Here is a 72,089-nt window from a genome sequence, read left to right as displayed (position 1 = left end):
TTAAAATTTTTTTAAAAAATTATTTAAATGATAAATGATAAATAAAATATAATTAAATTATAAGGCTATCATTGCTCTTGTCGAATTACCTAAACTAAAGCAAAAGTAGGTAGTCAAAAGCATAGTTTTCCTCAATGATATATAGTCAATTAATTAAATCATTCTATTATCCCACTTCCTCTTAAAAGAATAAAGAGCTGTCTTATTTTTGGTTTAAAGGATTATTTATTTAATTAGTTTGAATATTGATCTCAACTTGCCTAAAAATAAAATAAATAAAAAGTCGATCAGGTTAATTATACGTGGCATGTTATTGTGGAGTTGCGTGCTGATCACACTGCACGTGCTCTTTGCTGGAAAAAGCTATGCCGGCCCAGAGTATAGATCAGAATTATCTCAATTCTCAACTACTTCGCATGAATCGCATCGAAGTAGTTGAGATGATTTTTTTGCGCGGTAGATCTCCATGCTGATCATTGCATGCGCTTTGAATACGTTACGGAGATTAAATTTTGGGTGATTTTTTTTTTAGTAAAATTAAATTTATTTATTTATTTATTTTTATATTATATTTTTATTTAAAAATAATTCCTATAATTTTGTAAAGTAAAATTATTTATTAAGATTTTATACCACATTTTCAATTAATAACTGATTTTAATCTTTATTATAAAATTTTTGATTTAGAGAGAATTTTATTAAATCTAGTTTTACAAGTATTTTAGACTCTTAAACACAATTATAATCGTTATTGTCAATAAAATTCTATAAGCAACTTACACAAAATAGGCCTTTGTCTCTTCGAAGGATTATACAAAATTATTTTATCAACACTGGAAAATTTAATTTTGCTATTTATAATTTTCACATTAATTATATATTAAATTAATAATAACAAAAGAGAAGTGTATTCTTAAAAGGAGAATAAGTAAAATAATTATTATATGTGATATTTTTAAAAACTAATAATGATATAATATCTATTTGATTTTATTTATATTCTCATTCTTATTGAGTTAATTAAAGTTTTTTATTGATTTTTTTTAAAATTCTACTTTATATATATATATAAATATATATACCTGTGATTTATATAAACTACATATATATATATATATATATATAAAATTTTCAATGGTAGTGTATTTTTCTTTACATTTTATTAATTTATTCAGATCATGAGGTCGTTTCAAAGGATGGAGGTACGGTGCATGCGTTAATATTGATGAAGAGGTGGAGGTAATTTCCATGAGTTGTAGGATAATGAAGTAAAAGGATGGAGCTTGAAAGGAGATCAGGAGCACAAGATCATACGCGCATGCATATCTGTTGCCCTGGATCATGTTCAGATTTTGTTAGATTGATTGAGCAGGAAAAGGGATTTCATAATTTTTTCCACAAACAAAACATTGAACAAGGCCGAGAGAGAGATTCTTGAAGATTTTAATCACTTTGTGCATGGCTCATTAAATTTATTTGCAAGATTTAATAATTAATATATATATATTACTTGTTAATTAGGTCATGTTATATATCTATATATTATCTAGTTTGAATAACATTATAGATATTAATTAAAAGTTTCTTTCCATTACTATTCATTTAGGACTCTTTTAGGGTATAGTATTTGAATTAAATAATTCATTCACTATAATATATATATATATATATAAATATATTAAATAATGTCTTGCTACAAAAGATGAAAATAAAATCAAAATTTGCGGGTTTTCTTAGGACATAACCAAGTCTTCACAAATACATATAAATTATATATATATATATATATTTATTCTGTAGTAGTACTTGTACGCACTCAAGCATATATGTAACTTCCTCAATACTGTACGTCGACCTGAAACTCATCTAATAAGATTTTTGTGCAGCGCCTTCTCTATTTTTTTGGGTCAAATTACATAATAATCAAACAATAATATATATTGATATAGACAATATAAACATATTTTACAATATGTTTTAAAGCACTGAATTGTGCTAGAGGCCGTTTTAGAGAGAGACAGACGTACGATTTCTGCATTAGGAGGAAAGGGAGAGGCACTAGAGAAAGATGTACAGATTGTGAGAAGAGAGAAATCTTGTATTCTCATAGTGTATTGTAAATTTTCCTTTTGAGTAAAATTCCCTGCAACTCCGTGAATGTAAGTACATTGTCGAACCACGTAAATCTTATGTCGTGTGATTATTTTTCTCTATTTTGCTTTACTATTTTCTCCTTATCGTTCCCAAACAACTGGTATCAGAGCTTCAGGCCTAGGTTTGAGTAAGAATGATGGCTGGAGAAGATGTGAAAGTTAGAATTGAGAAGTTTGACGGCACAAACTTTGGATACTAAAGAATGCAGATTGATGATTACCTCTAAAGGAAGAGGCTTCATCTTCCTCTGTTGGGAAATAAGCTGGATAGCATGAAAGATGTTGATTGGAACCTGTTAGATCGATAGGTTCTAGGGTTATACGGCTGATCACAATATCAAGATCGCACACAATATTATCAAAGAGAAGACCACAATGGATCTCATGGCGGCTTTGTCTGGTTTGTATGAATAACCATTTGCGAGTAATAAGGTGCATATGATGAAGAAATTGTTCAATCTTAAAATGGTAGAAGGTACGCCTATTGCCCAACATCTGAATGAGTTTAACACTATCACAAATCAAATTGTCATGTCGAAATTGAGTTTGATGATGAGATTTGGGCATTGATCCTTTTGTCATATTTGCCAAATAGTTGGAAAAGCCAAGAAAATAGTAGTGAGTAATTCTGCTGGTAAAATGAAATTGAAATATGATGATGTTAGAGATTTAATTCTTACTGAGGAGGTATGCAAGAGAGATTCTGGTGAAACCTCTAATTCAAGTTCTGCCCTTAACATTAATTCTCGAGGTAGGGGCATGACAGGTTAGAGTTCAAACACAGAAGCAAGAGCATGTCAAGATCTAGACAGTAGATCACTTACTAGAATTGTGGCAAGACTGGCCACATCAAAAGCGATTGCCATAATCCGAAGAAGACTAAGGATGACACTGTGAATGTGGTGATTGAATAAATATAGGATGTTCTATTTCTTGTAGTGCACAGTTAGATTGACGGTTGGGTGTTGAATTCAGGGGCTTCATTCCATACCATTTCACACTGAGAGATCATGCAAAACTATGTTGTTGTCGATTTTGGTAAGGTACACATGGCTGATGGAGAAGCATCGGATGTAATGGGAGCGAGAGATGTGTGAATCATGCTCCCAAATAGGAATGTGTGGACTTTGCAGAAGTCAGACACAACAATCATTCAATAGTCTTTTTGGGAGGTGTGTGGAAGGTCACAAAGGGTGCGATGGTCTTGACTTGTTGTTAGAGAACATACACTTTGTATTTGACATTCGAATCTAGTGATGTACAGAAAAATAGTTGTAGCAAAACAAGCTTAGTCATGTGAATCAGAAGACGAAAGCACTTATGAATGTGAGGTTGAGAAAGTAAAAGGGAGTCAGTTTTACAATTCCTCATGAAATCAAAATCTGTAAGATTGGGAAATCTCCTACGACCGCAATGCAGAGCAAAGGTGGGAGAGATGAGGAGAGTATGACTGATGATCCAGGATCGTCTACACCTACAGTTGCTTCTTGCAGAGCTGCCAGGATGACGGGCAACTAGACCTTCGTAGTACTATTCACCTACCTTAAACTATATATTGCTAACATAAGGTGATGAACCATGGAGCTACAATAAAATCTTGTGAGATGAAAAATTGAGCAAGTGAGAGTTACCTGCCAAGAAGCTGATTGGACTTCTAGGGAGGAAGCAGCCACTGCATAAAAGGTGGGCACATCGATTGAAGACAATAGGATGGCAGCAGGAGGAGGGATCAATTGCCAAAATTGGAGAGAGGGGCTTTAGCTATTGTTTTTTTATTTGTGCTAGGGTTGGTACGAGGTCAGGTATTCCCAATGTAATGGGAGTTGTGAGTTTCCTTGCATATGCATTACTTGAGAGAACTACACGTGAGTTGGTCTTCTACCTTGAAGACAGGAGCTGTAAGCTATAGCAGTGAATGGCGTGTGGTGGAGACGATGGTTAACACGTGGTTGAACTAGTATCCAAGTGGTAGATTGTTGAGTTTGTGGAGCTTGGTTTGTGAGTTGAGAAAATGCTAGACAAAAAGTTCTTTCGACGTTCAAGCGACAGGTTACTCGAGTGAAGCTCTGGCACAAAGTTCGCTCGAGTCTCGCTTGACAGGTCGCTTGAGCGAACATCGGATAAAAAGTTTGCTCAAGACACACTCGACATTCTGCTTGAGCGAATTGCTGCCTTATGGTTTTCACCGCACCATACATACATACATATATATATATATATATATATATGTTTTAAATGAGAGAATTGTACTAGAGGCTGTTTTAGAGAGGGACATACGATTTCTTCATAGAGAGGAAAAGAAGAAGTGCTAGAGAGAGAGGGAGAGAATGTGAGGAGAGATAAATCTTGTATTCTCCCAGTGTATTGTAAACCTCATTCTGAAAAAAATCCTATGCAGTTCCGTGGACGTAAGTATATTATCCAACCATGTAAATTTTATGTCGTGTGTGATTATTTTTCTCTATTTTGCTTTCCTATTTTCTCCCTATAGTTCCCCAACAATTGTTAACTCAAAAAAATTTTAATACTTTTGAGTTGTGTATCTCATTTTAATTTAAAATTATATATATATGTATATATCCTGCATATAAAATAAATTTGTATTTGTATTTCTACCGGAGTACGTACAATCTATCACGAAACATATATTATCAGATTTCCCTATTTATTTTTATTCAACTATTGGTCCAATCTTAATGCTCTTCCTACACACGAACTAACTTAATTGCCTGCGACATTTATCAATGGGCTGGATTACTCACGAAATATGTGGGTCGAACCTATACTAAATTAATTGCAGATTGACGTACGTACGCAAAACTGGCCCGTTGATTTTGTTTAGCTTTAGGCAGGCACGCTTGCTTGGAGATTATCTCGGCTTCTCACATCTTCATAGGGTTTTAATATTGAGTCGGGCTATTCTGCCGTCCAGAGTAGCCAGCTCAATTTTATCGTTAGTTGTATTTTAATTTTTTTTTCTATTCATATTTTTTTAATAGATTTAAATATTTTTAAAAAATAAAAAAATATATCAATATACTTAAAATCACTTCTTTAATCACTAAGTAGAAAAAAAAAAAAATTCACCAAAGGTACATTGAAGCGGTTAGTTTGGGACGGCATAGTAGCATTTTTCTTTAATATTTTATTTTGGGCTTCTTAATGCATTTTAAAAGGTGTGTATATATATATATATAATATATCCTTTACCAATTATAAAAGATGTGTGAATTAATGTGGAAGTTTTTTTGTAAATTAACCTGTGGTGCCTGCTGTACATTATAAGCTGTTGATCGCTTGAGATGTAAAGTAGAAAGAGCTAGCAAAGGTCAACAATAATTGCCCATTCTTTGAAGATGAGTATTAATTAAGGAAGAGGATTTATACTGCCACTAGCTACTACTTGTTATATATTATCATAATGATCATCTGATCATCTTAATTAAGCAATAATTATTGCTTAGTCTGCACGCAAACATAATTACAAGAAATTATCCATCTAATTGTAAGTTGACGTGGTTCGATGCTTATATGATCATGAACTAGCGTTCATTTTCATGAATTGTAATTATAACTAGGTCATGTGGTTCGATGCATACGCACTTTTTCATGTTATTGTCTAGATATATCACACGTACTACTACCCCTTGTGCACTCTCGGTCCGCCTATATACTAATAATATTCTTACTAAATTAATAATATATATTGAACTTCCTTCTTGAGTAATTAACTTGTAATTGGAGTCATTTCACAAGGTCCAATCCATTAATCTTACCAAATTGGTATATTATAAAAGGGTATAGTAGTACCAAGGAAATCTAAAAGGATAGGAGGCTGCTAGCTACAGATCATCATATAATTGTTGTTTAGAAATCTGGCCAGTGGAATTTAGTGTAATTAATACTTGGTTGACTATAAAAAAGTCACTAAAAATGGAAGCTGCTGCATGCATGCTAGCTACCACGATCTACATGATTATATACATGCTAGCTATGGATCGAAACTATGCACAGCTTAATTTGTATCGGCCTGTTCACAGATACTTCAAGTTTCACTGTCAATACTTAAATTGCCGGTTACGAAAAATCAATGGATAATCATCATCATCATCATCATCATATATATAGGGTAATTTTGCGGCTCAGTGCTTGGCAAAAGCTAAATTTGCAGATTTTGATCGATCGAGTTTTGTACTCTTCACGATTTAGTGCAGATGAATCTGATCCTGATCCGCGCGATCCCTTTTATCAACAGCTCGATCGGATCCATTAATTTCTGCATCAACTTCAAGTAGTAGTAGTACTGTTCTCTAGTGCATGCATGCACTAGACTCCCTCATGGCCTGATCACTTTGGTTTTGTAATCAATGGTGACAGCCACTTTCGAAAGATAACAGTTGATAGGGAAATTAAGAAATCTTATCTGTTTAAGGTCAGGCCGGTGGGGGAGAAAAAGAAAATCATGTCATTCATGCTGAATCTCGATACTCGATAAGAAAAGCTGGATATCGATCGATTTAATTAATTAATTTCATCTCATGCATGCAATTAATGACGAAAACTAAATTAAGATATCAAAAGCTCTTAAAACTGGGCAAAAAAATAAATAAGTAAAAAAGAAAAAAAAAGCCCTCTAATTTATAAGTACTAGGAAAAATCAAACGATCGAACATGAGTACTATTCTTCTACAGCTAGCTTAGTGATCTTGAATTCCAATCAAAATTATTAATGCTGTATTTGACTTTCTTTGGCCTAATCTATCATGGACAATGGAATGTATATTATATCTATGGTGGTTCTTCAACTTTGAGTAGTCTAGTACGCGGTACGGACAAAGAAATTGGCCAAATGGCACTAAAACTCACCTTATGATCGATATTCCAAGTGCTCATGATATTAGAATAAGCACTTAGATGGCTAATCTTACATTGATTAATAAATAAATAAACGTGGCTAGAAAGCATTTAATTTGTACCTTCCAGCTTGCGTACGCATGGTGGGTGGGGATGCAAGGATGGATGGATGGATGTCGCTTTCTCAGTACAAATTTAATTTGTTTCTTAATTAAATGCATCATGCAGCTTGACTTTTCCTACATATGAATTTAAACTGCATGCATGTATCTCGATCGTTTAATTAGGATTACACGAACAATGCCTTTTCTAATGAATCTTGTTAAAACTGATATATATGCAGCTCATTCCGGTCCGTTGCAATCTCCTAATTAAAGTAACTTTCTGATCAGAAAAACATCTTGGGTTTTGGACAGCTATCAACCTTGTAATAATGTTACAAAATGATTAATGGTCGATGAATACATCAGTAACAAGCTAGCTAGCTAGCTAGATTATAAAGATTATATGCCTAAATTACGTACCCACTTTTTCTTCCTGATCAAAGTAGTAAAGTTCAACAGGTTACTATCACTATATATATATAGGGTTAAATATTCTTTATGAATGGCCATGACTTGCATTTGACATTGATTATATATAACAAGAGAAGTAAGTACCATAGCCATAAAGAAATTTCACAAAAAAAAAAAAAAAAAACATAAACTGACATAGTTTCATATAATACATTTATAATAAAATTAAGTAGCTTTACAATTTAACATATAATCACATCAATCCACGTCAATTTATGGGTTTACTTTTGTGGAATCTCTTTTATGTGGCTAAAACATTAATTCTCTATTGATTATAATGACAGTTCTAGAATCATGGATTTATTTCAATTATAAGCTCAAAGGTTGATCAGTTAAATTGGAATTCCGCCAACATCACAAGGCCAGCATTTGACTCATGCATGGCTACCATATCAGGCTGTGATCAGCTTGGTGCTATATTTATTTTCTTAGTCTGTTGATTACTACGTACGTGAGTACTTTGCTTGAGAAGTTGAATTGAATCAATCTAATTAATAATAAGTCCATCTTATAATATTTATATATCATATTAATATGAAGAGTTATCTTATCACTGAATATCTTTATAAAGGATATATATATATAATCTCCATTGGATTTCCTATCAGTAGATTTGCTAATGATGAGTTGGTGTACGTCTTGATCGAAGAATTGCTTGTGCTTTTATTTTATACTTGAAGAAAAATATATATACTCGAAACGTCCCGACATTTTATTAGGTAACATGCACTATTTTTTTTTTTGACAATAATTAGGTAACATGCACTAGTAATCAACATGGTAAGGAGGAGTCACAATATATCTTCTTTTAGATTTATTCTATATATTCTATTCTATTCTATTTATCTCACTATATTGATGTGAAATTGTTTATATATACATCATCGATTTTTTTTTTTTAATTAAAAGAACTTGATCATAAAGGGTAGCTATGATTAAGTCTATCGATCGCATCAACACAATAAAATAATAAGAACGGAGTACTATACTATACTACATTTTTTGTTACAAATAATATTGCCACGATCGAGCAATAAAAATCAATCTCAAATCACTAAATATGAATAATTTATCAGGGTAATGGCCACTAATGTCACTTGTAGTACTACACATCAAGTGTAACATTGGATTTCAAATGGGTCTTCCATTTTCACGCCCGTCAATTTTGACTTAGATGGAGAGAGAGAGAGAGAGAGAGAGAGAGAGAGAGAGAGAGAGAGAGAGAGAGAGAGAGAGAGAGAGAGAGAGATCAAACAATTACTCATGACCATGGAGACTAAGGAGTCACCATGCATGCACCCCTCAAGATCACATGTTAGTGAAAAGCAAAAAAGCTACAAGATCTAGTACTTGGGTTAATCCGATATTCCCAAGTACTCTCTATTTAGGAGAGAAAATTAAGGAGAAAGCAAGAAAAAGTTGTAGGAGATGATAGAAATGATAAGACTAGGTGGACCTTTGGAATCTAAATGCAAAATCGAAAAAGTCAATATGATTTTCACACTAACCTCTTTCTTTATATATATTTAATATATAGTAGCATCTAATAAAAAATAATGTTTTATTTTCATCTTGGTTTTTAATATAATATTTAATGATTACGTATATATTGATTGATATGGTAAATTTTAAGTAATTTTTCGGTTTAGATAGCACAAAAAATATTATTCTGATCATGTGAATAAAGCAGACAAATTAAAAAAAAAAATGAAATACCATGTCTAATATTTACCGAAGAATGAGCTCATGATGTAGTCGATTTATTCCGAATCATTTTGTTAGGAACAACAGTAGTAAACAAAAAAGAAAGAGAGATATTCATTGCCCTCTTGTCTCCTTGCGTTCATGATCCTACTCATTTCTCTCACCCATTCTCTGTACATGGGAAAGCAACTTGGGATTTGCTTCACTAACTTGGCTTGTGCATAATTTGATTCATGACTTTATCCAATGAAAATCAAGAAAGCTTAAAAGCCATTTATTTTTTTTAATTTTTAATTTTAATAATTAATTATAACTATCTAAAGCATCTCATGAATCTCTTCCACGATTATTAAAGCCTACAGCTCAAGTATTGTAGCCTACAGCTCAAACTACAAGTCCTGCTACAAGTCGTGCATCCACTATAGCTTACACATGAGAAAAAGGCTGAGATACTAGAAGATTCTACAATATTCTTTTTCTTCTCTTTCTGGTTTGCTATTTTGTCTTTATTAGTGAGCTGTATAGTTAGTTATTTCAGTTTTTACAGTTAAGGTAGAGGTAGCAGGCTATATTTAATTTCCTCAATATGTACAGATTTGATTCATTCAATTCAATACATGAGAACAAAAGTTTCTTCTCATTTCCTTCTTGGCTTGAATCGTATTCTTTCTATTTTTTCATTTTGTGTTATGGTATTAGAGCAGAAGGTTTTTTGCTAAACTTCTACTGTTGATTCATTTTTTATTCGTCTAGCCATTGGAAGAATCAAACTAGATCTCTCCTTACCTCAATTTCACAGACCCAAACAACCCTTATCGCGTTGAGAATGATGACAGTACAATTCTTGTTCATGTTACTAATCTCCTTACCACCGATAACTATGCTACCTGGTCTCGGGCAATGCGTCGAGTACTTAGAGCAAATAACAAGTTGGTATTTATTAATGGAAGCATTTCAAAACCTACTAATGAAGATGATCCTTTGTTTGATGCATGAGAGAGATGTAATGATATGGTAGTATCTTGGATACAAAATTCCATCAGCATGGATATCAGATCTAGCATGACCTTTGTGGATGATGCACAAATGGTATGGACAAAACTCAAAGGTTGTTTCACACAACAAAATGGCCATCGTATCTTCCAACTCAAGAGAAATCTGGCTAGTCTTCGACAGGAAGGAGACTCTGTGAGTACTTATTTTGGTAATCTTAAAACTCTTTGGGATGAAATAGCAATCTATGACCCTATTCCAATCTGCACCTGTGGTCAGTTGAACATTTTGAATGAGAGAAACTAAAGAGACTGTGTTATACAATTTCTTATGGGATTGAATGACCAGTATTCTAATTTTAGGGACCAAATCGTGCTTATTGAACCACTCCCTACTGTCAGCAAAGTTTTTTTTCTCTAATACAGCAGCAAGAACAACACCATCAGCTCACTAATTTTTCCTCATCTCCTGACACTGTGGCACTAGCTACCAAAACTTTTCAACCCTCTTTAAAAACAATCATAAAACATCCATTGCTCATAAAAGGGACAGACCCTATTGTAAACATTGTTGTGTTCAAGGGCACACTCTGGAAAATTGTTTTAAAGTGGATAATGCTCAAGCTCCTGTGTGTACTTACTGTAACAAGAAAGACCATGTTATTGAAAAATGTTACAAACTTCATGGATATCCCTTGGGACACAAGCTCTACAAGGATAAGGGAGCAAGCTCTTTTGCAAATCAGACCAGTTTGTCCACAGATTCTTCTCAAGAGGAGGTGCATGAGGACAAGCTCAGTTTCACCAAGAAACAATATCAGCAACTCATGAGTCTGCTCCAGTATAAGGATTTTTCTAATTTTCTTCCCTCTATAAACCAGGCACAAACTCTTCTCAAACCAAATCCCACAACACTAAAAGCTTCCAAAATGTCTAGTATAAACCTCATTTGTTGCAGTTCTTTTGCTTACAATTCTTTTAATTCAAATAATGTTCCTTGAATTATTGATTCTAGAGCTACAGATTACATGATCTGTAGTCCTTCATTTTTCACTTATGTTGCTGCAGAAGTATTATATATTGTCAAATTGCCTAATGACACTTGTATGCCAATCACTCACTCGAGCATTGTTAAGCTTACTGACAGTATTACCTTACTAATGTTTTGTGCGTTCCTTTTTTCTCTTTTAATCTAGTTTCAGTCAAAAGACTTATTGAAAACCTGACTTGTTGCTCGACTTTTCTGTCTAAGACATGTTTTATATAGGACCTTTCCACTTGGACCAAGATTGGGATGGGTGAAGTGAAATGCAGCCTGTGTCAACTCCTGCCTACTGTTGTTTCTCCCACTACCCTAGCTGATGTTTTGTCTCAGTTGTCATCTTATGTTTCTTTTTCTACTTCTATATCTTTTAAGAATAGTGTTGATGTTAGTAGCCTTTGGCATTATCGCCTAGGTCACATTTCTAATTCTAGGCTCAGGTTAATTAAAGATCCTGCTGTAAATGATAGCTACATTTTCAATAAAGATGCTCCTTGTTACATTTGTCCTCTTCTAAACAGCATAAGCTTCCCTTTCCTGTCAGTTCTCACACATCCCTTGTTGTTTTTAAGTTGATTCACTGTGATATCTGGGGCCCTTGCTCTACTATTACTTATGATGGTTCAAAATATTTTTTAACCATAGTTGATGACTTCTCTAGGACAACTTGGATTTATCTGCTCCAAACCAAGTCAGAAACAAGAAAGTGCATTGAATCCTTTTGTAACATGGTGGAAACTCAGTTTGACACCAAAGTTATTCTTCGTAGTGATAATGGGATGAAGTTTAAAATGACTGATTTCTTTAATCAAAAAGGGATTGTCCACCAAAGGTCTTGTGTAGAGACACCTCAACAAAATGACATTGTTTAGAGAAAACATCAATATCTGTTAAAAGTGGCCCATGCCTTATTTTTTCAATCTTGTCTACCCTTGTCTTTTTGGAATGATTGCATTTTAACTGCAGTTTATCTCATAAATAGAACACCTACTCCCTTACTAGAGAATCAAACTCCTTATGAAATCTTTTTTGCCACCAAACTGAATTAATCACATCTTAAGGTCTTTGGGTGTCTTTGTTTTGCATCAATACTATCACATGGGAGACATAAATTTGATCCAAGGGGCAAGAAGTGTACTTTCCTAGGTTACCCCTTTGGGGTAAAAAGGTTATAAGTTGTCGGACCTTGACACTCACACTACTTTCATTTATAGAAATATCATTTTCCATGAAACCATTTTTCTTTTTCAATCACATTCCTCTATTGAATCTACTAAATACACTCAACATGATTTTCTTTTCACCTCACCAGAACCAGTGACCCATCCATCTCCATTTTCAGAATCTTCTCATGACAGTTCACTATCATCTTCTGAGTCTATACATACTAATCCTCTTCCTACCAATCTTGAACCTGAAAGGACCTCATCTCTTAACTCACCTAATGATAATAGCTCATCACTTGCAGCTCAACCACCTTTCCGTAGGTCATCTAGGACTAGAACAGCCCCTAGTTACCTTCAAGATTTCCACTGTCATCAGGTTGCCATCACTTCAGACTTTCAAGAACTAGTTCAGGTATCTCCATTTCATATTAATTCTTCTTTTTCTTTGCAAAATTATCTTTCTTATTATGTATTCTCACTCATTTTACAAGCCTTTTCCACTGATTTTGAACCAACCTCATATTCTCATGCTGCTAAAAATCCTAGTTGGTGCAAGGCCATGGATGCTGAATTGTTAGCTTTTGAAGAGAATGAGACTTGGATTCTTATTGACCTACCTCTTGAGAAGGAAGCCATAGGCTGTAAGTATGTTTACAAAATTAAGAGAAATTCAGATGATAGTATAGAAAGGTTGAAAGCCAGACTAGTTGCAAATGGGTATACCTAATAGGAGGGAGTTGATTATAATGAGATATTCTCACCAGTAGCCAAGATGGTTACTATGAGATGTCTCATTTCCATTGCTGCTGTCCAAGGTTGGCATTTGCATCAATTTGATGTAAATAATGCCTTCCTCCATAGTGACTTAGAAGATGATATATACATGCACAAGCCACCAGGCTACACAAAAGGAGGTCCTCAACAGGTTTGCAAACTTCTCAAACGTTTATATGGTTTGAAACAAGCTTCATGATAGTGGTATGCCAAACTTACTTCATGCCTTCTAGATTTTGGTTTCACTCAATCAGAAGCTGATTACAGTCTTTTTACCATGACTAGTGGCACTTGTTTCACAGCTTTACTTGTTTATGTTGATGACATGTTAGTTACTAGTGATTTAATGGATTTTATAACTGCCATCAAGAATTGTTTGCATGACAAGTTTAAAATCAAAGATCTCGGGACTTTGAGATACTTCCTTGGGATTGAAGTACTTGATCACCAAAAGGGATTCACATCTGCCAGTGAAAATATGCACCAAATATTCTTGCTGATTCTGGTGTTTTAGGGTCAAAACTTGCCAAGATTCCCATGGATCAAAATTTAAAATTCAGCAAGGATGATGGTATGCCTCTCATTAATCCCTCTGTGTATCGAAGACTCATTGGCGGGTTATTATACTTGACCATCACTCGCCCAGCCATTAGTTATCCAATTCAAATTCTTAGTCAATTTATGGATAAGCCTACTACAATTCATTTAGCTGCTGCTTATAAAGTCTTAAAATACATCAAGGCTACACCTGGTCAAGGCCTCTTGTTATCTGCTTCCTCTGAATTACAATTGATTGCATATTGTGATTTTGATTGGGCATCATGCTCTGACACCCGCAAGTCAGTTACTGGATATTGTATGTTTTTGGGTCACTCTTTAATCTCTTGGAAGTCCAAAAAACAGAGTGTTGTGTCTCGTTTCTCAGTTGAAGCTGAGCAATGGCTACCACATCTTCTGAACTCACCTTGATTCGATTCATTCTTGCTGATTTGCATGTGTCACATCCTCGAGCAGCCACATTCTACTATGATAACTAAGTTGCTCTCCATATTGCAATAAACCCTATTTTCCACAAATGCACCAAACACATTGAATAGGACTGCCATGTGATTAGAGACAAAATCCTTGAAGGCTCCATTTCCACAACTCATGTTCCTAGCCACCTCCAACGAGCTGATCTGCTTACTAAAGCGTTGCCATCATCACTTCTTCATTCTCATTTGCTCAAGATGGGAATTGCCAGCCTCCATTATCCATCTTGTGGTAGGGTATTGTAGCCTACAGCTCAAGCTACAAGTCGTGCATCCACTACAGCATACACACGAGAGAAATGCTGAAAATTTAAAAGATTCTACAATATTCTTTTTTGTCTATTTCTGTTTTGCTATTTTGTCTTTATTAGTGAGCTGTATAGTTACTTATTTTAGTTTTTACAGTTAAGATAGAGGTAGCAGGCTATATTTAATTTCCTCAATGTGTATAGATTTGATTCATTCAATTCAATACATGAGAACAAAAGTTTCTTCTCATTTCCTTCTTGGGTTGAATCCTATAATTCTTTCTATTTTTTCATTTTGTGTTAACAATAAACGATGAGGAAAAGGAAAACAAAAACATTTATAGGAGATCTATATGGTGTGTCTGTGTTTTTGTTTTTAATTCCATGCTCAAACAACAGTGATTAAGATAGCTATAATTAATGATTATAAAAGAATTGTAATATTATATATTTTTTGTATAATTAAATTTATAGCCTGTGTTTTTTTAATTCCATTCTCAAACATAAATGATTAAGATAGCATCCCATAAATTAAATATAATGCAAGAAAGAATATATGACGATTATGCCTACATATTACCAGTAATCAAAATTATATAGAACTCTCTCAATTAATTACTTCCGACAAATTGAATCTTTAAAACAAAAGCAAAGTTGGGTAGGTAATTATTTTTGATGATGAGAAATGTGATCATAATTTCGATGTCAACCTTATTTTGTAATTTTGTCCTTCATGACTAGTAAATTCCCCCCAACTACGCAATTAATTGTTGCAAATTTGAATTAAGAAAAAGTAATAAAAATGATTAGAAATCAATGCGAATAATCACTCAAGATCCCACTGTTAAAACATAAATCATGGGATCCGAAAAACAATGTTGAGTAGGTGAGGTGCATGCATGAAACATCACTTGATAAACATGTCACACGACCACACACAAAACCATATAAACATATCATAAAAGATAAACTAAAAACTAAAATGTGTCTATTTAGATAAACAAGTCGTGATGGTCGTGCTTGAATGTGACCGCGCGTCGACCGATGAGCAACCGTCGACCGAGGTGGGTCGGAAATTTGTAATTATAATCAATTTTAATGTATTACAAGTTTGAAAACAAATTGAAAGAATAAAAAAAGAGGATGAGAGAATGGAAGGTGACAAAGCAATATAAAGGGTGTCATAACTTTTGGGCAATAAAATGATTGTTGAAAAGGACCATAGAGAGGAGAGAGAGAGAGAGAGAGAGAGAGAGAGAGAGAGAGATGGGGGAAGATAAGTTTTCATGAAGGTCTCAATAAAGGGATTGAAAAATATAGGGGAGGATAAGGGGCATTTTCCTCACTTGAGCATCATGTTGTTGGCCATCAAAGGACACTAGCTAGAAAGTGTACTCCATAACCCAATTCTTGGATTTGGATACGGATACCTCAAAAATTCCTTAAATATAGGTCTTCCTCCTAGTCCTGGTTCTGTGTCCCCTCCTCCTCTGACCTTTTTTCTTCTCCACAATTCACACTTTCAAGAACCAAACTGCTTAAGAGAACAGTGCTAAAGTGCGCCTTATGCATAGGATAATAGGTGGTGCGCACTGTGCATTACGCGTACCATATGAGAATGGTTTGTGAGTGAGCCTAATGTGAACCCAGTGCACTCATAGCTCCAATACAAAAACTCCCCGATCCACCATTTTTGCACCAAAACTCTCTCAAAAGGAAAAGCCATCAACGCTTTATCTTTTTACCTTCTCTAAACCGGTCTGAAAAGTCCTAAGCTTTTTTTTTTCCGTCACCAAAAATAGCTGCAACACCAAACACGTTGCTCGAACCTTTGAAATCTCACTCCAATTCCCACCCAAACCCCAAGCTCTGAGCTTCAAATCCAATTCGAAAAACGAAGCCTTTTGCATAGCTCCATTCTTCATCTTCCAGAGCAAGCCCACCCATGTCGTCCGATATAAGCTAAACGAAATTTTTCGCACTCAATTGTCAGAACGACTGATCGTACCTTGATTTGAATTCCGTATGGATAATTGTGCGAACTGTGGAAACGGAGTGACCGATTTATTTGTAGCGTCTGTGAGGTGTTAAAACGATTTGGGAAAGGAATTGAGGATTAAGGGTTGTTGGGTGGTTCGGGAGGGAGATGGGTACGGATCGTCTGCTTTTGCCGACGGTGGGACCGCCGATAAAGCGGCGAGCTGGGTTGCGGAGAAAGCAGGCTGGAAGAGGCTCGTATAGAGGGAGTTAAGCTTTTTGGTGTTTTTGGAGGAATAGTGTGTATGTTAGAGGACGGTGAGATAGATAGAGAGAGTGAGAGAAAGATGGGAGGTGGCGTTGGTGCTATTGGTAACACTGAGTTACGGCAGGTGCTAAGGAGCCTCTGTTTGAATACGGACTGGGTGTACGCAGTGTTTTGGAAGCTCAAACACCGCTCTCGGATGTGAGTTTTTGGATGCTTTTCACTCTTAGATCATGTGTGTACAGTTGTTTTTGGATACTGAGAAAGCTGAGGAAACTACCAGGAAAAGGGACTGGTAGTTTTCTGGGAAACGAAGTGTATGGAACTTTTGGCTCAAAGAAGATGCGAGTTTCGTGGCACTTAAGATATATAGTGATGCTTTAGTTCATTAGTTGTGTCCATATATTTTGTTTTATTTTTATTTTTTTTTGCTCTTTTAGTTCTCTCTCTGTCTCTCTGTCTCTCTCTATCTCTTCAAGTTAACAGGGGGGGTATTTCTTGGTCGATTTAATCAGCTAGTTTGGGATTTGAGCGCATAAAGGAACGTGCTATGCATCTTAAATTTTTTGTTTCAATAGTTTATAATTTCTTTTTTAGTTTTTCTCTGTTTTTTCTTAAGTTTCGAGGTCTGAATATTTATTTAGTATTGAGGGAAATTTGGGCTGAACATTGTCTGTTTAAAATTTATGCAGAAAAGCATGATGACTTGGTGATTTTCATTCTGGTTATGGTTTCATTTGCAGGGTGTTGACATGGGAAGATGCTTACTATGACTTCCATGAGCGACATGATTCTGCGGGGAATAATTGCTGCAGCAAGACACCGGACAAGTTGCATGATGGCCATTATTCGCATGATCCCCTAGGTTTAGCCGTGGCAAAGATGTCGTATCATGTATATTCTCTGGGAGAAGGGTAGGACTCTCCTCACTGATTGGCCTTTTGACTTGCTTTCTGAGATTGCTCGTCATATATATATATATATATAGATGGATGTTTTGTGAACATTGCCCGCGTATTGCTTCTTTTTGGATCCCCTTACGTTTTTGTTTAAATCTAGAAACTTTAAAATTATCTCATTTAAATAGGTTTATGCTTGTGGTCAATCTTTCTGGTTTGCATCATCACTTCACATCTTAATCCTTCGTTTTCACAGGATTGTTGGACAGGTGGCAGTTACGGGAAAGCATCAGTGGATCTTTGCAGATAAGCAAATTACAAGTTCCCGATTGTCATTTGAGGTGATGAACTTCCTTGGTACTCAATGAAACTAAATTACATAGGACTTAAATTATTGTACAACAATTCATATTGATTCCAGAATAGCTCATCACATGTCTAATTGACTTGCCACTCATTCTTAAAGTTATTAATTTTTTTTCTCCCCTATTGTTGTGTTCAGTACTGTGATGGGTGGCAAACTCAATTTTCAGCAGGGATCAGGGTATGCCTACTTTCATTATTATGTTTCAAGGTTGTAAGAACTGATGAATGCTTGGGAAGGCGAGGTTTTTGTTTCTGCAATGCGCTTGCCAGTGGTTTTGTTTATTATATTATCTTCAATTCTTTGGGGACATTACTGTGAATATTAATTCAGCCACTTTCCTTATTAAAACAAAAAAAAAAGAATAATTCAGTCACTTTCGTTTTATGCGTTGCTGAATTGTCATCATCTGAATTGCAATGCATAAGCATATGACTAAAGAGAGAAATTATGTCATTAACTTGGTCTTGTTTTGTAATGATAATGGATTGATGACTACACTGTGGAGAACTGTTTCTACGTTGTCCAACACCTTCATTAACTCTATCTTTTTTGGCTTTACTCTTGCGTTTTCTACTAAAGTTCCCTTGTATATCATGTTAACAAAATTATTCTTGTTTTGTCTTGTAGACTATTGCTGTTGTTCCTGTTGCTCCACATGGAGTTGTGCAGCTTGGCTCTTTGAATAAAGTACGATTCAAAAAGCTAATTTTTGTGCAGTTTGTTTCGTTTTGTGTTATTAATTTGGTATTATAGCAATTCAGACAACGATATATTTCTGTCTCTGTACTTTGCAGTGAATAACGATTCATGAACTGTTCAACTTTTCCTTGTACTGGACATTTTTGTTTATGATCAGTTGGTGCTTTTACACTAAATAATGAGGGCAGTTTTAATGGTGAAAGGATGGGGCTTTCACCTAATCTCCTCTCTCAGGACTTTGCTTTGCTGGATTAGAATGGTAATAATTGTGTAAAAACAACTGGGACATCTGTTTTTAAGTTGTTCTTCCCATAATGGAGATGAAGTGGAGTGGTCTAAGGGACGTCTTGACAATGTCAATAGAGTAATTAGTTTCCTTATACTGTGGAATTGAACCTGTTTCTTTTATTCTTCAATATAAGTGGTAAGATACACACTCCCATGTGATGACTGCCTTAAGTGCAGATCCTTTCAGTACGTAAAAGAGATCTGTAAAATGGATCGGTGATCACCAAGGAGGGGAATTGGTGTACTCCTAGACAACTGGGCCAGTGGTATTCTTGTGTCTGTTTTATTTCAAAAAAATTCTCCCCTTTTTGACAAGTGTCGTAGGAATTGCTACTGTCTTGCACTTGTTTATCCCATTTGTTTGTCCCTACTCATTAATGATTCACATGCTTGGATGCTCCATGGTATGCCCCCAATATTTCTTCTTGTTTTTCTGCATGGATTTATGCAATAGTAATGCTACAAACCACACTCTCGTCCCGCTTTTATTCTCCTATGCAAAATGTTCCAATTCTGAAGTTTCTGAACTCAACGTAGAGGTGATTTGATGCTGGATTTACTTTTCTATTTATTTTTTCTTTGAGAAAAGCAGGTCGGTGAAGACATAAAGCTGGTGAATCATATTAGAGATGTCTTTTTTGATCTCCAAGGTTCCTCAATAGAGCATATACCTAGTCCAATACTAAGTAGTATGAAGAATTTATTACATCTGGTAACTCTCTCATGCACATATATGAAGCAACGAGAATTTATCATTGTGTGACACAGTAATATTCAACTGTCTGTTTTCTCAGCAAGATGTGCCGGCAAATAGTTCGGCTTCAGTGATGATTACTGATTGTTTACGAAATTCTGATAAAGCCATAGACAAAGAAGGAGCAGATGTTTGGTTGTCCATGTTTCCATGTTTTGGGAAAGATAGAGGCAATTCTTGTGCGTTTCTACCGCATGGTTTTTATCAGAGAAAGGCAGTGGAAGTGGTCTATGATCATGAGCGGCTTGAATTATGCAACTCAGTAGGTGATGAAAGTGCCCAGTTGCATTCATCAAACTCTAACATTATCTATTTGGAGCACCAGAAACTAGTTGGTGGCAGGACATGTGGTGGCGACATTAATGGCTGCAAAGATACAGAGGGGGGTTCAGAACCTAATTTCCATTCATTGTCGCACGGTTCTGCTGTAGTTAGTGTCAACTTAAGTGATGTTATACCTCCAGCTGACCAGAACCTCCTTGAATCTGCTGTTTGTGACAGAATTAAGCTGGATGGTAAGGATTTTTACAAAAATGGTTTGTTACAGATACCTGAAACTTCAGACATGAAATTTGACAAAGATTCAGAAAAGTTGCAATTTCAAGCTGAGTCAAGTCACATGGACATATTGAACACATCTTTGCATTTCCCTGCTGGCTATGAGCTTCATGAAGCACTTGGACCGGCTTTCCTCAAAACAAGTAATTATTTAAATTGGGAATCAGCAAAGACTGAAGATGGAGTAATTATTGAGATGCCGGAGGGGATGAGCAGTAGCCAATTGACATCCAATTATTACCCTGATCATCTTCTAGAAGCAGTAGTGTCCAATGTTTGCCAAAGTGATAGTGATGTTAAAAGTGATAAACTGTTGAGTAAACCGGTGCAGTCTCTGTCCACAACCGAGGTTAATCCAGAGTCTTCTGGTCATACCGTGGATGCTATTACTTCTGTACATTATCCGTTTGAACAGCCCTCTCATTTAGAGGACAAACAGCACTGCTTGAGCTCATCAGGGGTATGTGGTGTGATATCCCCAACAAGTTTTTCATCCAATTGTACAAGTACATGTAGTAAGCATCTGGAGAGATCTTCCGAACCAGCTAAGAACAACAAAAAGAGATCCAGGCCTGGTGAAAATTCTAGACCTAGGCCTAGGGACAGACAATTGATCCAAGACCGTATTAAGGAGCTGCGGGAGCTGGTGCCCAATGGATCAAAGGTAACTTTCTTGCAATCTGTCCTGCCTGCTGAGTTTTGGTCTAGCCATAGTTCCAGTCATTATTGATGTAATATCTGCTGAAAATTTTCTGATCATTTGCAGTGCAGTATTGATTCACTGCTGGAACGCACAATCAAACACATGCTCTTTCTGCAAAGTGTAACTAAGCATGCTGACAAGCTAAACAAATGTACCAATTCAAAGGTAAAAGCTTAGGCATTCAACCATCAACTATCTTCTTGCACAGGCTTGATGGATAAAGAACTTAAAACCGATCTCCTTCCTAAGTTAGGAAGCATAAAAGTGGATTTTGATCACACGATCAGTTTTCTTTTATCAAGTATGCATAATATTGAGCACTATTTAATTTCGATTATATGTGGCAGTGCCTGTAGATAATTACTTATAATTCGTTTGGAGTGGACTCCTCCAAGTCAATCTGGTGGTAGTATTGTCCATCTCTAGTAAACTAATCTGTTTTTAATAGCAGAAATTAAGTGTTAATCATACCTTCTCCAAGTCCATCGGGCAATAAACTGCTAGACTTCCAAGTTGATATGAACTAACTGAGATTTTAATGTCTTACGGCCTATCAGCATGGCCATATCTGTTTTATACTAAGCCACTCCTCTCTTATATATTACTACTAAATTTGCAGTTGCATGACAAAGGAACTGCGGGCATTATAGGATCCTCTGGTGCTGAACACGGTTCAAGCTGGGCAGTGGAGGTGGGAGGCCATTTGAAAGTTTGTTCTATAATAGTAGAGAACCTTAACAAGAGTGGCCAGATGCTTGTAGAGGTATGTATAACTAATAGGGGTAGCACTTTGCACAGGTTTAATTTTGTTTCTGGAAGTAAGATTTAGAATAAAGAAGACAAGGAGAAGCCACTAAATAGATTATGCATGACAGTCCAATTTACTTCTCCAAAGAAAATGCTCCTCTATTTTATCCTTCATATCATTATTTATTTTTTAATTCTAATTTCCACCATTACCACTAGACTAGCTGATATGTGCAGATGTTATGTGAGGATTGCAGCCATTTTCTTGAGATAGCTGAGACCATCAGAAGTTTGGGTCTGACAATCTTAAAAGGTGCAACAGAAGCTGAGGGCGAGAAGACTTGGATATGTTTTGTGGTTGAGGTAGGTTCAGAAATATGGATGATGAATATTTGGTTCTTATTGACTGTGTTGACGTGTTTGATTATTTGGAAGTTCTAATTATTCAGGGCCAGAACAACAGAAGCATACGCAGAATGGATATATTGTGGTCCCTTGTCCAAATATTGCAACCCAAAACAGCAATGCAACCATGATGGCTTGTCGGCTCTTGGAGATTTTCATGTAGGCTTCTCTGTAAAATATCGTGAGTCGTATTTGATATTTATGGGCTTTCGTTTGAACAACCTCTCGCCCCCCACCCCAACACATGAAAAAAAGAAGGAAAAAGGGTAAAAAGAAAGACCAAGGAAGATGGAAAGAAAGAAAACCAACGATTATCTTGAGAGCATTTTTCTCTCTCTCTACGTTGCAGTGTGTAAATGTAAAGATGGCATTTGTTGTTTCCCTATATTTACTGCTTGAAAGTTTTTTGGTTATTTGTTTGGAAGTTGGATTAATATTGAGAAGAGAGAGTCCTGAACCAGTATTTTAAAGAATAATGCTACTAGGCCTTATAATCACTCAGATGACCCTCTTGACATGGTACAAGCACATGGTGCCACATGGTTTATTAAAAAAAAAACACAAACACGAGTAATGATTTGTACAAATTTCAAATAGACGAGTCATGCACGGTCCCTTTGTAAAAAAAATAAAAAATAAAAAACATCTATTTTTAGTGGGATCAACTTTTTTACAATGGGCTTGTGCGGGATGTCTATTTAGAGCTTGTATATAGTAATCCAAACAAAAAAGGGATAGAATAAATCTATGGTTTTTAGTTTTTCAGATGAGCATCTATTTTGAATGTTTATATTTTTATATTCTGAGATTTATGGCCCAGTAGCATAACTCTTTTTTTGACCCAATTCTTTTGGTTCTTTCATTTATCTAAAATCGGTACATCAATAAAAAAAATTACTTCCCGCCAGAATCCCTAGATTATAATTAAACAAGTTGCAAAACCAGATAAAAATACAGTTATAAATAAACTATAATATTAATGACTTTTAGTGACTTCCTCTGATATAAATGACAACCTTCACTCTACTGCTATACAGCATGGGTTAGACTTTGAAGTGAGGAAGGGCTGAGTTGCCATCCAGCCCCTTGGATCTGTAATAAGCAAGATATTCACTAATATGAGTCTCCCTGTATACGGGTGGATCCTTGTCAGATAGAAACTCCTTTATTGGCCCATAGGGTTTAAATTTGTGAGTAGGACTTGGATAGAAAAAGCATGCAATTGAGACCCTGGGCCCAGCACGTCCAGCCAGAACCCTGTGCTCCACGCTTCTGAACTTGTCATTTGTGATAAGCTACAAAAACCAGTTTGTGAATGGACATGGATAATACCATAAACATGAGATTTATGTGAACAGAAACTAGCTGGCTACCTGCAAAAAGTCACCGATGTTGGCAACTAGTGCTCCTTGCACTGGTGGAACGTTGACCCAGTGGTTTTGATGGAGGACTTGGAGGCCTCCAATACTGTCTTGCAAAAGTAGAGTTAGACAGGATGGATCTGAATGCTTTGTTGTGCCAAGGGTCAAGTGTGGCTCCGGACAAGCTGGGTAGTAGTGACAAACCAGTGATTCACTTTTCATGCATTCTATACGAGCCAGGTAGTCACTCCTAAGCCCCAAAGCCTCTGACAGCAATTCTGACAGCCCTTTGCTTAGTTCGATGATGTGTTTCATATACTCTCTCACAGACTCCCTGAAGACCAACCAACACTCTCAAGTGTTTTGGTTAAATTTGCAAATTTGCAAAGACAGTATACATACGTGTGTGTGTGTGGCTTTGAATTATTCATTTTCGGTTGTAGATTTATAAGTACCTGCATACCGGAGGAAAAGCTTCAGGGTTTAGGGGTCCATCTTGGAAATCGAATATAATTGAATCCCTCCAATTTGCTGCTTTTGACACGAGGAGGTCACCGTTGCAGTAGTACCTAACTCGTTGCTTGTAATCTCGCGAGTACCACTCCATCTTCTCTTCCTTTGGTTGCTCATGAAATCTTCGCACAACGTCCAACATATTTTCTATGATAGTAGCCGGAACTCCATGATTAACAATTTGAAAGAAGCCCCATGTTTCTGATGCTTCTCGTATTTCATTGATAATCTCAGTCCGCGGGCAACTTTCAAAGCCTCGGAGATCAATCACCGGAACTTTGAAGTACTGCATAGTGGGTGGAGATGAGCTTGGAAGGCTCTCTGGTGGATGGATGAGGAACCTTGGAACCTTGGCCACACCAGAGTCAACAAGTCCCTTCACTCCAGCTTTTGTTTCATCAAATTCCTTCACTTCCTTGGCTCTCTCATACCCCAACCCATTTCCGAGAACGGGTATTCCGGCGTTAATGGAAAGCTCCATACCTGATGAGGTGGTGGATTCTGAATTATCGAGATGGAATTTCTGTCTCAAATTATAGAGCTAGCGTTGGAAGTGGTTATATATATTCAAGAAAAAAGAAAAAGAAAAAAGGGTACTAGATGCTAATGTTGAATGAAAGATCAGGTAGAATAGATGCCTGTGGTTTTAAAATTATGTGAGCAACATTAATAAATGCATGCAGAAAAGACCAAGATAACGAGATACCCACTTCTGACCATGCTCGACATGTATATATAGTGATCTTCAGACGTTACAAAATGTAAATTAAACAGGAAATGTCTTAATTTCCTCAGATTTTCAGGTACCCAAAAAATAAAAATAAAAAGTCTTTGCTTGCTTAGTTAGGCTGGAATGTAGTGACTGACTGACTACTTGCCAAAATGTGAAAACGTTAGCTCTTTTGCTCACATCCAGCTTTTTAAATGTTTTTCAAGCGAATTGTGATTGTTTTTCTATAACATATCTTTGATAATTGCAGTCCGGACACGTTTCACACATGAAGATGAAGTAATGGTTCTATTGGCAACATATTGACATGTTGCGTGGTTATAACATGCAAAAAGATATATACACTTACACAGACAAAACAAATGTGAGTTCTAGCCTCCACTAGCAACACACGAGGACAACAACATAGTATGTGGACATGATGAACAAAAAGACTGCATGTTCTTTGGTGAAATGCATGGAAGGAACACGCGTTATTTATTGTCGAAGTCACATAATCTCTTTCCAATGATATTACAGACTTCTTTTCTAGAAAATCAACACTTGTGAATAACCCAAAAGGACAAATCCATTTTCTATTTTTTTTCATTTTCTGTTTGAAAAGTATTCTATTTTTTTATTTTTAATATTTTAAAAGTAATTTTCAATTGTTATTATTTTCACTTTTTCCATTTTTTTTTTAAAATTTATGTTATTAGTTTTTTTTTTCAATTTTTAATTTTTTATTGAGGATATTTATATAAGATTTTATAAGGAAAATGAGGCACAAAAAATACTCTAATAGGTTGCGTTTGGATAGTGATGTATTCTTATGTATTTTATGAAAAAAAATTTTATTTATAGTTCTCATTTGAGGATGGTATGTGTAAACTTTTTATTAAATAAAAAAAATATTATTTTAAGAATGATATTATTATAATTTTAAAAAATTTTAAAGATAATTGATTAGACTTACACATATAATTTTTAAATAGAAATGGTATGTAGTATTGTTTTTTTATGAATAGTAATAAAAAAATAATAATAAAAAAATATTTCTTTTTAATAAAATATTTATTTTTAATAAAAAATAGATGAAAAATAATAATAAAAGTAAGATGAACAATTCTTATCTATTTGCTTTGTAATTAATGGTACTTATCTTACCAAAAATAAATAAAAAAAAAAAAAAAAAAAAGTTGCAAAAGAGAGATTCTCAGTTGGATATTTGGCAGTTGCACGGCAACCTAGAACTGAACACGTTTTGAAAAGACATCCAACTTTAGTCCGACAGCCTTTGCTACCGCTCCCCAACACCGTATTCATTTAAGCAAATACTTTAATCATAATAAAATTACATAAAATTAATTTTATAAATTTATAAATTAATATAATTTAATATAATATATTAAATTATAAAATTATTTTTATTTTAAAATAAATTTAACAAATTTTATAAAATTAAATTTAACAAATTTTATAAAATTACATCAATTTATATAATTTAACAATTCTCATTCATTTAAATGCCTCTTCCAACTTTTTTTCTATAGCCCCAATTTTTTTTGTATAATTGCTATATATTATCTATTTTCTATAATGCGGCTCCTTCAAAATTAAATTAAAGTTAATTTGAATCCTAAGCTTTTATTATATAATATTAGACTTCTTAATATAGAATCCAAAATAAAATAAATTGAAGAAAATTATCTATGTTTACTAATCTATATAAAAAATATTGATAAGTTTTATACCCTAGACTTCATCAAGTAAGACAAAAATTATTTAAGATTTCAATTATAGTATCATATGCCTAATGTGATACCAAAATATCTAGATTTTATATTAAACTTGATAAACTAGCTTACATACTAGATTGAAAGATAAGTTTATAAAAGATCACTTGATAGTTTTTATGAAAAAAAAAATTCTAAATATTACATTACAAAATTAATAATGAATGAATATAATTTCATGAAATATTGTCGTTAGAAATCTAAATTAGATGTTAAGTTGTATTTTTAGAATTTTATTTTTGTATGTTTATAGCAAATTAATGAGACCTGACTTTTATATATAGTTAGATTTGTATATTTTTTCTTGAAATTAAGATTAAGATTAAGATTGTCTCATCAAAGCATAAATATTCTGACGATTATTCTCCTCTCTCTCTCCCACGGATTGGGAGCCTGAGGTGGAGTGGGGGGGCCCACTAGATTCTAACGGAATTTAGGTGGTGGTTTATGAGTGGAAAGGGACGGAAAGGGAGTGGAGTACGGAGGAATACGGTGGAGAAAGGCGCTGAGGGTGGGAAAATTACAGAAAAATACAGGGAGGAACAGGGAGAAAGAATGGAGGATTTAGAAGAACAATGGAATAAGCTAAATCTGCTGGAAGAAGAAGAAGCTGCTATAGTCTTTGATGAAGAAGTTGGCGAGGAGATATCTTACAGAGGAGAATGCAGCCTGGTGGGGAAAGTGTGTATGGACAGAACTATTAGCAAAGAAGTGGTGGAGAACACGATGAAGAGAGTGTGGAAAATAAGCAAACCTGCTAAGTTCCTAGAAGTAGATACAAATGTATTCACTATTACATTTGCAAATCCAGCAGACAAATATCGTGTTTGGAGTGGAAGACCTTGGTCTTTTGATTACCATCTGTTTGCGTTAAAACTTTTTGAGGAAGACACACCACCACAGAAGCTGAGGTTCATGCAGGAGCGTTTCTGGATCCAATTCCATAATCTGCCACTGTCCTGCATGAATGAAGATAGAGGAAGGCAGCTGGGCAATACCATTGGTGTGGTGGAGAAGGTGGATGTTAAAGAGGATGGTAGTGGTTGGGGAAGATATCTGAGGGTTCTGATTGTGATAGATCTTCAAAAACCTCTAGCTAGAGGCAGAACCATCAATGTGAAAGGAGAGAAACTTTGGATCCCCATAAGGTATGAAAAGTTGCCTCGTTTTTGTTTCTCTTGCGGTTGTTTAATTCATGAGAAAGGAGGCTGTGAAAACAAAAATGTAGGGACTGAACAGTATGGGGTATGGTTAAGAGCAGATATGAAAAGAGGAGAAAAAATAAAAAGAGAAGGGGAATCTGTCAATTTAATGAAGAATAATGTAGGTAAGGGTGGGCATATTCAGGTGGAGGGAGATGATGGTGCAAACATCGAAAAAGGAAAGAAAGGGTTAAATGGAGGAAAAACTAATGGAATGGAAGAGGGACTGAGTGAGGTTGAGTCAGAGGAAATAAGTGCAAAGGAAAATGAGAAGGAGGGAAAGTTAAATGGGGAAGTGATTAGCAATAAACAAGTAGAAGCAGTAAAGAAAAGAACCAATGGGGAGGAAGTAATGAAGGAAGGAGTAGGGTATGAAAAGGAGCTTATATTAGTGGATGAGGAGCAGAAGGGAGATCTGAATGAAACAATACAAGATTTAATTATCAAGAAGGGAGAATGGAAGAGAAGGGCTAGAGAAAAAGGAAAAAATGTAATAAACAGAGGTGAGCAATTAGTTAAAAAAAGAAGGTATGAAGGGGAAGAGGGGGGAGCTATAAAGAGGATGAAGGAACAAAAGGATAGTGAAAGTGGAGAGGGGGAGGAATACAATTCTTCAATAAGCATGGTGGTGGCTGTTCAACAGCCCCACCATTCCCAATGAAAATCCTTAGTTGGAACTGCCGAGGGCTTGGGAACCCTGACTCGAGCCTCCACATGCTGCACACATTCTGCAATGTCTTCTTGGCTTGGCCTTGATGAGGTAAACAGGTTATTGAAAAAGTTATTAAAAGCCCCTTCAATTTCTTCTTGTTTGTTGAATATCATTTTTTGCTCATCCATGACTTTTTTAATAACATTTTTCCTTCTTCTTTGTGATGCACAAGTATGAAAAAATTTGGTATTTATGTCCCCCATTGCATACCAATTTCTTTTTGCTCTTTGTTTCCATTTTAGATCTTCCTTTTCAAGCAATGCCCCTAACTCCCTCTGAACCCTTTTAATCTCTGCAACATTAAAACTGCTCTCTTCATCTTGAAGCTGTTTCAATAACTCAGTTTTCTCCTTAATATCTTTTGATCTGTCTGAACTGGTCTGTCTACTCCACCTTTGAAGGGCTGTTTTACAAGACTCTAGCTTAGCCTGGATCTTTTGACTTTGTGAATTCCTATGCATTGAATGCCAAGCCCCTCTAATGACTTCCTCACAACCCTCCTCCATAACCCAACTAGCTTCATATCGAAAGACCCTTCTCTTCCTCCAAACCTTATCACCTCTCTTCTTCATAGTCAAAAGGATTGGCCTGTGGTCTGAGCTTCTACTAGTCAGCACTTCCACATAATGATCATTGAACACTTGTGACCATTTTGAATTAGCCACTGCCCTATCTAGCCTTTCTTTTGTAAATGTCTCATCTTCATGCTTATTACTCCATGTAAACTTATTCCCTCTCCATCCAAGATCAAATAAATTCCCCCCTTCTAGTGCTGATCTGAACCCTTCCATTTGTCTCTCTGATCTTGGCCTACCTCCCATCTTCTCATCATTTGAAACAATCTCATTAAAATCTCCTATTACACACCACCCTTGATTGGAGTTTGGTTTTAATGCTTTTAGCAAGTTCCACGCTTCTTCTCTTCTGTTGGTAACAGGCTGGCCATAAAAACCAGTCATTAACCACTTTTCCCCTTCTCCTTCTTCTGAGATCCATGCACTAATATGCCTTTGTGAAAAGTTTTGTATCTCTACCTCTATTCTGCTTTTCCACCATAGAGATAAACCTCCCTTTGATCCCACTGATCCCACAACAAAACATCCCTCACAGCTAAATCTCTTCTTCAATCTCACACATTGCTCACTTTTCAACTTAGTCTCCATAATGAATATCACATCTGGGTCCTTTTCCTTCACCATAAGGCAAAGATGAAGACTTATCTTTCTATGGCAGTATTATTGAAGAGTTGAAGATGGTGATCAAAGGCTGGATAGGTTGGAAAGTTAAATACTCACATAGAGGCACAAATGTAGTAGCTCATAAACTAGCTAGAGCTGCGTTACATACTGTAGAGGAAAAAATATGGATAGAAGAAGCACCATTGTTTGTCTTAAATAGTTTACAGATTGATAACCTTTGTATTGACCAAACAGTTTATATTAATGAATGAGGAATGGTTTATTTCAAAAAAAAAAAAAAGATTAAGATTGTCTCTTTTTATTTTACAAAAACGTGTTACGTATTGAAAAAGTTGGCATCCCTTAGAAACATTTTTGGTTCCGCCACTGGCAACATCTCCAAAGATTTCTAAATGGATTGAACACAAACTTCAAAGAAATTAACAGAGGATAGTCCACTTGATCCATTCGAGAAAATTAAAAATATCATACACTAAAAATTACCTATGGGTAGAGAGATATCCATTGGAGAGCTACTGGACTTTTAGAGAGTACCATCTAAACCTTGAATCCGAACTGTGGCGGTTTTATAATAGCCCAAGCACAACATCCACACTTCCCTATTCCATCAATAGATTAGCAAAACCTCTTTGGTTTCACTTAAATCCCATTCGACACACGTTACATTTACATTCATACCTCCAGCATATCAGATCATCAACCTATGTTTTTACCATCCCCTCTTTCGTCCACGACAATATAAATAAAAACCCTTCAAATATCAGCCAACCATGAAATCACTTAACCTACAATTTCCTAATCTACAAACACAAACAACTCAAACTTCTAGTTGGCACTTACCCAACGTGTACAACAAACGACGGTTGTGGTGGCATGGTGTGGGGTTATCGGCAGTAGTCGACAACGTTCTAGACCATGTAATAGAACACCCAAGTTAATAGAGTAATAAGACGAACTAGGGGAGGGCAATGTGATGCACGAGGATCCGAGTCCGAATCTGAGCCCGATGAGGCTTAGCTGACAGAGGCGATGTTAAAAGTATTTGACTACTTAGAAAAGGTAGACCAGCGCAAAAGTCGTTAGGAAGAGATAAAGATTTTGTCGAGGAGCGGCAGATTTGGATAAGGAAACTTAAGTAGGCAGGAAGAGTTAAAGACTTGGGGGATGAGACTTATCCCTCAGTTAGGCGTCGAAACTTATCCCTTAATTAGTTGGGCGAGGAGAAGTGGCAGCATTCGTATTTTAACTATAACTTGGGCTACAGGTGTCAGAATCACATATATGACCTCAATCTGGAAAGCTCTCTTCGGCGCGCACATCATGGTCACCATGTTGTGCCTGGTGGGCCCCTTTTCTTATAATAAAACCTTAATCTTAGAGTTCATCTCAGAATTTATAACTGTTTGCGATTTTCTCAATCCCAATCTCTAATTTTCGTTGTTTAACTAACTGTCAGAATAATCTTTTATTTTGTTCCGACGCCAGTTGACATAAGAGCTATAGTGTTTTCCTAGGGTGAATTATCGTCAGTTTCATGGCTAGTGGTTGAGGTCGTGGTTGACGTGCACAGGTTCCGCAATCATCATACTCCAATACTTCTCTCAAGTTGTATATCTTTGGTGATGAGCTACTAAAAAAACAAAAGACGGGTTGTGACACCAAATGAATACATTTAGGTTGACCCTATTTGCTTCATTTAACATGCAAACTTTCAATACCAAATTCTATCAGTTGCACCAATTGATGTAGCATATTTTAAGTAACTTAAAATGTCACACATCAACTAGTATGATTGAGCATGATAAAATTCCAAATAAAGAATATAATTTTTATTTACAAAATAAAAGCACATATGATTTTATAGTTGTGGTTCAATTATGATGTTGGTGGAACATTATTAATCCCAAAAGTTTAGCGTCCAAAAGATAAGACTCTACTATCATGGTGGTTAATCTAGTCACATTTTAGTCGTTGTAGTTCCTTCAAAATGTGATTCATTTGTTCTTTGCTTGGTTTATCTCCAGTTGTGAGGCAATTTTTTTAACATATCCCTTCCTTTGCGAATAAAATAGTTTTCTTTGAAAAGAATCAAATCTAAAACGGTCAGAATAGATAACAATGGAAAATAATGGAACCACACACCTGATTTATGGTCATAGAATAGCATTATCATTTGCTAATTTTGCTTCTTGGAATCTAATTTTTTTGGAGGGTCAAAAGGAGCTTTATGTTTACTTTGGGAAGCACCATGTAGCAAAGATCATCAAAATTCTCTAGTTTTTTTTTTTATCCTCCTTTAGATAAGGTGGTATTGGTACCTCAAGGTCCACCACTTTATAGCAAAACAGCACTTGGAAGACAACACCTGTTCTATGCACTTTGAATAGTTCCAGACAAAAAAAAAAAAAAAAACTATGTTTTTTCATGAATAATACTTTTCTTCATTCTAGATTTTTTCATCCTCTATCATGCCTACTATGTAACACATTTTTAGTGATTTTCATTTAAGTAATTCATAAAGGAAACCGCTTGAAATGTATCAAGTCAACATATGTGAGTGAGGATGATCAAATAGAAGATGAAGAGTAGTATTCCTCTTTTTGCATAGACCTCTAACAATTGGCTAGGACCGGGCAAATATGGTTCTCCTTTCACTTCATATGCAAGAGGTTTATACACAAAATTTTCCTTAAAATGGTCCTCTTTTGGATAGGTCATTGTCAGAAAGTTGCTCCCGAGAGCAAGAGCAAAGGTTCATAGTCCATTATAAATAATATATCTCGTGAAATAAAATGGGAACGGTGTAATAAAATACTTTAAATAAATGTTGGTACTAAAACATAACCGCTAAAAGATGCATCCTAGAAGAAGATTCAGACTGTGAGTTTCAAAAGAAAAGACAGGAAACGAACAAATAGGTTCCTTCATGATTGCGATGTCTCTTCCGGCTACATTTCCTTTCTAGACAGTTTTCGTTTTAGGAGCCTTCTTCTTGGATTGTCTCCCAGGAATCGAGTTCTTCATCCCGATGAAAAACAGCAAAGCCCCAAAAAGAGCCACATTCTGCAATAAAAAGGTATAACCATAACACTTCAGACTCTATCAAACAATCTTGAACCTAATATAATAGTGGCCACATTTCAAATGTACAGGCAAAAGAAAGGGAATAGGCAACATAGCAACCTGCGTAAATTTGATGAAAAGTTGACCAAATTCTTTTGCCTCTTTGTCATAGTTGTAGAAATCATATAAAATGGGAATGGTAATCAGCTGATGCCAAAGCTGGACAAAGGAAATCAACACTAGTGAATAACCCAAAAAGACAGCACCAAGACGCAGCCTGGGCAGTGGCAGCTGAGTCAAGTGTCCTCAAACGAAGTTAGAAATAAAAGATTGGAAGTAAACCATGCTACATGGTAGAAATGCCAACCAGAAGATAGGCCCCAAAAGAACTGCCAAATATAAAGAGGATTCCTCCCATGCCCTTCAGTGCAATAGCCGCAGCTACTAAATGTTTCACCTATGTCAAGACTCAAAACATCAACAATATATAGCAACAAAAGTGATGTTACGGACGAGAAGAGCATACACCGCGAGATGTATTTAATATCAATCTAATCAAAACTCTTAATGTACAAATGCAAGAAATTCTTAAAAAAAATTCCTTTCCTATTACAAACCCAAAACTTACTCTTCACTGAATCACCTTTTCTTCACAAGCCCAACCCCATGAATTGATGGAACAGGCCATATGAAAGAGAAAAGCCACATGCCATTTAAAACATTAATTTAGTTATTTTTATCAAGGGCTTCGTACATCTAGCCTTCTATTAATGTTTCACCATGTATATCATAGTATCAGCACAATCTATTTCTAGTGATAAACCCATTTGTGAGTAGATTAAGGAAAAGGGAAAATAGCAGTATTGCACTGCCAAGTGCAGCTTACCAAAAGTGTTTTAGCTGTGTTTGGTTGTTGGAGTGAGAGATTCTCCATTTTTTCATCTTATTATTTTTTTATTTTTTTTATTTTAAATTTTTACTTAGAAAAAACAAGTTGCAAACAGAGAGAGATTCTCACTTGGATATCTGGCAGTTGCACGGCAACCTTGGGCTGAACATGTTTTAAAAAGACATCAAACTTTGGTCCAAGAGCCTTTGCTGCCGTCCCCCCATTAACCCCGTATTCATTTAACCTGTAAAGTGGAAGACAGGCCAATATCTTATACTCCAAATTGTAATGATAAAATAAGATGAAATTTGTTATGAAAACAAACGAGGTAAAAATGTTAACGCTCGGGGGTGAAAAAGATAGACTCAGCAAAATAAATTCCCTTGCTATATTTTTCCAAAGAAATGATCTTTTGCTTTTATGATGAGAACCTCCCCCATAGAGGCGCTTCGGAAAAAGAAAGTAATCTTATTATAATTTCACAGTACGAATTACCAGATTAATCCAAAGTGATAAAAGTGATCAGGAACTTGGTAGCGGATCACACTAACAGCCTAGTAAAAATCCATCTAATATGGCGGCATCTCCAAAGATTTCCAAACAGATAAGAACACAAACTTCGAAGAAACTAGCGGAGAACAGAGGGCAGTCCACTTCATCCATTCGAGAAAATAAAAAATATCATACTCTAAGAACTATCTATGGGCAAGGGATATCCATTGAAGAGCAGACTCATCAGTACGTTGTCCTTAATAATCACTCACCCATAACAAGCCGAACTCAAAGTGATTGATGAGGTTAATTAAACTAGGTTGGTAAATGACACTCAATTACTCAAACCCATCATTCAGTTTTCTACCGAAAACATATGCTAAAACAGAAAATGCAGATCTAAATTCTATATAACGTCTTAAATGGTCAAACAACGAGTTGCAACCTTTTACAACAGATCCAACAGAGATTTTCAAATGTAAAACGAAAATTACTCAAAACCCAGAATCTACATGTGCCTAAAGAATATATATACACTGAAGAATTAATAAAATAGATAAAGAATATGAGCATTGGAAGTATATAATATCTTTTTTTTTAGGGGGAGAAAAGTGATTGCATGCACTAACTCTTGGTATGCAGACAGTATGAAGATAGAGGCAAATAGAACTCTCCCAAAAAACGAAGCGAAAGCCATCCCAGAAGGCAGAAGGGAAAGGGAAAGTCTAGGTGAAGCACTGAACTCCCTCTGTCTGTGTCTCTCTCACTCGGTTTTTTAGGACTCCGGAAAGAGGGAGGTGGCATTTGAAAGGAATACAGCCTCGTTTGTTTCACAGTTAATCTCGTTTTATTTTTTAAATTTTTACATAAAATAAAATAAATAATTTAATTTTTTAAAATTTTAAAATAATAAAAATATTAAAAATATACATTTTAATATTATTTTATTTAATTTTTTAATCTTAATTTTAACTTTATCTTACACAATTAAACTCGTCTTATCTTATCTTATTTTTATAATTTTTTTAAATTTTTATATAAAATAAAATAAATAATTAAAATTTTTTAAAATTTTAAATAATAATAATATTAAAAATATATATTTTAATAATATTTTATTTAATTTTTTAATTTTAATCTCACCTAGACAATAAATTAAGCCTTAAAGAGTTAGGGGTATTATTGTCCAAAAGCGTAACCTTGGGACTAGGGCTGTACAGGAACCGCCGGAACCGACCGTGAACCGATTAGACCGACCGCCGGAGCACGGAACCGGCCGGAACCGGCAAAGAACCGGTCGGCGGTCGAGAGAAATTGAAGGAAAACCGATATCGGCGGTTCGGTGTCGGTTTGAACCCCTGGAAAACCGCTGAACCGGCCGATCCGGTCTATTTATATATATTTTTAATATATGTATATAAAACGGCGCCGTTTCACTTATTATAAGTGAAACGGCGCCGTTTTAAAGCTTGAAAGTTAAAAAAAAATTAAAATAGAACGGCATCGTTTGGCTTAAAAGCCAAACGGCGCCGTTTTAAGATGAATTAATAACCCCCCCCAGGCCCCTCTTCTTCTTCCCCGCGTCATCTTCTTCCTCCTACCCTCTGCAACTCTCTTCTTCTTCCATGGCAGCGACGGCGAGACAGTTCCTCCTCCTTCACAGAAAACGCCGACGGTGGACCGAAGACCGCGCCGACGCACGTCGAGACCGATATGATCGGTTTTTTATCCCCAAACCATCGGTTTCGGCCGGTTCAACCTACCCATAACAGACGTCGGTGGTGTCTCGGTTTTGCACCGAAACCGACACCGAACCCATCGGTGTACAGCCCTACTTGGGACGGCACTGCCGCAGTGGAGATTTTGAAATCTCTCCGCAAGGCTGAACGCCCGTTTGGATTAGAATATCTCGTTATATGTGAGTGATAGTAAATTGATTTGAATTATGTATTTTATTAATTTTGAAAAAAAAAATTGTCAAAAACACAAAATTATAAAATTATTTTTTAATATTATGTTTAAAATTTTAAAAAAATATTATTACTTTTTACATTTTATTTAAAGTCTGTAAAAATATAAGGTCAGTTTGTGAAATTTATTCTTTTTGGGATCTTTGTAACTTTATCTATCGTAAGATGTAAGAGCATTAGTATTTGATTGATCATTTTATTTTTTAAATTTTAATTAATATATAATTTTTTTATTTTTAACTAATCATTTAAAACTTGAAGTCTATATTAAATTAATCATCACACTCTCTATAATAATAAAATATTATTATTTTTTATTATTTATATTTTTTAATTAATTTTTATTTTATTTTCATAATTTTCAATAACTTCTAACAAATTATATTCATTTTCATTTTTACAATCCAACAATTTATAATATAATAATCTTATATGTATATAGATGATAAAATCACATATGAATAAAAATCTCATATCTATAATATAATAATTTCAAAAAATATTTTTAAACTTGCTATAGTTTTTTTTATATTTAAAAAGAATAATAGATTTATCGTAACTTATATTTTAGATGAAAACAATTTAGCTAATTCAATGTGGAGTAAATATGGATGATATTTGCTAAATTTGAAGATATAAATATATTTAACTAATCCAATGATAATGCTCTATCAAGAAAGGACTCCAACACATTAGAAAAAGCACTAAATGGCACGGTTTACAGGGTAAAAAAAACATGTACACAGTGGCCGGTTAATGACTCAAGTTAGATTTTTAAAAACATGTACACAATGCACACATTACGTGACTGCTTCTAATTTTTTTTTTCAAAACAAACCAGACCTTCTACCCCTCTCTCTCATCAGATCTATCTCATCATCTTTCTCTCATATCTCATCGTCTCTCTCCCATCGACTCTCTCTCATCTTTCGTCTCTCATCTCTCTCCCATCGACTCTCTCTCATCTTTCGTCTCTCTCTCTCTCATTAGCTCTCTCTCTTTGATCTTGATTCTTTCTGTCATCCTTATGTCTCTCTCTCATCAGCTTGCTCTCTCATAACCGGTAGTATTTCAAATTCGGAAGAATTTCGTATAAATGGTTTGAATTATGTCACGTAAGATGTGTTTTGGCTACTCCCAAATAGTGACTGCTCTCCAGATTTATTATTTCCTAAAAGATCCAAAAAACATAAATTCATAAATTAATGTCATATTATGATATGATAAATTTACTTTAAAATAAAAATTAAAATAAATTTAGAGTACATGTCTCACGCTGAGTTCGGATTATATACGAGTTAATACTATTAAGATAAATAGATTAAATCTCTCAATTATAATTCATTAATTTCGTGTAATGTCATCTGTGAATGCCATGATGCCATGTCTCAAGTTTGAGTCATATGTCAGATTCAGATTGTACATGAATCAGTCCTGACTCATTAACTCCAAAACCCAAATCAGACCCATGAAACCTAACGAGCTAATTGATTTCTGGGTTCATTATGCAGGAGTCAAGACACCATAGACGTTTGAACGCTGGCAACCTCATCTTGTGTTCAATTAACACCTCGTCTGCCTTCTGGCCTCGAATCATAGCAGAGCCTCTGAAATGGACTTGGTAGAGTGATTTTCCAGGTTGACCAAGAAGAACCATGCCCCTATAGTCGAAATCTCATATATGAGGCCAATACAACAAGACCAATACCTTAACTCCGTATGCTGAAACTGGAAACGAATCTAGAAGAAAGGCATCTTTCATCCTTGAACTTTCTAGATAGTTATAGGCTTGCAAACAAGCAAAGCATAAAACTTGGAATAGCAGGAATAACAATTTCAATAATCTCTTCACTTGGCCCTCAAGTAAAACAGAACAAGATTCATATACATTTTACGAGCTGTATAAATCAACCATAATCTTGCAAAATGTATTTTTTTGTACTCAAAGCTAGTGCTTCAAATGCTCATAAAAACCAATGAGCAACAATCAAAGTTGTTCAAATCCTCCAGTGCAAAAGCAATCAATATAAGAGGGCAGAAGGGAGCAAGAATATTACAAATTTAGAACACCAAGTTGATATACTTGCTAATAGACAAAAAAGATTGAGAGAAAAACGTGGGTCATGCATTACAAGTTTACAAGACAGATACTAAAATAGACACAAGACGCTGGAAATTAATTTCCTGAAAACACACACAAAAACAGAAGAAATAAAGTAGTGGAATGCTTTTTCAAATCAAACTATACAAATAAAATAATATATTTTCCAGTATCCAAGTGAATTCACAAACTCAGTCATTGACAAGTAAAAGACAGGAAAAATACAACTAGCTTCCATTCCGAAAACAACAAATTAAATCATGATATCAAGAGCTTTAGAGGACCTGTTTATTGTTCAAGGAGGATATAACCCTCCTCTACCAACTCCAATTTACATTAAGATAAACTCAGCTGCTTAATGTGGCATACTTGTAGTTAAGATCTATTCCATTCAAAACAAAATGACCATATATATACACTAGCAAATAACTAGTGTTAGAAAATTAAACATTGTTTTCCACTTTTCCTGATAACATACCAATGGGTCATACTACAAGTTAAGATCTATTTCATCAGAAAACAGAACGACCACATCACTCTAGCAAACAATTAGCACAAGAATGTCGGAAACTTGAACTTTGTTTTCCTGATAACATACTGATTAACGTTACGAGAATGATCAGATAGAGCTAATACTTAGAGATGCCATCATCACGGCAATCAAACCAATAGGGAAACATCCTCTATTCATCATGTCATTCTCCAACACCAGCAGACCGAAAACATTAGAAAAAAGACACATAAATCTCATTTACAGAAACAACAAGTGAATACACGTATATGTGCAATGTACATAAATTTTCTTGAGTGAATGATTCGACAAATATATTTAAAAAATATGCAAATTAAGAATAGTATCAACGGGAGGAAAACGATCAGCTAGAGCTAATACAACGTTGACGCCATCATATCGGCAATCAAACCAATAGGGAAACATAATATAATCATCATCTCATTCTCCCCCAACTATTTCAAAATTTACAATTTTTCTAAAAAAACAATACAAATTCATATATACAACTGCGACCCTATAAATGCATACATATATTTGACCAGCACAATGGGTTTTGATAAGTAGGAAGAGAAGTGAAAGCCCAATGGCAATCAGCCATTAAGGGCGAGGGATGGAAAATGGGATTGGTCGGCAATCGGAGGGCTACTGGAGAGGTGAGACTGGTGAGTTACAGCGACGGCATATTTGATGGCGATGCCCTAGTTGCGGCTGTGATGGAAATCGTTACCCTAAAGAGGAGGTATTTATAGGGAGATTTGTAGGAGATTGTTGCTGTAATTTCGGAAAAGCCCTAAAAGTTTCATCTTCACGAAATATACCTACTTTCTTGGCCATAAATATAATCATATAATTCCTGAATTTGATTTGAAACTATCGGAATCTGGCCTTTGACATTTAAAGTCGACATCTTTTATTAAAGCTTGAAGACCCACAGGAAACCGACGTGCAATTGAGAGATTAGAATTGAGGGATTCGACATGCTTAATTAAACGTATTAAGTTAAGATCAGTTTATTATTAACCTAAATTTAATTTGACACAATTTGAGTTCTATCCTTAAACAAATTGAATTGCAATTGCTAGCCCTATATAGGGTCATGAGAACACAACAAAAGAATGAGTAAACCTCCTCTCACCGCTCTCGATTTTGCTATATTTTTTTTATTTAGTAATTAAGTAAGTATTTTTTAATGATATTATAATTTTTTTTTATTTTTTTATAAAATATTTTATAGCGTAAAAAAAATATGTATAAAAAAGTAAAATAAAAAAAACATAACATTTTACACTATTGATAGTTCCCAGTGAGATTGGAAGCGGTGGCTGTAGAGCCACCCAAAAGAATATATATACTTCATCTAATTTTAATTGCAATTGAATCTAAAAGCATATATTAACATTTTAAATGAAATTAGAAAATATTTGAAACATTTTTCAAATTCTTTAGTTATAAGAGGAATGTTGCTCTTTATCTTAAATTTTAGTATAATTAATTACACTGGTTAATGTAATGTATTTTAAATGACTTAAATATTTAATCACTCACAACAAATAAAATTAAAGATAATAAAATTTAGGAAGAATATTTCCTAATCCTAACATTGCAGTGGACGATTTCACCCAACATTTCGATTCAAGAAAATAATGTTTTAAGTGTATGAAAATAGCCTAACAAGATTCAAATTAGGTTTAAAAGTATAAAATTATTATTATTGAAAAAATATTAAAAAAAATAACCAATTATTAGATAAATTTAAAGTACAGAAATGTTATATTCCGTCCTATTATAAGATAATATTTTATTAAAAAAATAAATAATATTAAATATAATTATTAATTATATAAATGTCACGTATTTTTTTAAAAAAAATTTAAAATTTATTATTAAAAAATTAATTCTTTTATTTAAATATCATATTTATTTATTTTGACTGTAAATAGTCGTGCAAGTAATTTTAGTAACAGGTATACCATGGTGTCTTTGCACCTAAGAGCATTGGCAATGGACTAGCCATTGCCAAGTCTAAAATTTGGCTAAAATCTTACATTTTAGCTATTGTATTAACTTTTGACTATCTAAGTCCACATTGGACTAGCCATTTTAAAGTCAAAATAATATTATTATATTATATATTTTAATAATATTTGACAAATTTTTTTTTTCATATTTTTAAATATACTTCATATATTTTAATAATATTTGATAAAAAAAAATTATACAACAATTCTTGAAACCAACAAATTAATTTTTGCTAACCTTTTTTTTTTGCTATTTATATTTTTATATTGTGTATTAAGCTAATAATGATAGAAAATAAATATACCCTCAATTAGAAACTTTATCATAAAAGAAAAGTAATTTGGCAAGAAAAATTACCAAAAAGGGAAGGAAAGGGAGGGAAATTGAGAAAAAATAATAAAAAACTCATTTGGTCCTTCAATAGTGTATAGCCAAATATAGCTAGGTGGGAAAAATTACTGTAACTCAAAACTAAAATATATGGTTATAGCTAGTTCAATGTAGAAATTTTGTGATAAAAAAAGATAAAATTTGCACTTGGCTTTGGCAATGGCTAGACCATTGCCAATGCTCTAATGGTAGGACCGTAGGTACTAGGCATACAATGCCCCTTCATAAACGACTGTCGTTTAGCCCAACTCCCTAGATAACGCCATCACGATTAAATTCACCGTAATATTCCAATAAATCTTGGGAACTAGAACACGGCATCCGACTCTTCTTCCTTCCTTCCTTCGCTCGTAGCTGTCGCCGCCCAACGCAACGTCAGCGATTCCGAGAACCGGCACCGCCATATATCCCGAGCCCCCCATTACAAGAATAACTACGCTTCCAAAGAAATGGTTTACCGACCTTTGAAGGGTATCTTTCATCATATTCGTAAGTGCAGCTTCTTGTTTAAACCTCTCCTTTCTTTTATTTTCTGTTTTTTTTTTTTTGCTATTTTCTTGGGCAGTAATGCTTTACGTTTCAAATTCTTGGGCTTGGATTTCTTATTTCTCTGCTATCTGTGTTTTTATAAAGATATTAGTGACATCTGAGCGATACAATTTCCAGGTTTGTGTATTAGTTCTTTCTTTCCGGGTATTTTTCCGTCATTTGTTGTCAAAGTAATACCTTGACACTTCTTTTAACTGTAGCCTTGAAAAAAGTTATGGGGGCGATAATGTGTCTAGAAATACTAAGCAATTTTGGTGTCCAAATATCAGTGGGGTTTGAGATGGAACTCTAAAATTTGTTGGGAGACATCAGATAAATACGCGTAACTATCTCGTATTTATGATATTACTTGTAGATATAACTATCTCGTATAAGTACCGATAAAAGAAAATATATATATATTTTATAAGTATAAATGTTATAGATATACTAATTTCTTATATGTGTATTTATGCTTACATATATTAACCATTAAGTAATATATACTATATATACCATTGTCTTATGTAAGCATATGCATATTTAGTATTCATATGCATAGTTAATAAGTAATAACCCATAATTGTGATCATATTAAAAATTTATTTGCATTTGCAATTGTAATTTTGTAGAATTTATTGTATATTTTGAATATTTATTTTCTTTTTTTAATCTTTAGTTGTGCCTCTTGTGCTTATCAATAAAGATTTATTACTAATAAAAAAAATTGAACTTTATGTTAGTTTTTTATTTCTTAAAATAAGAAAATTTAAAAATAACAAACAAGTTGAGTCGAGTCAAGTAACTCGAGTTTTAGTTGAGCCTCAACATGAGTTTAGACCTGTAAGTATTCTACTCAAGTCGAGCCCAAGCAACCCAAAAAGCTCGAGTCAAGCTCAAGCTTAATAACAGTATAATTGAGCAAAGCTTGACCAGGCATAACCTGCTCGAACTTGGGTCGATCACAGCCCTAGTTGGGCAAAAGCTTAAATTCCTGCTATGATATACCATTTACTCACTCTTGAACCTAAAATAACACAACATGTATGTGTTCACTTAGGTGATTAATTTCGATAAGGACTTAACAACTCACAGTAGGATTATACCCCAATATAAATTGGAGAGATTTACCCTATGAGTGTAATCTCGAATATGGACAGCAAATGTGGGTTTTCTTGTTTCAGTATATAAAAACGTGTTGATTAATACTGTTTTTTTGGCAGATTATACTACAAATTGTCTGAAGAGATGTGGAAGTTATCAAAGTTATGTGTATAGTGTTCTCAATCGGTTTCAGCTAACACGGTCAAAAGCAGATAAGGTAGGAGCAGATATGCAGAAAGAAGTTTCTGTGGAGTCTAAAGTTGAGAAGAAGATGTGCAGTGGTTCTAGGCTCAGCAAATACAGTTGCAAAGATGAAGATCTGAGTGATAGGAAGGGGAGGTTGGAGCTTGCTTGGCTCACAAAAGCTCTTGAACCAGCTCTGCAATTGTGTAGGTGGGCTCTGCCAACAGGTCTGTTTATGTTTGGTCGTGCTTTTCATCTTATGATATAGCTTGTGGAGATGGTGTTACATTTGGGTAACTGTATGTGAGAAATTTGAAATCTTTAGGTTGTGTTGGTTGTGGAGACTTATTTACCATTTGAAATTTGCAGGAGATGGATTGAGAAACGAACCCCCACCTGTCAATCGGTCAGTTTCAGAAATTATTGCAAGCATTCAACGGAGTAAGATTGGAATCCAAGATTGGAGCCTGAGCGATCTCACAATTGGCTTATTTCTTATTTATCTTCGTCAAGCATCTACAAATCCATTTGAAGATGTTAAGGGTGTTCAGATCACATCAGACTCAATAGTAAATTCTATAATAAATTCATATGAACACAATAAACACTCCTTTTTCGTTCTGTGATTTTGCATACTTCTTTGGTAATCTTGCTTTGGAAATCCAAAGTTCTAAATAGGTTATGGTTTCTTATATTAGGTGCAAGACCTCATCTACCATCTGGAGTTAGCAAAAGGTTGTTATAAGGGTGATGCTGCAGGTCTTTCAAGGAACAGTATGATTCGAGAAAGCAATGTTTTGAAGTTCGTAAAAAATTCCAGTCTGATGAGACCTGGATATTACATTGGGGTTGATGCCCGTAGGAAACTTGTGATCCTTGGAATCCGTGGCACTCAAACTGTCTATGACCTTATCACTGATATCGTTTCTTCGAGCGATGGAAAAGTGACATTTGAAGGGTATTCCACCCACTTTGGCACAGCTGAAGCTGCTCGTTGGTTTCTTACTCATGAGATGGGAACTATTAGGAACTGCTTGGAGAAATACAAGGTGGTGAAAATTTTATTTTATCTGTTTTCAGATATCTTTTTTTCTTCTTTTCTTTCTTTCTGTCCTCCATTTCTTTGCTATGTATTATCAGGGGTTTCATATCATTGTAGTGAGTGTAATGCCCCAAACCCAAAACTATAAATAGACAGAGTTCCGTCTATATTTTCAAAACTTTCTCCCTGTTTACAATATATATCATATACACAACCTCCAAAGTATTGACAACTATAATACAATGATCCTAAAAAACCCATTCACAAGTTCGGCTAGAGCTATTAAATTCTAAATAATTACAAATATAGATACCACCACAAAAACTGTAAAATAACTAAATTATGACTATAAGAAAACTCTCTGTACAACTAAAACCATCTTTAGGCAACAAAATCATCAAGCCCCAAAACTTCCAACCTCAAGTGACTAAACCAAGTCCACTTTGGAATCTTTGGCTCAAAAGCTATCACTTCAAAGGAATGAACTTTCTACAACTCTGAAAAATATATGAAATGAAGTGGTGAGCTGTCACATGTTTAGTAAGTAGCAATTTAATGGGGGTGTGGGAGTCGGCAATTTTCTTGACTATAAGAGAGTGAATAAATTCTCAATAAAATAAATGTGAGTATGCTATTTATTCTTGAGCCCATGATTTGAATGTCTTTGTGACATGTTTGACGTCCCTTGCAGCGTGATGTCTTCATGGCATGATATCTATGTGATATATTGATGCCCTCGTGGCATGATGTCTTTGTGGCATGATATCTTCGTGGCATATTGGTGATTTCCCTATTATCATGTGGCCTTGAATATGATATTTGGATATTTATGTTGGTTGAGATAAAATTGTATTGCTCACATTATTTTATTGAGAATTTATTCACTCTTTTATAGTCAAGAAAATTGCCAACTCCCACACCCCCATTAAATTGCTACTTACTGAGCATGTGGCAGCTCACCACTTCATTTCACATATTTTTCAGAGTTGTAGAAAGTTCATTCCTTTGAAGTGATAGCTTTTGAGCCAAAGATTCCAGAGTGGACTTGGTTTAGTCACTTGAGGTTGGAAGTTTTGGGGCTTGATGATTTCGTTGCCTGAAGATGGTTTTGGTTGTATAGAGAGTTTTCTTATGGTCATGTTTTAGTTATTTTACAGTTTTTGTGGGAGTATCTGTATTTGTAATTATTTAGAATTTAATGGCTCTAGCCGAACTTGTGAAAGGGTTTTTTAGGATCATTGTATTATAGTTGTGAATACTTTGGAGGTTGTGTATATGATATATGTTATAAACAGGGAGAAAGTTTTGAAAATATAGATGGAACTCTGTCCGTTTATAGTCTTAGGTTTGGGGCGTTACAAAGGTGGTATCAGAGCTTAGGTCTATGATTTTGTGGACACTTAGGAAAGAAAGGGGCTGGGCCTTTGGGTTGGGCTGGGTTATTACAGTGAGCCTAATTCATTAACAGGGATATAGGTTAAGACTTGTGGGTCATTCTCTCGGAGGTGCTACGGCTTCTTTACTAGCAATAATGATTCGTAGAAAGTCAGTTGAGGAGCTTGGATTTAGCCCGGACATTGTTTCTGCTGTTGGATATGCCTCTCCACCTTGCGTCTCCAGAGAACTTGCTGAAAGCTGCTCTGATTACGTTACCACCATTGTTATGCAGGTGGGTGGATGCATTTGATAGTCTGTCAGTTATGTTATTTGAAAGCAGCAAAGCTTTTTGAGTTCTCATAAAATTCTTGTTTTTGGGAAGTTTTTTGTTTCTCTCGTGTTTATATTCTCATACTGTTTCGCCCCCCAACCCCTTTGTTCAGGATGATATTATACCTAGATTAAGTATAGCTTCTCTAACAAGGCTGAGGAATGAAATCCTTCAAACTGATTGGTAAGCAAAACCTAACCTATACAGAAGTTATTGCTTCCTTTCTTTTATGACATGCTAAATCCAGCAAGCATATATAGGCATTCTGGATGCCAAAAAGAATTAGAAATAAAATACAGCATTCATATCAAGGAGCCCCTTCATGTTTGCAAGTTGCAAGTAAATTTTAAGGACATTTCTTTTTCTCCTAGTCTCTCAAATCTGATGGAATCTCAAAACTGTTTCTGAATTTCAAATGTTCAGGAGTTTGAACTTGCAAGAGATTGATGCTCTTTCAAATGTACAGGAGTTTGTTTTTCAATTTTTACATGGAAATGAAAGTATGCATACACCCCACTTGGGCAAGGCCTGCCTTGTGGTTTTCATTGTCATCATGGAGGCAAAGTAACTAATTTGGTATTAAAGGTGCTAAGTTGTAAAAATCTATTTCAGATTTCCCCCCTTGGACAAACACTATATTTTTAGATATATTTTTTTTTTCCATTTCCTTACATGATCTGACCCTTGTGTATTGCTTTATTGTTAGCATATCATCAAACTGGATTAAGCATTCTAAGAATCTGATTGTAATTTTACGTTATTATCATAACTACAAGTTTGATCATAATGCTAAAGTCTGTAGAAATTATCAAAATGCGTAAACATCCACCCGATTATTAGGAAGTAGTTATTCATTTGAAAGTGTCCTTACATTTCCCTCTCAGTTTAACTTTCAAATAATCTGGTAATGTTTGGGGGAGGTATTTGGTAAGAACTTTAAGCGATTGCTTACATCAAAGAACTTAAAATAGAAGATATTAATCACCCTACCGAAAGGGCCAGTTATTTATGGTAGCCTATTGATTTTATAGGTTCTTCTGTATATAGAAGATAGCTGCTTCTGTCTCAGGCATCACTTTTATATGGGTGGTAGTGGAAAATGATTTATTGAACTTTTAATTCTTTCCATTTTGACAGGATGAGTGTGGTTGAGAAGGAAGACTGGAAAAATGTAATAAATTTGGTTACAAATGCAAAGCAGGTTGTGTCTTCAGTGCAAGATGTAGCTCGGAAGCTTGCAGATTATGCAGACTTTAGGAACAAAAGAACTTATTCTGGTAAGCTCGGCCTGCATTGGCCCCAAGGTGGACTGTAGCTTTAGAATATACCATCTGATGACATAGTGATTATTCTTATTGGTGGGTGCTGGGCTTTGTGGTTCTGCGATCAGTTCTATGCTGTAAATGTTTTTTTTTTTTATCAGTAGTTCTATGCTGTAAATGCTTAGGACTTGTATGGAATCCCTAGTTCCCATATGTCAAGTTTGAACCTGTATGTGCGTGTGTCCAATTCTGGGCATTTTTCAAAGGAAATTATGCGCTAACTTACATAATTTACTTCACGAAGTCTAAATAAGTTTACTTCACAAAGTCTAAATATGACCTTCTCACTGGATTGCCACATTTTGCGATCTCCCATTCACCAAATGTTGTGGTGGTGCTTGAACAGATGTTTCTTTCGGAGAGGAATTGGCTGCTGCTCCTGTATCCACTTTAGTGTCCACCTCAAAAGAGAATATTGTCATTGAAAAGGAAGTAGCTGCCTCTACAGTTCCTGAAGAGTTATTTGTACCCGGGACCGTCTTCTATCTAAAGAGGAATGCGGACACCCGGGCTGGTATCAGCAGGGAGTTTTTCACACTCTGGAAGAGGCATCCAGCCGAACATTTTCAGAGGATAGTGCTCTCGAGCAACTTAATTTCAGACCACAAGTGTGATAGCCATTACTATGCTTTAAGAGATGTTCTAAAAGGTTTGCCATGTCCTAATGACGAAGCTATTTTCAGATGAATACAAAAAGAATGTTTGATGTACAAGCGAGCAAATTAGTTTTTGAAAACTCATATAGTCCATGAAAACTTAAGTCTCCATATTCGTGTGAGAGACTTATACAAAAATTTTGTTCCTAGCCTGAGTAGTTTTCTAGCCTAAACATTTGTTGTTTGTAGTTTTCTTTAGTCACTATGACTCAGTTTTGAAAAATCTTTAGGGGAAATATCAGCAATTATTTTACTCAATAATATGCTATATTAGTAGCTCAATCATTTTGAATCTCCCTTATTGTTATGCAGTCCTGTTTTTGAATGAAGAGACTTCCTATGTAATTTTTGCAATTTTACCCTCAAGAAAGTCTTCCAAACTACTGATTCTATTAAATTAATTCGCATCCCATTCACGGGTCCTTGTAGTATATCTTGGTGGAAAATGTACTTCTGCTGTCTTGCTTGGGGTTTTCAGTAGCTCTTAGTTCTGATTCGGCAGAGGTTGTTACAATTGATATGTAAAAGTGAGCCACACAGAACTTAATGCTCTAATCATTTGGTGAATGGTACTCACTCACCAAGCACTCAATGTTCCTTGTATTTATTCTTATCTGATCTTGCAGTCACTCAATGTGCCATACTCACCACTGTTATTGCCCCACCATGAAGCTCTAAATGGCAATTTGTTACTTTGTATCTGGATGGATGGAAGACAGGTGGTAAAAGATAAGCCTTTCGTTTCAACTTAATAATTGAGCTTTCCCACCATTACCTACCTTAAAAAAGCCGTGTCTAATCAAGAACTGGCTGCACTCATTGCTACATCTAGGGCAGCCCTAGGCTTGTATGGCATCCAAGGTGAAGTAAGAATAAAATTCAAAAGGCAATCAACACCTGGGACTATTTATTTCTCTGTTGATTCTGCGGAATATGGATATATTTCTCTTCTTCCCATAGAATGTAAGAAGTTCTGAGACTTTATATCAAGACTGTAACCTCTTTTACGAACTCAAACACGTAGATTATGTATCTTTGGGTAACACAAATTACTTGAAACCTCATCATTTTTAAGTTGATAAGATAAGAAAAAAGTTGCAATTATTCCAATCCTACTGACCCCATTACCACCTGAGCTAAGGCCTAAGGCCACTTTTAGCCAAAAGTTACAGTCAAAATTAGTTGTTGCTTGGGTGTGCTTGATTCTACAGGAAATTTTAAACTTGTGGGAAAAGTGGAGTACGAGTGGTTCTGTCCGTTGAACTGGGGGCTTGCTGCCTGCAATCAGCACAAAGCCTGGCAGGGCTGGCCCTGAGCCTGAGCAATGCTAGATATAGTCTCCACTTGGAGATTGTATGTGCAGGCCTAGACTATTTTAACTTTAAAATTTTTTAAAATTACAAAATTATCCCTCTTAAAATAATATTTTCTTTCATTTAATAATATGCCTGCACATGCAATCCCCACTTGAGGACTGTAAATAGAATTTCTCCTTGAAAAAATAATTAAAGCATTTAATCAAAATCTCGACCGGGTTGATTCTTTTCACCAGGTAAAGTTTTTCTTTTTGATTTTTTTTAATTGACTTTTTATATCATAAAAGGGCGGGTATCATTAATTGGAATATATATGATCTTACTAATTACTTGAAAGTGATTGTGAAAAAAAAGAGCTCGACCAATTTTCCATTTTGTAATTCTAGAAAAATAAGATGATATATGAATAATTATATTTGAAACCCTCTACACTACACATTATTCACGTGACATAATTTGATTTGGAAGATAAATTTATAACTATATATATATATATATATATATGCACTGTATTTATAATAGTTTACAGAGACAAGAAGTAATCTCAATGGCGGTGATTGATACAGGAAGTATATAATATTAAGTATAGTTTTAAACATTGAGACAAAGTAGCTGGATCCTAATTATAAGTTCAAAGAGGAAACTTCATTTTTAATTACATTATGCAATGTTCTTATATAGAAAAAAACAATTTTACACTGTTTTTCTGGTTTTAGATCACTCCTTGACCGTATCTTCTATATTTTCCACATTACCACTACCGGCTAATCCTTGGTCAAATGGTGCCCCAAATTATGAAGTTAACTTGTTCCTTGGACGATCTGCCAGCTTTTCCAAGCTTAACTTGTCTCCACCTGTGATAGTTTTCTTAGACATGAAGTTTAAATCCAGTCTACAAGTTGTGGAAAATTCTTCCCCAATAATACCTTCACAAAAAAGAAAAAAAAAAAAAAAAAGGAAGAGAGAAAATCTATCTCTATCTCTATCTCTTGCATGTAAATCTTCTCTCAATCCCTATTGATATGACAGCCTGCATTGTCCTTACTGTTCTTACAAAAAAGTACGTTATATCAATCCTTATATTAAGGCTTGGACTTTGAACAAATGCACCCCATTCAAACTACACGTACGTAATGTTGATATAAATTGTGTAACGAAGTTAATTAAATGACGTAAACTATATATATACATACATACATACATATATATATATATTATATATATATATAAAGGAAGACATTTATTTATGTTGAGTTTGGTTTGATTTCCAGTTGAAAATGTCATCTCAGTGGGTTGGCTTGACTGTTGCTCGACTTTGCTTGACTATGGCTTGATCTTGTTTCGAGCGACCCCGGCTCCACAATCCACTCAAGCGAGAAGCCAATCCAGTTCGCTCGATACTTTACTCGAGCAAATGTTCTAAAATAATGGTTCTTGCGCCGTGAACTATAAATACATGCTTTTCTCATGTATTTTTCAACTCATTAGCAGCCAAACATTGTAGAGAGAGAGAATCATTTTGTGAAAAATCCTGAGAGTTCATAATTAGGTGTATTGGAGTTTTGGAATTGAGGATTTTGTATTTTGATCTCTTGTACTCTACTTTTGTTGATAAAGAATTCATTGAGACCAACCCCGACAGTGGACGTAGACTCATATTGAGCCGAACCACTTATATTTTGGTATTCTTTGTATGATTGTCGAATTTTCTTTTGTTTGTTTCTGCTGTTATACTTCAAATTAACTTTTGATAATCGGTTTATCCCAACAATTTATACTCCTAAAATTGAAGTTTTCTGCTCATGTTTCTCAATCGTTATGCAATATTATAGCATTTTCATCACGTTAGTTGTCCTCGGGATATCGAAATTGGTGGTTGAAAACCTAGGGTTACTTATATAAGTTGCAGAAAGATGGTGTTTTATATTAGAAAAATGTAGCTTTCACACAAGAGCTCGATCGATGTCTAATCTAAATTCTGAACGAACATAGTTAATAATGTTAATTTAACTTAATCATGATCATATTCTTTTAAGTATTCAAACTTTATATATTAATTTTTGTGTTATCTTGTTGGGGTTTGATTATAACAAGGAACTTGGAGAGTAGACAATGGAGGTCTTTGGCTTTCTTCTAGATTGAGAACAAAAACTGGAATAAAGAAACCCTAGATACCCCTGGCAATCATCCATACACGTACGTGCAATGGCCCCCATGTGCAACCTGGATGTCGGCTTGACTGGTCTTAGTGGAACACTTGTTGTCACCATCATTTTCCAGCACCATCTTTGTCCATATATACAACCAAACGTGTCCTGTCTTCAGATTTTAATTAAGTGGGCTATCAAAGCATGCGTGATTTCTACTTCTAGATTCTTAATTTTTTCTATTCAATTATTATGTGTTTCTTTTCCTTGGATATTCTGACCATTAGCAGAACTTTCATTTAATTCCAAAGTGATGGTCATATCATTTAGCATATATATATGGTAGTGATACACATGATCATATAATTCAAATGGAACTAGATAGTAGGTATAATAACAATATCCATATATATCAAAAGATAAATATGTATATATGTATGTATATATATATATATGTATATATATGATCACCTATTTTATGTTTGGTAGAAAGTAAAATTTAATTAATACCATCGATGTTAAGCACGAGATCCAGTAGTTTTTCTCTACGATATTCTTCGTATTAATAAATGGAATGGAAATATTTGTTATGTATAAATTAAATATATATTCGCAAGATTATTGGTTTATTTTAACCTATTCACAAGATTATTTGACTGAATTCTTTAATTGATTTTGTAGGTTTCTTTAGTCTTTACTTCTTACTGACGTTTCCGGCTTAATTTGTCCGTCGGTCCATGAAAATAAATACCTACAGTCGATTAAGTTTTGATATTTAATTAGCTGTATGACTCCTATTTTATCGTATTCCAAACACACCCGAATTCCAAGCTGCTGGTGACGTGGACGTGGCTTTCCTTGGGACCCGCATGTGTCAATAAAACAAAAATAGTACCACACGTGTGGTGGTCAAAGTTAGAATCGATGAGACACTAACGAAGTAATTTTCTAATTATCAGGTGCGCCTGGATCCCGAAGAATAATTCATGACGATTGTCTTGGTTGGTTTTGTCTTTTTATTTTTATCCATTAATAATTTATGAGTAATGTTATATATAATTATAGAATATATAAATATTATATAATCATTTTGAAAAAGAATGAGATTTATTATTAAAAAATTAATTTATTTTCATGTGGATCACATATTTATTTATTTTTTTCAAAGCGACTGCACGACGCTTGCACATTCACGACTGCAAATATCATTTCTCATGATTTATTCAAAAGATTTTGGGTCCTAATGTTTTATTTATTTTTCAATCGGGAAGAGGGTCGAATTCACGATATCCATTTTAAAAGTTTGAGTGTTATACCATCAAGACATATGCCTTTAGCTAGCAGCTTGTTGATGTAATTAATACTCAAAGAATCACACTTGCTAATGTGTATATATTATATATGCATATTTTATATTTTTTTAAATGAGCAAAAACTATATATATAATTGATGATTGAAAAACTTATATAGAAAAAAGTTGATCAACTAGAAACTAGAAAGAAACCCTTCACCGACCCAAGCTTCGATCGGTTTGTTTGGAAATTTTAATAATTAACCTTATAATTATTTGTTTTTCTTTGGGTTTCATCCACTATTATATATATGCTGTCTCCTACTCGTGCTTAATTTTCAAATTTAGTGCAGACAGGCGTGCATGAATGGCGAATCCATTGAGACCACTGCTTGGCAGTGATTGGTTGAAGCAAATTAATCTAAGAAACATGATAGTATTAATTGTTTCTATGATTGCCTAATTAATATATATTCATTGTCGATCCTAACACAGGAAGCCCAAAACCCTCTTCAAAACATTTTCTTTTTGTCTTTAATTTGTTTCTTCTGCACGAAGAAAGAGTAGTTGTTCTAATCAGCTAGTACTAGTGGTGCAATGTTCAGAAGAAGCTTGTTGGAGGGTGAAAAGCCTGATAAACAATTGGATGCTAGCTAATTGATTGTTTGTTGAAAAATACTATATATATTTCCATATGTTGGCCGGGGAAATCATGTACGTACGTTTGTAGGGATTCATGAACTTTGCTAATGGCTTAAATACCTGCAGTCAGCTAATTGTTCAGGTTTAGGTTTAGGTTTGATTGTAAGTTTGTTTTCAAATGAGTCATGCCCACGAACAGATCATGATCACTTGGTCACGTTTTTTACATGAATTATGACCCGCGTTAATGGTTTTTAAAATCGATCGTTTCCAAGGAACAGATGAGATATTCCAAGTTAGAAATTAAGTCACGTAAAATTAATTTAACCTTGGTAAAAAAACATTAAAGAGAAACAAAATGCATGCATATATGTGTGTGTGTGTGTATATATATATATATATATATGCATGTGTGTGTGTCATGTGATATTATACATTAACTATGTCTATGTGTGTGTATATATATAATCGAGGGCGAGGGAATGAAAACAAAGACCATGATATATATATATATATATATGTATACATACATACACACACACATATATATATATGTATACATACACACATATATATGTATATATATACACACGCACACTATTAGAGCATGTATACTTGCCTTAGAGGATAACACCTCACAAGCTGAGTCCACTGCATCTGCTGCATGTCCTCAACAGAATGCCACCTCCATCTCGTCTGTTGCTCATTCTCAACAACATGCATGCTATAACCAACTTTGCTCCATAGAGAATATTGTGGGTTCTTCGAGAAATGATTCTCTTGTAAACTTTACATTTCTTCTATAAATACAAGTGCTACTGTATAGAGGAATTATAAAATAGACAAGGAATACATTTGTTCAATTATATGGTCTCTCTGATGCATACTTACAAACACCTCCGTAGCACTTGATTTCTCATTGGTTCTAATATGGTATCGAGAGCCTGATAGGGCCAATGCCCATACTATCCTTCTCCGATCATCATGGCAACACCCAAACCCACTTCCCCAAATCCCTCAATCACCAATTCAGCCGCACATCTCATCATCATCAAACTCTCTATAGAAAATTACCTACTCTGGCACGCCCAAATCTCCACATTCCTACGCGACAACCAACTGTTTGGCCATGTTGACGGATCCACTCCCATGCCTCCCACCACCATCAATAATGCACCCAACCCAAACTATACCTCATGGCTTTTTCAACATCAGCTCATAATGTCGGCAATTTATTCCTCCCTCACCAATACGGTTCTCTCCCACGTTCTTGACTGCACCACTTCCCAGCAAATATGGAAAACTCTTCACAACCTTTACTCTACCCAGACCACAACCCACCTCATGCTCATGAAATTTCAGCTTGCAATTCTAAAAAAAAGGTCTGATTCAATCTCTACCTATTTTCACAAAGCCAAGGCACTTTCTGCATCTCTCAATGCCGCAGGCCATCCTCTCCCTGAGTCTGAGTTCATCATTTATTTCTTGACTGGTTTAGGATCTAATTTTGAGTCCGTAGTGTCTTCCATCACTATGTGTCCCGATCCTCTCTCCATTTCTCAGGTCTATAGTTTTCTTGTTAATCAAGAATCGCGTCTTGCACATCAAACTCTGTCTCTTCTCTCCAACAATTCTTTCATTGCCAACTCCACGACTACATGAGGTTCTTTTACCCCTCCTAACAAAAGTTGTGACCGTGGCTTTTGGCGTGGATGAGGTGGTCGCAATTTCTCATCATCTCCTTCTAATTTCTTTTCCTCTTTTCAGACCAATCAACCTACTTGTCAGCTCTGTAATCGCATTGGTCACAAGGTTATTTCCTGTTATCATCGGTTTGATCATGCATATCAATCTCCTCCTCCCCCTTCTCTGTAAGCTAATTTTATCAATTTTCTAAATATGTCCACTTCATCTACTAAATGGTTTCCAGATATTGTAGCTTCTACTCACTTCACTTCTGATTTTTCTAAAACTTAATCTAAAGTTCACTGCATATTAGGGGTAGACCAAGTAACTATTGGAGATGGGTCATCCCTTGCTATTCAAAACTCTGGTTCTGGCTTACTACTGACACCTTCTGGCAATTTTCTTCTCCATCAATTACTTCATGTTCTTTTAATTTCTTGAAATTTATTATCTTTTAGACAATTTTTTTTGGATAATTCAGTTTTCTTTGAATTTAATTCATTTGACTTTTTTGTGAAGGATTTACAGTCCCAGGTGGTACTTCTTCAGGACCCATTAATAATGGCTTGTACGTCATTCCAACTAATGATAAGGATGTCACTCTTCCCTCACGACATGCTTACATTGGCGAAAGGACCTCACCAAAAACATGGCATGCTCATCTTGGTCACCTCTCTCCTCGGATCACCTCCTTTACCATACGACATCACAATCTTCCAATCACTTCCCCATCCACTTCGTCTCCCTGCTCGGCATGTGATGCAGGAGGATCTGAGTCAGATGATGTTGAGCTGTCAGACTGCACGTTGACTGCGCTGAAATACCTAGAGGTGGCAGATCAGTGCAAAGAGGGCAGGAAATCGTGATATTTCCTTGATTGAGGCAGTTTTGGGCACGTTTAGATATTTTGGCCATAACTTTGGTTACGGATATCAGAATCGTGCATATGATCCCAATTCGGAAAGCTCTTTTCGGCGCGTGCATCATTTTCGAAGCCAAATTTCATTGTTTTTTCTTCTGATTTTCTATTTTTAGTTATTTGTTTTCTTTTATGGTAATATTTCATTTACTGTTTTGGAAGTGATTCTAAAATCAATTTGGGCCAAATTTTTGGCATATTACTTCTTTATTTACGTATTTAATTTTGGAATGATTAATGAGATTTTGCTATTTTTGGTAAAATTCCAATACAGTTGATTTTCAGCTATTACAGCCCGGCTTGTGGGTTGATTTGGTGACTCTTGAATATTGATAATTGAATTGAACATCAGAGACGTTTTCTTTGTATTTTTGGGCGATTCTCTTATTTTTCTTTCTTGTGAATTATCTGTTAAAATTAGCCTGCAAAATAATCGCTATTATGTCCGGCGTCAGCATGTCTTCAAGCCAAATCACACGCTCTCCCTCATCCACCCTCATCTTCTCAACCAAAATTTCCTTTTCAATTGTTATTTTTAGATCTCTGGGGACCTGCACTTGTGCTATCCTCCAATGATTTAGATTTTATTTTTCTATTGTTGATGACTTTACAAAATATGTTTGGCTCTTTCCATTACATGCAAAATATGATATTTCTCAAATTTTTCTAAACTTCATTAAATTTGTTCGTAATACTTTTTCAAAAAATATTATAGCTGTTCAATCTGACTGGGGCGGTGAGTTTTGTCCCTTTCATGCAATCTTGCAAAATCTTGACATTTCCCATAGAACCTCTTGTCCATGTTCTCATGCACAAAATGGTAGTATTGAACGGCGTCATCGCCATATTGTTGAAACTGAGCTCTCTCTTTTATCTCAGTCTTTGGTTCCTACCAAATATTGGGTTGATGCTTTCCAAACAGTTGTTTTTCTCATCAATAGAATACCCACACCCATCCTTAATCATTTTTCTCCCTTTCAGACACTCTTTAATTCCCCACCTGATTATAATTTTTTACGTGTTTTTGGCTTGGCTTGTTGGCCCAATCTTCATCCTTTTAATCATCACAAATTAGACATGCAATCTCAACTCTGTGTCTTTTTAGGATATGCCCTTGACCACAAAGGGTATAATTGCTTGCATATTTCATCTGGTAGAATTTATATTTCACGTAATGTTCATTTTGATGAAAATGTTTTTCGATTTGCATCTACTCAACATTTCTCTACTAGGCTCCCTTTTTAGCCCAGCCCACTCCATTAAATTCGTTTTATCCCTCCTTACCAATTCGGGCTTCCTTTACTCTACCTTTCGCCCAGCCCAACCGAACACATCTCTCCATCTCCTCTCAATTTCGATATTCTAGCCCATGAACCCAGTAACAGAGAGAGAGAGAGAGAGAGAGAGAGAGAGAGAGAGAGAGAGAGAGAGAGAGAGAGAGAGAGAGTGTGTGTGTGTGTGTGTGGCGTGAGAAATGAAGAAGAAGGAGAGACGGGGAAGAAGAAAGAAAGGTTGTGGGATTTACAACCCTAGAGGCAACGTGGAGTTTGGTTAAAAAGCCAACGGCACCGTTTGCTTTATTTTTTTTTTAAAACACTGAGTCCTAAAACGACGCCGTTTCATTTACTTAAGTGAAATGACGTCGTTTCATATATGTATAATTAAAAAAAAAACATTTTATCAGTTCGGTCGGTTCAGCGGTCCGGCCTAGGATCAAACCGAGACTGAACCGCTGGACATCAGTTTTTGGAAAATCCTACCGCTCGCCGACCGGTTCTATGCCGGTTTCGGTCGGTTCCGAGCTCTGGCGGCCGATCTGGGTCGGTTCCGATCGGTTCTCCGGTTTCTTGTACAGCCCTAGCTATGGCTAGTGAATTTGAAGCTCTCCTCCAAAACAATACATGGACTCTTGTTCCTTCCCATCCTTGTCAAAATCGTCTTGGTTCAAAATGGGTCTTTAAGACCAAACGGCTTGCCGATGGAACCATTGAGCGGCGCAAGACTCACCTCGTTGCCAAAGGGTTCCATCAACAAGCCGGGCTCGACTACTCAGAGACATTTAGCCCGGTAGTTAAGCCTTTTACTATATGTCTTTTAATCTCTATTGCAGTGTCTTGAAAATGGCCCCTTCATCAGTTGGATATATAGAACGCATTCTTGCACAGAGACTTGGAAGAAAATGTCTTTAGGCAGCAACCTACTGGGTTTTTATTCCAATTTCCCTCATTTTGTTTGTAAATTAAAAAAATCTATCTATGGCTTGAAACAAGCCCCTAGGGCTTGGTTTGCAAAGCTTAGTTCGAAATTATTAGCACTAGGTTTTCATGCTTCAATTTCTGATTCATCCCTTTTTATATTTACATTTGCTACTGCCTCTATGTATGTTCTAATTTACGTCAATGATATAGTTGTTACTGCTTCAGATTCCTCTCTCATTACTGATTTTATATCCTCTCTATCCGAATCTTTCCCAGTCAAAGACCTAGGTTCACTTCATTTTTTCTTGGGAATTCATGTTTGTTGCACGGCTAAAGGTCTCTTTTTATGTCAATCTTGTTATATCTCTGATCTATTGAAGAGGACTAATATGCATGAGTCAAAAACTGTGTCAACACCTATGTTTACATCTAATAAACTTTCAGCTCTTGATGGGTCCTCCTTTGAGGATCCTCGTCTCTATCGAAGTGTCGTTGGTGGTCTCCAGTATCTTTCCTTCACTTGTCCAGATATCTCGTTTGCAATCAATAAAGTCTGTCAGTATATGCATTGTCCCCCAACTCTCATTGGCAAGCTGTCAAACGCATACTGCGTTATCTCAAACTCACTACCTCCCTTGGTTTATTTTTCTCATTTGACTCTCCCCTTAAACTAACAACATTTTCAGATTCTAATTAGGCTGGTTGCCTTTTGATCGGAAATCAACAGGTGGTTTTTGTGTCTACTTTGGGTCTCACTTAGTGTCTTGGGGTTCCAAGAAACAATAAACAATAGCTAGATCCTCGATTGAAGCGGAATATAAATCAATCGCAAATACTGCTTGTGAACTTCTATGGATACAAGCATTGTTAAAAGAATTGAGAATTTTTATTTCTGAAGCACCACACTTGTTATGTGATAATATTGGTACAACTTATCTTTCGGCTAATCCTGTTTTACACTCACGGACTAAACATGTGGATCTTGACTATCATTTTGTACGTGATCGTGTTGCTAACAAAACTCTCACTGTCTCCTTTGTCTCAAGTAAAGAACAAATTGCAGATATTTTCATTAAGCCGTTCTCCTCGGCATGATTTGCTCTTCTACGTTCAAGACTCACCATCCTATCGGTGTCGCTTGAATCGCGGGGGAATATTAGAGCATGTGTATCTACCTTAAAGGATAACACCTCACAAACTGAGTCCACTGCATCCGCTGCATGTCCTCAACAAAATGCCCCCTCTATATCGTTTGCTGCTCATTCTCAAAAGCATGCTATAACCAACTCTGCTCCATAGAGAATATTGTGGGTCCTTCTAGAAATGATTCTCTTGTAAACTTTACATTTCCTCTATAAATACAAGTGCTACTGTATTGAGGAATTATAAAATAGACGAGGAATACATTTATTCAATTATATGATCTCTCTTGTGCATACTTACAAACACCTCCGTAGCACTTGATTTCTCATTGGTTCTAACACACACGAACTGCAAAACTCAACAATTAATGATGTTGAAGTGTTTGTAATTCGAAGTTATTTTTGTTTCTTTCTTAAAGAAATTTAAGGCTAGCTAGCTCTTGACTAATACAAAGAAATAAATTATTTTTTTGAATTTAAATTTGTGAAATTACTACTTATCCTAAAAGTTTAATCTGATTTGAAGAGGCAGATGTAAACATTTATATAAGATTTGTGGAAAACTCATTAGTTTTTTGAATGCTATATATGATCTCAGCTTCGATCGTACGTTGATCTTAAAGGTTACATGCGGCCACGCACTAATTATTTGTTCGAACAATTATATATTATCATGGATTAATTAAATACTGGAGATCGAATTGGAGGCCAGGTGGGGCATGCAATTAATTAGTGTCAACTACATATATATAATATATACACACCTGCAGCAGTACGTACCTGTACAATTAATAATTAGGTTATATGTATAACAACTTGAAAAGAAGCTTAATTAATAGGCTAGCTGGTTCAGTTGATTTTTGGCCCTTTCTAAGTGTTAACTCGATATCTATATAGTACAATTAATATTCTGTAACCGCTTGCGATTGCACTTGCATATATATCAACTTATTTCATTACTCATATCTGCTTAAAGTATGGAAGACCTGGCCTTTTAATTTGCATATGCTATACGTGTTAATTCTCAAGCATGATCTTGCTTCTACTCTGTTATCAGTACTACTGAAAATTTAATATGGTTATTTTTTTTAGCTTTTGTTATGTCCACGAAGTTACATATCCCACATTTCTTGCTTCTTGGGAATGATACCTCATACATAATATAATTGATATACTGTTTAGAGCAGAATATATATGTAAAAACCTTCATGAATATTGGTGTGAATACTACTGTTGCCACCATCTTATGATATATATATATATATATATATATATATAAATATATGGGTAGAGCAAAATTCATTTATTTTTTGACCACGGCAAGAAAGCACACCAACCCCCCCTCCCCCCCGGCCGGGTCATGCAGAAGATCAAACCTTTGATTTTCCAAGTTTGAATTGGCCTGCGAGACGACATGGCTGTAGAACTTGATCAATGATACTATTTGTGGTACGTACTGATCTCTATCTACCCGATCACGTTCATGCATGTGAGTTCACTTTAACGTTTTATAGGAAAAAGAAATTTAAGGTAAACAGGCACATAAAATTTGGGTAGCTGATCAAACATCATTTGAATTCATGCATGCATCTTCAGTAATTGGGTGGACATCAAATCATCCAACTAATTAGTGCTTTAAATATTAATTTGGAAATCAAAACATATTCGTTCTAGATTCAAAGTCTTGACAGAGTTTAGCCGTTTAATTAGGCGTAAAGTGGTTCTCTAATTGTGTTTTTGTGTCTAATTTTATATATGCCTTTTATTTTTATGCATGGGTGCCGTGCTAACACGGCATGTTTTGTCACATGAATTAGAAGGAAATATATACGTACATATATATATATATGATCGATCAGTCATATGGCCAAATCAATTACAAATTAGTTGTGCGCTAGCTTTAGCCTTTAATTCATGTAGTAGTACTGTAGTTGATGGGAGATGCTAGCTATAATATGAAGATAGATCGATCAAGATGAAGCATATATATATTCTGCAGGTTTTCATTTCTTTCCAAAAGATCAACACAGAAAGGCACCTTTGGATTGCGAAAAGCGCTCTTCAGGAGTGTTATTTTAGTCATATGCTGCTAGAATAAAGTTCAGACACATGAGTTTATGTCGTCCTCCTTTTAAAGATTGGTTGAACCCTTAATTATTAACTATTGCTGATTAATATATATTTAATAATCCCCGGCACAATATTAATTATATATATAAAACATTGCTTTCTTGTCTCCTATATCATTCTTTCCTTTCCTGCTAAAGTGGCCAACAAGTACACATGACTCATCAAAGGCATTTCTCCATTTGTGGGCCGGGGGATAATATTAATGGCTGCCAATGAGGTCGATGGCGCTGCGCGCGCGCGCAAAACCCCTCTTCATACGCCCAACTGTGTATTAATGTCCTTTGGTGGTGATCATAGGTCATCATCCTATTCTAATCTTAATGTTGAATTTTCGCAGTACTGCTGCAATCACTTGGGAATTAGTAAATTTAATTTCATTGTGCATGGTTTTGTTTTATTAATATCTGTAAATTAACATTCATAAAAATATTATTTTTTTTCTTCTCGTTTTGATGATAAGAATCATATAAATGAATGTCTTATGATCCGTCCCAGCACCGAAAATTAAAATACAAATTAAATAGTGAAAGTGATTTCAGTCAAAAAACTTAAAATTTTGCAGGAAATTAACATATATATATATTGTTTTAGGAATGGTGAGGTTGATCAGTTTCTTTAGTGCATGGATCAGCTTGGGTGTGGGTCTACATGTTGGTGTGTATATGTGACATAAGAAAGTGACTGACGATTATACTGATGCATAACAATAATACTGTAGTACTGCAAAGAGACAATTGCTAGCTGTACCTTCAAAGCTTAAACATATAAATCAAAGACTAAACATAGAAATCCTCTTCCCCTTCGTTCTGTCTGGATCTCCTACCACTTCATGTGCTTCCCCTACTCATCAAGTCTTGATCATCTATTAATTGCAGTGTCATGCACTATCTTTTGTTCCATTCAATTTTGGAATATGTTCCTTTTTCCTTTGTAATCACAGACATTAATCTGATAATATATGCTTGGGATCACCAAATACTACGTGATATTAGAAATTAAGGCGCTGAAAATTTTATTAGGCATGTCTTTAATTAATAATTAGGCGTTCATGTAGAAATGATATTGCTACTGATATATAATATATATATATATATATATATATAGCTAGGGTCCTGAGATAAAATTAATGTCTTCTATATAGAAACCTTAATCCAACAATATATGACCTTTGAACTAATTAATTTGATATTAATTAGTTATTAGCAGCTTCCGGGTCCAAATATTTAATAAGTAATTACAAGCCACCTAAACTGAATCTCTCTCAACCTGCCCTTGATTTATGCATTATATTATAAATTAATGAATTAATGAGACATGTTACGAATTAATTCTGACAAGTACTGTGGAATGGTTCAGAAAATGTCTTTTATTTCTTGTCACAGAAAACGCACCTTTTCTTTATCATAAAATAACATTATTTTATAAAAATACCATATCTTAAAATATAATTGTAAAATATGTTATTTTGTGAATATTATTATTCAAATTACTTAAATATAATGGAAGGCTTAATTCCAATTCATAAGTTCATCGCATAGAAGCCAAAATCAAAATAAAGAATTAAGCACATCATGATGAAGTAGTGATGCAGATTGTTTGCACATGAATTTTGGGAGGTTATGAGGAAATTAGGAGGGATTAATGCTTTCAACAGTTTATATATATATATATATATATATATATGTCTATAAGGGATTATATATATATATATAAGATTGGTTTTTTAAAAAAAAAATTACAGAAATTTGTATTAATATCTGGTAGTAGTACTGTAGTATTTACAAACTCGGCTTCTCGCAATTCGACCCACGTACACTATATCAACAAGCGTTCTTCCGAAAAAAAAAAAAAAACCACAAATTAACAAAACAAAACTTATAAATTATTTTCAGAGTAGTCGTAATTTCATGAAAGCCCATATATATCCTTCATCTCGATCAGAGCCTTCCATTAGTTGTTACCAATTCATGAGTAAAGTGAAGCACATGTATGATCATGACCACTGACCAGATTCAATGCCAAGTTTTACGATCCGAAAATATTATATATATTACAAGAGGAGGAAATTTATATATAATATCTCTCTCTCTCTCTCTCTCTCTCTCTCTCTTCCAAGGGCTGTTCGTTCTTGAATAACTCTATATAAAAATATGCAAGTATGAGTGGTACAATCTGAAACGTAACTGATATCAAATTATATATGAACTTTACTCGTGATATAGATTAGATCAAGTCGACATTACGTACATTCCCTCAGATTTTATCATTTCAATTTTAAACAATCTCGAAGTACACTTATTATTTAGCATGTGGGCACAAACTTACTATCACAGTGTGTGATCAGCTAGGGGTGTATGATCCGTGCGGCCAACATCCCAACATCATGAATTCTGCTAAAACATAAGCAGGATCGAGTGCGTCATAGTGTGTGTGTGTGTATTTCAATGATAAATTCAGTTTAGTCGTGTATCTAATATGCTATTCATGGCTTAAATTTAATTGTTAAGAGACAAAAGGAAGTTTGAAGAAGTAACATGGTGAAGAATCTTAACTTTTGTTCAGTGGAAAGAGGGGACGACCTAAATCCTTTTATTGAGAAGCCTGGTTTTGCATAGTATATAGTATAAGTACCTTCAACCTGAAACTAATGAAGAAGAATTAAAACACAACTGACAGTGATGATTGTTCTATTAATGCTGTTACAATGTGGATCTAACCAAACATTTTTAACCTAAATTCCTTCTTTAATCCTCATTCTCTCAGATCCTAGCATATATATATATCTCTAAATGTAGTTGTAGTACTTATCATAGGGACCCAACATACTCAGAAAATGAGCGCCTATACCATATCCAATCATAAAGAAATGGAGAATTGGGGTTGGTTTATGCTAGCTCTTTTGTCTTATAAGGATGTTAAATGGAATCTTATTTAGTATGGAGGACTGATCTAGAGTTTTATAATGAAAGCTGCAGCCCATTAAGGGGACCTAGTCTAATTAAGTATACATTATAATATGATCCACCCTCTCTTCCTCTGGTGTTTATAAACATGGTGATAATGCAGCTTTGCACAAAGCCAAGAAAGCCAACCAGCACCAAAACGCTCTAAAAGATCAAGATGACTGGTTCAGGTTCTCCTTGTGGAGCTTGCAAATTCCTGAGAAGGAAATGTGTTAGAGGATGTGTTTTTGCTCCTTATTTCTGCCATGAACAGGGAGCTACCCATTTCTCCGCCATTCATAAGGTTTTCGGTGCAAGTAATGTATCGAAGCTCCTTGCTCACCTCCCGGTGAGTGATCGTTGTGAAGCGGCTGTCACAATCTCGTATGAAGCACAGGCTAGGCTTCAAGATCCTATTTATGGCTGTGTTTCACATATTTTTGCTCTTCAGCAGCAGGTTTTCACCCTTTGACTTTCTCCTTTTATATATAATGACTGAAGCCCTAATTTGGGTTAACTCCTAATTAATAAATGGCATTGTACTTTGTTTTCTGCAGGTTGTAAATCTACAAACTCAACTAGCATCTCTTAAGGAATTACAAGCAGCTCAAAACTTTCCCGACGGTTCTGTCAATGCAAACCCTAATGAAAAGTGCAACGGAAGACCTTCTCACCCACAAGATGTCCAAAGTTGGTTTCAGTCAGAAATTACCAATTACATGATGCCACAATTCAGTACAAACATTATCTCCAATAATGCCTCAACAATTCCATACGACGAGAATGTGTTCATGGAGAACTCTTTTGGGAACTACGGAAGTTCAGTCAACCCTGAGGAAAATGCCTCAAATGCTTGCTATGAAGAGGCTTCGCATTCCATGTCTTCTCTTGACTTGCACAAGAACAACATACAATGGACTCTCCAAAACGCTGATCATGACCTTGATCAGTCAGTTGCGTTTGGCTATATGTAGCAATATTCCTGAAGAGAGTACGGGCCTTAGCACAAGAGATGATCAACGGGTGATCAAGACTATTTGTCAATTCTGAATTGCTGCAGCATGCATAGCTTGAAACATGCACTTTTGTTGCCATAAATAAGCTAGAAACCCTAGAAATGTTTATACAATTGGGAACCCTAAAATCAACCCTATGACTTTTTTTTTTTTTTAATCTAGTGTAATCTTGGATATGAGTAGAATATTAATGCATGGTGGACTTCTTTGGTAAAACTGGAGAGAAGATATGCTTTTGTTTGAGCCAATTTGTTTGTTTATGGACCTAGCTAATAAAGACCCTGAAATTTTGACCTAATACATGATACAGTTCCCCACTTTGTTAGTTTGATATATACTACTTTCCCTTCAAAAACCTAATTCTCTTATTTTTGAGAATTTTCTAGCATGGCATTAGTGGATGTTATTTTTAAGTAAACGATCTATATATACTCAGAGCTGAGTAGCCTAAAGATTCACTTCGTTGTAAAAAAGTTTCTTATAAGATACTGAGAAATAGCTATTGTTATCCCGCGTGTAGTAAATGAGTTACTCAAGCAACTAGATTCTTTACCTAATTCTGACATTGAAAAAGCTTTTGGAGAATGACTTAAGTTTCCAGTGTCTGCAGCTTTGATTTATATATTGGTGATGACCATATTTATATTAACTGTTTTCCATTTCTCCTCTCTTGGTGATTGATAAGGCAGCTATAGATGACTGATATCAGTTTGTTCCCAGAAAGTTGCAGTGCATATTAGACACAGATACTAGCTTCTTTATCTAATTCTTGCATTGAATGAGCATCGAGCATGAATTCCGCATCCTTGCTTCTTGTGTGTGATATATAATAACTCATTGCTTTAATATCAGTCATCTTATTTGTTCCTTTTGATCATGGTATAAATATCTAAACATGGATGAGTGGAACTAGTAATTAGGTGATATATGATATTTAATTTCATGAAAGTGCACATTTGTAATTGTGTCTTATATTTTGAGCATGGATATTATGAAGTACCCTGTTTCTGACTAACATATGCGATCCCAAGAAAAGATTCCAGATCTATTTGTCAGGTGACTCGGGGAAAACCCAACTTTGGTCTTCATACACTTGGTTACCTTTTTCTTTTTATTGTCCCCATTTCTCAATGCTGTCAGTGCTTGAGAATTAATTACATCTAAACACACATTTCCCAAAGTGAAAAACTTTTCTCTTCAAGTCTGTTATTATCAATATCTCTTCACAAAATGTTATCCCTCGGGAACTAATAATGTAGAAACCGCTTCTTTAGACGTTTGCTAGCTCTACAAATATGTAATTAGAACTTGCAATCTTAAAGTTAATATTCCATGCATCGTGCAATAGATTCCTGGTTGAGTTTGAGTACTACTGATTGAAGACACTGCATGCATGTATATAGAGTCTCTCCTTGCAGCATTTTCAGGATTCTTCTTAATTAATTTGCTGATCCACACAACTGAAACTCCTTGTACTTGATTATATGTGGCACGTCAGTAGACTTATGCAAGTGCATCTCAGGCTCAAGCACTCTACGTTGCCTTCCAAGCATGTAAGAAGTAATATTGAACATGAGTTGTTTTTCGATGTAATTGTTTTCCCTAGAAGAACAGAAGAGAAGAAATTATATATTAGGCAATCTCCATTTCTACCATATCATTTTGGAAAAGCTTTTGAGAATCAGCTGTATATTCTTGCCTGCAATCTGAAGCTTTTGGAGAAACAATATAATCAACTCGTCAGTTTTACTTAACATGCTTAAGTGCGCTTATCTGCATTCATTACAGCTTGAGCATTTTGCAGATGGCAGAGAATTCCTTGTTCTTGTTTCTCCAAGATCACCATATGCATATTTAACCGATATTCTATATATGGTGAGAAGCTGACTTGAAAGTTCAGAGAGAGAGAGAGAGAGAGAGAGAGAAGGCCCCCGGTTAATTGGATGTGTTTGTGAGCTACAGTTTTTAACTGTTGCATTAAAAATTGTTACTGGTTTATAAGTCATTGAGAAGACGTTTCACAATGAGAACGTGCGGTTTGGCTTTGATCAGATATAATAATTAGCATAGACCAATAGTCCCTGAGACAATATTCTCAAGCTGATCAATGGTACAATATTATTTATTTCGAATGCCAAGCCTTTTGTGCAATTAGTGGCGTGTTTGGACCACCCTTACAGCCTAAGTCATGAATCTATCTTTTGTTCCTAGGATACTAGCAAATTATCTGTAAAATATAATTGTCTTGACTAAGAATTTATTGCTCTTAGGTTGCCATGTTGTTTGAGATGCTAGAAAAAACGTACACTTCTGGTATGCTAGCTACTCAATGATCGATGAGCAGCTAGGTTAACTGTCAGGTTTTACCCTGCATGGAAAAAAGTAGAGGACAGGAAGGAGATACAACATATATAAGTAGGATAAACATAAAAAAAAAAGACAGCCTATGCCATATGATCTCTTGTACAAAACCCATGTGAGCAGAATCCAGATGCTGGTATTATGTCCCCCTTTGTTTGATCTAAGGACGAACAATAAAACCGTGGTACCCAATTACTTCTGTACTTACTACTTATACAAAGACCCAAATTAAAAGAAAGTAGTATATTTATTCTTTATTTTAACCCTAGTGGAAAGTTTGTTGGGCTTTATAGGGCACATGATGAGGCTGAAGATAACAGTACTCTCTTCCAATTGTTAAACTGATCTTATTCCTAGCATATATACGGAGCTAGCTAGGTCTTGCTCTAAGTTTCTCGAAAGTTGAAACGGGGTGCGTGCCATTCGTGCAAATTAGGGAATATTGGATTCATACATTCTAGAATTTCAAGTCAAACTAGTTTAAGATGCAGAAGGAGAGAAAGACAGACATGGATGATGGAAGTAAGTTCTATATTATTTATTATTGAATATTTAATGTTATCTAAATATTATAGGACCATTTTATATCCTAAATTGTGCAAAGTCATGATAATTCAAAAGGTTAGGAGGAACAAGGCCAGGTCCGGGATTTCAGCACCAGCATAAGGCCCGATTCAACTGACTGACCTAGTCCAAGCCCATGTATGTCACCAACCAGTTTGGACTTCGCAGCTCGTAAAAACGAAGAAGCAGATGCCTAATTGCTTGGAATTACAAAACAAGCTAAAAAACTAAAGTTCCACGGACCACTGTATATATATTATTGCGAAAAACAAAATTATGCGAAAAATCATGTTATGAAATAACAAACAAAGAATGATCCCAAGACTCTTCGCGCGGACACTTTTACTAGTGTGTGTATGTGTGTGTGTATATATATATATATATATTTTCTACAAAGAAAGATATATACCAACTCCATTAATAATATGTGAAAACTCTTAAGAATGATCATGAGCTTATATATATAAGTTGTAAACACGACATTGATGTTGGAAACTATATATACTTTTATACCCTCCAGAGGATCGCTTTTTATCATCAGAAACATTTGGTCATTTTCACACAGGACAGTAGTGCACACAGCTCAATGAGCTGCTTAGCTTATCTTTTACTACTACTCTTTATTTAATGCTAGCTGTTAATGCCAAACTTCTGAATTCTCTATAATCCAATCATATAAATATTATATATATATATATATATATATATATAAAATGAATGGCAGCTCCTTGAAAGGACAAGTTTTCCTGTTTGATATATGATGGGTCACTTGGCCTCATAATCAGATGGCTTAGATTGCACGTGTGCTCTTATTCAATGGTCAAAGTTTTGTTTGTTTATTAAATTTCAGAAAGAGACTTCTCAGGTAACATGTTTTTTCTCTGCCTGCCTTCATGTATGGGTCCAATCTTTATCCTATTCCTTTGCTTTTTTAAAAAAATAAAAATAAAATAAACTCTAGTGAGTTTTGGTCATGTTAAACTATTAATACAGGTACCATTGGCATTGCTGTCATCTGATTATTATATATCTTTTTAAAACACATAATTATTGCTGCAAAGCAAGTATTATTTTTCCTGGATGCGAATAAAGAGACTGCCTATATAAAATTAACTTGATTAGAGGGGGGGCAACATGAGTTTGCACAACTCAGTACCGCACATGCTGTTTCCATTACATCTTTTCTTTTTCTCTTGTTTTTTTCCCTTTTCAATAATAAAAAATTTTGAACTTATTCGATCCCCAATCAAAAAAGAAGAAGAAGAGGTACGTACTAGATCACCAAGCTGATCACAGAGAGAGAGAGAGAGAGAGAGAGAGAGAGAGAGGGAAGTGTTTCATGTTAATTTGATTCGAACACATATGACATGAACTCCAAGTTTAATTCAAATGCGCGCATGATTTTATAATGATCAAAAGTTCATGAATTCTTTCTTGCTCTCGATCTTTCTTTCTTTTTTTTTTTTCCTTCTTTTTTCTTTTGGGCTCCTAACAAGTCGACCTTTATGTGACAGCTTTTGTCCCCCTTAAACTCACATTCGACTAATAATCACTCACCGATTAAGCTAATTGTCTAGCTATGGAATGATTACTTTCCCAGTGCAATTAATGGAGTCCAATAGGGGGGATGAACGAAATGGGATTCTATAGTAATACTAGTAAAGTTACTCATTTTGTTGTTGTCTTTTGAGCTCTTTGGCGTTGTTTAATGCAGAAAACTACAACATATATGAAAGTGATAACATGCAATTGACTAGATCGACCGGTTATAATATTAGATTTTACCCCAAAGGTCATGGGCTCGAAGAACATGACACTTTGATTAATTCAATGCGGCTTGACTAATTAGATTATTAGGTCATGACTAATTAATTTGCACATATTATATATTGTTTCCTGATCTATTTGCAAGCTGCCTAAGGTTTTAAGGTACGTGGTCCATGCCTGACCAGATCAAAAGCTAGTTAGCGGCCTGATCAAGACCATCGCCTTCATGAATCGGCGCCGTTGCAATACAAGAATGTATAACGCCTATAGTACCGATTGTGAAGATTTTTTTGTTTGGGCCATGATGATGTGTAATTGAGGTTGATTTAAGTAATATCAACTTGGCTAATGATAGAATTGATCTTCCTATTATATGATAATAAATATGACCAGCTTGCATGTATGCCGCATGCGTACTGATCAGGAATTAGTCAATATTCACACGTTGCATGCATGCCTGCAGCCCACCATACTTAAATTCAACCATGAAAATTAATGTGCATGCATGTGGCGAGATTTTGTTGGAATATTATTTAAGAAAAGTCACATTTTAATTAAGTATTATATATATATATATATATTATTCAACGATCATCATTTTTTTTAGAACTATTTGAAGGATTTTTCTTACTAGCTAGCTAGGCGCTAGATCTTCAGTTGACTAGTGAACAATTTGTACTTAGTAATGGGCATATGATTAATCCTGTGTGGTTCCACCGAAATTGCCACGGCAAAATTATGATTTGTATGCCAGCTCTCTGTTTTCATCCTTTTCCCTTTGCCCCAGCTCTTGCAATATTCAAAGTTATACGGCCAAACCTCATGATGTATATATCTATTTATTGTTTTGGATATCATATTTCTCATGAACTAATCAAGATCATATATATATATATATATATATTATGAAATGAGTACGTACGTTTACCTTATTAATTTATAGGTGAAGTATCAATTTGAGCTTGAGTACTTGATCATTGAATAAATAAATATTAACAAACTTATTGATCTTAAATGTATAAGCTAGACCGTTGATGTCATATTAATTTGAATGCTAAAATCAATAGAAATCCGATATGGGCGCTAAAATATCTCATCTCATCAGGCGCACTACAATTAATGGAAATTCCTCATATCCACATGTTTCTGCTTTCTTTTATCTAGCTCCAAGCAGGTGATCCCTGACTTGTGCAGGTGCCTTTTTAATTCAGCTGATCTATCGGATGGTGAGATCTCCACTTTAATTTGTTTGAGTGCAGCAGGTGATAAAACATGTATGGGCTTGTCTTGTGGTAATTCTGTTGGAAATATTTTTAAAATAATTAATTATATATTATATTTATTAACAATATTGTTTGGTTCATTTTGAAAGTTGTGAGTTACTTTGGAAAGAGAGAAAAGATATGGAAATGTATAACATTTATTCCAATTTGAGTCTATGTTCTAACCACAAGCCTTTGATTGGCTTTGTGGTATTGAGGCTTTCCATTTAATCCATAGGACTGGGTTTGAATCACACGTCTTTCAAAGGAAAGAGTCTTTTTTATTTAAGAGAGGCCTCTCCAAGAGGCAACCCTTGGGGATCAAGGGGGCATGCTTTCATGAAGCACAACAATGCATGTGCATTGCGTCAAGGGGCACTGGGCATGAGAGGCGTTGCAACTCATCAGGCCACAAGCAACAGAGTGCTACAATGCTTGGGAAAAATAAAACCCACAAATTGTGCCAACCGTGATTCACCAACCAATTGGAGAAGAAACAAGGCAACCATTGGACTAAGTCCAACTGTTGCATCATAAGGCAACAGGCACAATATATATACCTATTCCGAATAGCTTTCACAAGAACGAAAAGTAATAGACTCATTGGTCTGCCATTTGAGTATCCTGAAATTCAATTTCAAATTCTTTCTCTCTCTCTCTCTCCTAAATTTTTCATTTCTTCAAAACTTGTTAGAATCTATTAGTTTTCGAAAGAACATATTTCTAATTTCTTGGTTGAATAGCAAAATCTGAGATTTTTGGGATCTAATTTTGTGTGTGCATAACGCAGTTAGACAAACAGACTTGTTCTAGACTTCATTGTATTTTGGAAACAAATTCACTTGTAACCTGTCTGCATACCGTTATTGGTGGGGGCGAATATTGTCTTAAGGAAAGCGACATTGTAACGCGCCTTGAAACAAACTTTTCTCACTATTTATTGTTTTGCAGCCTCTTTGAACCAAAAATCTTAAGACAATATTAGATTACTAATGGCACATAGTTTGAGAGAGTTTGCTATGGATTTTGTT

The 72,089-nt window shown here is 35.0% G+C and overlaps 5 protein-coding genes and 2 non-coding genes across 11 annotated transcripts; 3 read left to right on the top strand and 4 right to left on the bottom strand.

Annotated features, from left to right (window-relative positions):
- Nucleotides 1–15,810: 15,810 nt before the first annotated feature.
- Nucleotides 15,811–22,677, top strand: LOC108995983 (transcription factor bHLH155-like). Of its 5 annotated transcripts, none has more exons than XR_001996943.2 (11): nt 15,812–16,982; nt 17,525–17,695; nt 17,937–18,021; nt 18,183–18,224; nt 18,675–18,734; nt 19,624–19,746; nt 19,829–21,010; nt 21,113–21,214; nt 21,669–21,812; nt 22,054–22,159; nt 22,246–22,677. XR_001996943.2 is itself a non-coding variant. In XM_035691674.1 (11 exons), exons 1-11 carry the CDS (start codon nt 16,822–16,824, stop codon nt 22,235–22,237), a joined length of 2,202 nt encoding a protein of 733 aa, XP_035547567.1. In that variant the 5' UTR covers nt 15,813–16,821; the 3' UTR covers nt 22,238–22,677. The 5 variants fall into 5 exon arrangements, 4 of the variants coding, with proteins under 4 accessions (XP_018827230.1, XP_035547567.1, XP_018827229.1 ...); XM_035691674.1 differs by having other exon boundaries at nt 15,813–16,982; nt 22,034–22,159; nt 22,232–22,677; XM_018971684.2 differs by having other exon boundaries at nt 15,816–16,982; nt 19,627–19,746; nt 22,034–22,159.
- A 355-nt stretch (nt 22,678–23,032) lies between these two features.
- Nucleotides 23,033–24,730, bottom strand: LOC108996006 (1-aminocyclopropane-1-carboxylate oxidase homolog 1-like). The gene is made up of 3 exons (XM_018971718.2): nt 24,018–24,730; nt 23,575–23,896; nt 23,033–23,496 (listed from the first exon to the last, which is right to left on the bottom strand). The coding sequence occupies exons 1-3, from the start codon at nt 24,554–24,556 to the stop codon at nt 23,245–23,247; spliced, it is 1,113 nt and encodes a 370-aa protein (XP_018827263.1). The 5' UTR covers nt 24,557–24,730; the 3' UTR covers nt 23,033–23,244.
- A 7,747-nt stretch (nt 24,731–32,477) lies between these two features.
- On the bottom strand, nt 32,478–34,948 carry LOC108996007. The gene is made up of 5 exons (XM_018971719.2): nt 34,767–34,948; nt 33,775–33,889; nt 33,124–33,213; nt 32,877–32,975; nt 32,478–32,756 (listed from the first exon to the last, which is right to left on the bottom strand). The coding sequence occupies exons 1-5, from the start codon at nt 34,832–34,834 to the stop codon at nt 32,655–32,657; spliced, it is 474 nt and encodes a 157-aa protein (XP_018827264.1). The 5' UTR covers nt 34,835–34,948; the 3' UTR covers nt 32,478–32,654.
- Nucleotides 34,949–38,821: 3,873 nt separating this feature from the next.
- LOC118344325 lies at nt 38,822–38,909 on the bottom strand. Its single transcript, XR_004798098.1, has one exon. It is a non-coding gene; the product is annotated as a small nucleolar RNA Z102/R77 (small nucleolar RNA).
- Nucleotides 38,910–39,077: 168 nt separating this feature from the next.
- Nucleotides 39,078–39,166, bottom strand: LOC118344326. Its single transcript, XR_004798099.1, has one exon. It is a non-coding gene; the product is annotated as a small nucleolar RNA Z102/R77 (small nucleolar RNA).
- A 2,278-nt stretch (nt 39,167–41,444) lies between these two features.
- LOC108996005 lies at nt 41,445–47,935 on the top strand. The gene is made up of 8 exons (XM_018971717.2): nt 41,445–41,620; nt 42,883–43,173; nt 43,316–43,515; nt 43,645–43,995; nt 45,457–45,657; nt 45,809–45,879; nt 46,834–46,973; nt 47,365–47,935. The coding sequence occupies exons 1-8, from the start codon at nt 41,581–41,583 to the stop codon at nt 47,703–47,705; spliced, it is 1,635 nt and encodes a 544-aa protein (XP_018827262.1). The 5' UTR covers nt 41,445–41,580; the 3' UTR covers nt 47,706–47,935.
- Nucleotides 47,936–64,266: 16,331 nt separating this feature from the next.
- On the top strand, nt 64,267–65,231 carry LOC108995954 (LOB domain-containing protein 14-like). Its single transcript, XM_018971632.1, has 2 exons — nt 64,267–64,545; nt 64,646–65,231. Exons 1-2 carry the CDS (start codon nt 64,267–64,269, stop codon nt 65,060–65,062), a joined length of 696 nt encoding a protein of 231 aa, XP_018827177.1. The 3' UTR covers nt 65,063–65,231.
- The last annotated feature ends 6,858 nt before the right edge of the window (nt 65,232–72,089 follow it).

Source organism: Juglans regia, chromosome 1 (genome assembly GCF_001411555.2).
Source record: "Juglans regia cultivar Chandler chromosome 1, Walnut 2.0, whole genome shotgun sequence".
NCBI classification, from domain to species: Eukaryota; Viridiplantae; Streptophyta; class Magnoliopsida; order Fagales; family Juglandaceae; genus Juglans; species Juglans regia.
This window is presented reverse-complemented; position numbering and strand designations above follow the sequence as displayed.

Bases quoted from the DNA above. Each gene is read 5' to 3' on its own strand.
- LOC108995954 (XM_018971632.1), top strand. From the start codon at position 64,267: ATGACTGGTTCAGGTTCTCCTTGTGGAGCTTGCAAATTCCTGAGAAGG. The intron at 64,546-64,645 runs GTTTTCACCCTT...TGTTTTCTGCAG, and splicing joins TTTTTGCTCTTCAGCAGCAG to GTTGTAAATCTACAAACTCA.
- LOC108996007 (XM_018971719.2), bottom strand. From the start codon at position 34,834: ATGGCTTTCGCTTCGTTTTTTGGGAGAGTTCTATTTGCCTCTATCTTC. The intron at 32,976-33,123 runs GTTGGCATTTCT...TCCTTTGTCCAG, and splicing joins CTTTTGGGGCCTATCTTCTG to CTTTGGCATCAGCTGATTAC. The intron at 32,757-32,876 runs GTTGCTATGTTG...TTTTTATTGCAG, and splicing joins TTTTCATCAAATTTACGCAG to AATGTGGCTCTTTTTGGGGC.
- LOC108996006 (XM_018971718.2), bottom strand. From the start codon at position 24,556: ATGGAGCTTTCCATTAACGCCGGAATACCCGTTCTCGGAAATGGGTTG. The intron at 23,897-24,017 runs GTACTTATAAAT...GTTGGTCTTCAG, and splicing joins GCTTTTCCTCCGGTATGCAG to GGAGTCTGTGAGAGAGTATA. The intron at 23,497-23,574 runs GTAGCCAGCTAG...TGGTTTTTGTAG, and splicing joins ACATCGGTGACTTTTTGCAG to CTTATCACAAATGACAAGTT.
- LOC108995983 (XM_018971683.2), top strand. From the start codon at position 16,822: ATGTTAGAGGACGGTGAGATAGATAGAGAGAGTGAGAGAAAGATGGGA. The intron at 18,225-18,674 runs GTATGCCTACTT...TTTGTCTTGTAG, and splicing joins AATTTTCAGCAGGGATCAGG to ACTATTGCTGTTGTTCCTGT. The intron at 19,747-19,828 runs GTAACTCTCTCA...CTGTTTTCTCAG, and splicing joins TGAAGAATTTATTACATCTG to CAAGATGTGCCGGCAAATAG.
- LOC108996005 (XM_018971717.2), top strand. From the start codon at position 41,581: ATGGTTTACCGACCTTTGAAGGGTATCTTTCATCATATTC. The intron at 41,621-42,882 runs GTAAGTGCAGCT...TTTTTTTGGCAG, and splicing joins GGGTATCTTTCATCATATTC to ATTATACTACAAATTGTCTG. The intron at 45,880-46,833 runs GTAAGCAAAACC...CCATTTTGACAG, and splicing joins GAAATCCTTCAAACTGATTG to GATGAGTGTGGTTGAGAAGG.